The 72,089-nt window shown below is 30.8% G+C and overlaps 3 protein-coding genes and 1 long non-coding RNA gene across 9 annotated transcripts in view; 2 read left to right on the top strand and 2 right to left on the bottom strand.

Annotated features, from left to right (window-relative positions):
* LOC107918327 (mechanosensitive ion channel protein 10) overlaps positions 1 to 6,546 on the top strand; it is an 8,066-nt gene extending 1,520 nt beyond the window's left edge. Inside the window, exons 2-5 of the mRNA XM_016847859.2 lie at positions 4,830 to 4,953; positions 5,406 to 5,699; positions 5,770 to 5,972; positions 6,053 to 6,546. Of these exons, the coding sequence (XP_016703348.2) occupies positions 4,830 to 4,953; positions 5,406 to 5,699; positions 5,770 to 5,972; positions 6,053 to 6,335 (904 nt within the window). The 3' untranslated portion in view covers positions 6,336 to 6,546. The remainder of the gene's footprint in view (positions 1 to 4,829; positions 4,954 to 5,405; positions 5,700 to 5,769; positions 5,973 to 6,052) is intronic.
* Positions 6,547 to 34,821: 28,275 nt separating this feature from the next.
* On the bottom strand, positions 34,822 to 40,967 carry LOC107920659 (serine/threonine-protein kinase rio2-like). 5 transcript variants are annotated; one of them, XR_001690718.2, is made up of 5 exons: positions 39,958 to 40,746; positions 37,182 to 37,275; positions 35,893 to 36,405; positions 35,544 to 35,775; positions 34,822 to 35,429 (listed from the first exon to the last, which is right to left on the bottom strand). XR_001690718.2 is itself a non-coding variant. In XM_041108834.1 (5 exons), the coding sequence occupies exons 4-5, from the start codon at positions 35,671 to 35,673 to the stop codon at positions 34,927 to 34,929; spliced, it is 633 nt and encodes a 210-aa protein (XP_040964768.1). In that variant the 5' UTR covers positions 35,674 to 35,775; positions 35,893 to 36,405; positions 37,182 to 37,275; positions 40,753 to 40,958; the 3' UTR covers positions 34,865 to 34,926. The 5 variants fall into 5 exon arrangements, 4 of the variants coding, with proteins under 4 accessions (XP_040964768.1, XP_040964767.1, XP_040964766.1 ...); XM_041108834.1 differs by lacking the exon at positions 39,958 to 40,746 and adding an exon at positions 40,753 to 40,958 and having other exon boundaries at positions 34,865 to 35,429; XM_041108833.1 differs by lacking the exon at positions 37,182 to 37,275 and having other exon boundaries at positions 34,879 to 35,429; positions 39,958 to 40,112.
* On the top strand, positions 38,132 to 40,323 carry LOC107920658 (uncharacterized). Of its 2 annotated transcripts, none has more exons than XR_005922816.1 (2): positions 38,132 to 39,712; positions 39,883 to 40,323. It is a non-coding gene; the product is annotated as an uncharacterized lncRNA (long non-coding RNA). The 2 variants fall into 2 exon arrangements; XR_001690717.2 differs by having other exon boundaries at positions 39,880 to 40,323.
* A 5,806-nt stretch (positions 40,968 to 46,773) lies between the features above and the next one.
* Positions 46,774 to 50,390, bottom strand: LOC107920702 (uncharacterized). Its single transcript, XM_016850525.2, has 4 exons — positions 50,091 to 50,390; positions 49,421 to 49,547; positions 49,233 to 49,305; positions 46,774 to 47,210 (listed from the first exon to the last, which is right to left on the bottom strand). The coding sequence occupies exons 1-4, from the start codon at positions 50,116 to 50,118 to the stop codon at positions 46,941 to 46,943; spliced, it is 498 nt and encodes a 165-aa protein (XP_016706014.1). The 5' UTR covers positions 50,119 to 50,390; the 3' UTR covers positions 46,774 to 46,940.
* Positions 50,391 to 72,089: the final 21,699 nt, after the last annotated feature.

The raw sequence follows: 72,089 nt of genomic DNA, 5'->3' as shown, positions 1-72,089 counted from the left end.
ACCATGAAAATAAAACGCCAAGGATTTATAGATACATTGAATACCATCGCATATTATCCATAATTGTTTTAAAAAATATTAATGAGCTAGAAAGCACTATCTAATGCATCAGCTCTGTAAAATTAATTACAAAATTTCAACATTTGGAAAAAGATCATATTTTTATATAAAAAAAGAATAAGCATCCATTTTTTTCTGTTTCATTTTCTAAAAGCAAAAAGGCTGCTAATTGCAGGCCCATAATTTAGCATGTATGCAACATGATATGCTCCCAATTCCATCTCTACTTTGAAACATGCTAGAATTCCAGTCATCATCAAGTCATAGAATATATATAGTCCAACCCCACTGCGCACTCATTCCGTTTGATATATCAGAACAGGACTGTCACTCTGTCACCTTTTATTTATTTGAGACACTAATTCCTTCTGTCTTAATCAATCTTTTTCTTTTTAGAATATTCAAGAATTTATTAAAAAAATAGGAAGGCAACCCATTATATTAGCTGTGATATGCACTTTCACAGCAATTAAATCTTGTGCACAGAAAGTGGGGAATATTTATATTTATAGTGGAAAATGTACACTCATCATTGAACTCCACTTGGGATTTTCTTTTCTTTCCAAGGTTTGGTTGACAACAAAAATCCTAGGATATTTTTTTACTATAGGTAAAAATATAAAAATACACCGCTTTTATAATAATATAATTTAATCATTTTTAATTAAGTTAGTGTTTATTGACTTATAATATCATTCAACTTAAAATCATCCCTAAACAATTTAAATACGACTTTAATCAATTCCTACATCCATTCTCTCTTTCTTTTTTTTTAATATTTTACTGGCGGTGCACCAAATATGTTCCATATTAATTTCTATTTTTTTGTGGAAATACAATTAAAATACTAATGCAATATTAAAATTGGCTATTATAAATAATTCCCATGTAAATTTTAAAAAAATTGTCAAATTAGAAAACTTCAATATAAACTTATTATGTGTAATGTAATTTTATTGTTACAATTTCAAATAATCGAAAGAATAAGTAAATTTGAGGGCTAATTGGGTAAATTTAAATTTCAAAAGTAGTCATAAAAAAAGTATAAAATGTTGAGTGGTTTAATTTTCTTTCCTTACTTTCCATTTTTGCAGTACATTTGAAAAAAAAAACTTTTTTTTCCTTAGTAGCTTTTTGCTTTTTATATTTAACCGTCAATATTTTTTTCTAAAACCAGTAATTACACGACATCGATTAAACTTGAATCTCCAGGTTTAAGTTACTAGAAAATCATAAAGTCAACCGATTTATTTTAAAAATAAAGTCATTTCTTATTTTGTATCTTGTATTTGAAAAAAAACATGTATTTTTGTGTTGTTGAAAATTAAAAAATAAGGTCATATTTTTCATCTTCTTGGAAATTGAATACAATCTTTTAACTTTCATCTTTTAAAATACTTAAAACCTATAAAAAAGTTATCACCATGTCATCCTTTGATTTTCTTTAGTGAGAAAGTAACAGTCTTCTTTAACATCCATTGAAGCACTTAAATTATAAAAGAGTATAGCTTCTATTAATTTATATTAGTATTTTGAAAGTTTTTAAAAAATAAAAAAATACATATGTATTTATTTTCAAAATAAACTCAAACAATCTATTTATGAAAAAAAATAAAATTTCAAACATAAACAATTTTCAATTCAATATGCAATCGAAAAATAAATTCCTGATATTGTTTTTACGAAAGTATATAAAGATGAATTTTTAAAAATTAAAAAATCTTTTTTGGTGTGAGAGATTTAAATTTTAATGAAATATCAAACTCGTCAAAACTTATCCAGAAAAATTAATTTTATTTTTCTTTTTTATGAGATTTAAAAACATATTGAGGTGTATATAATTCTTTGAGAAAAATATAATCGAGTTTGATATACTTATATTATTATTTTTAATTATTTTTCATATATGATATACTTATATTATATTTTTTTATTATTGTGCATATTTGATAAAGAATTATGTGTAGAAACATTTATGGTATATAAACTATTCATTAATTAAGCATAAGAAAAAATTTTAAAAACTATTATTATCATTGTCATCTTTTAATTGAAAATATTTAATAAATATAAAAAAATATGCAGTAAAGTATTATATAATGAATTTTTTTATATTAGTTGTGTTATGTATAAAATAATGATAATAATTATATCCATTAAAAATATTTAAGAAGAAGAGATTGTAGAAAATTGTGATTCCATGTCATCCTTATCCATTTCTAATAAGAGAATGACTAATCATATTTTTTGTCTTGATTTTTATTTTTTTCTCCTGAAAAAAATTTAATTTAACTAAGAAAAATAAAAAAATCAGGCGAAAGAATCTAATTTGACATTCTTTAGGAAGAGATAAAATGACGTAAAATCACAGTTTTATACAATTTTTACTCGTATTTAAGTTTATTATATTTAAATAATTAACTGTTACTAATTTATGAGAATAGTTAAATTAAATATACATTAAAAAGATATTACTTTAAAAACAAATGTTATGGGCCAAAAATTCAGCACTAATATTTAAAGAATATTTGTAAACTAATTTGAAAAAATTGTTAGCAATTAAAATAGTATCACTAATTTAAGCATAAATAAAGGAAGAATTCAAACCTAGGAATTAAAAAATTGCTAGAGTTGTTATAAAAAAAATTTGTAAAATGGTTAAGGTTGAAAAATCTAAGTAGTAATATTTATTAAGAATAAAAATATGAGAAAACTCCTAAATAATTATTTATTAAAAATGTATCTTTTTGTCATTAATATTTTAATATATACCAGTAATTCACGTGATATGCTATTAATATTTTTAGAATTAATTTATTGAGTACTAATGATTCAAATCATCTTAATTATCGTTATATGATTTTAAAGATTTGTTTCCTAAATTTAGTTAGTTGACCGTGATAAATTTTATTATTAGTCAAGTTGAAATGTTTTTACTTATTAGAAATAAATATATGTTTTATCATCAATTTAAGAGTAAAATTAGAAGGGTATAATTTAAGGATAAAATTATGTTTTCTATAACATGGTAACCTGCCAAGTATTAATAGTTTATGGTGCGGGAATTCAACTATAATATATTGGATTATATTTCATAATTTGTAACTCTAAATTGCTATTGTATATACATATTAGATTAATAACTTCAAATTACTATAATATGTATATTAAATTAGTAAGATAAATGATTTTGTTTTTGGTATCTAATAAATTTTAATAAACTTTGTTTGGGAAAAGACGGGAAATTATATAGATAAGGTATTTTCCAAATGTAAGGTTACTAATTTCAAAAGGTAAATAGAAATGAATAAATATTTTTATAAGAAAAGCAAAGGTAAGGTTAGTTTTTACAAACAATGTGAAAGTGTATAGACAGTGTTGATTGAGACTGACGCATCGGAGAACCCAAAAAAAGGGTCCTAAAATCACATTTGTCCTTAGGAACTGTACGGCTATATACTATATGTGATACTCGACCATTCACTGCATGTTTTTATGTTTTTTTTTTGTCTTTGGCATTACAAATTATTTTAGCTTTTAATTTTTTTTAAAAATTATTTTAACTTTTTATTTAATTTTTCCGTCTCTTTTAATTTTTAAACTTGTGTTATTTATCAAATCAATTTAAAATAGATAAATTTTTCTATCTTTTTTAATATTTAGACTTGTACGATTTGTCAAATCACTTTAAATAGATGGAATATCTTTGCTGATGTGATATCCACATGAATTGTTAAAAGATGATTTTTAAACAATATTTTTTTAAATAAAAAAAAACTATAAACAATATTTTAAAATTTTTAAAAAATTAATTACTTGCTAACATGGATGTCACACTAGCAAAATTAATTCTTTTAATCTATTTAAAGATGATTTAATAAATAATACAATTAAAAATTAAATAAAATATTAAAATAATTTTTTTTATAAGGCAAATAAATAGTTATGTCTTTCTGTTTTAAAGAACCAGTGGCTACATACTTTGTCTCTTTCCATCAACAAAGCATAGGAAAGGAAATTTCCTCAATTTATTTAAATTATAAGTATTGAAGTTTTAATCTATTATCCATATATTAAATATTAGCATTAAGTTAAATACATATTTTTATTAATTATTTATCATAAATTATGAGGTGTAGTTTAATGACTATTTATCTTGTTTTTTTAATTATGTGGTTGAAAATTTGATTCTTGCTCATAAAAATGGAGTACATTTTATTATCAAATTTTTATCTTTATTTCTAAAAAAAAGTACACATTTAATATATAACTTTGTGTTAATTGAACAATTGGGTTGAACATATAATCTCATAGATTACACGAGTTTAGCTTTTCATTAATTCAAATAAATTTATATCAATATAGATCATGCAGGATTTAAATAAAACTTTTAGTTTAAGTTAAATTAAATTCAACAAGTTATTATATTATTTCAAATATAAAGATGTAATCAAAATAATAATTTTTTTGAAATATCAAAATAATAAATTAAACCTTAAAGAAAAAGGAGAAAAGATTATCGCAAAAACACACAAAAGAAGAGAAATAATATTTGATTTTAAGATTCATTTTCTATCAACTTTATTTTAATCCTTTAAAAATTATAAAAGTATAGACTATAAAAAATTAAAATTTCATTTGGCTCCCCTTAAAAAATTGTTATGGCTTCGCCCCTCTTTCAACTTAATCATTTTCCTGCATTCTCCTTAATAATTATCAACTCTAACTTAAATTTTTATTTTGATTCTCTTTAATATATACATATAAAGGTATATAGAAGAGGAAGAGCTATTGAAGTTCTTGAATAGTGAAGAAGTTCATACTATATTTCCTCTCTTCGAAGGAGCCCTTGAGACTGGAAAGATCTCCAAATCTTCCTTTAGAAATTGGGTGGTAAGATTCAATTATGAGGCTTTATTTTTAAATAGTTTAAAATTACATCTCATATTTTCTAGTGATTTATATTGCATTTTCATGTAGACTATGTATGTACATCAATTTCACTGTTTAATTAAAAGTTTTAAAGTTAAAATTACTTTTATAGTAGATAGTTTAAAAGTTTGAAATTTCAAATTTCAAATTTGAAATTAAAAATTATAGTCTAATTATTATTATTAGTAATTTTTACTAAAATTTGTCAATTTAATCTTAGTTATAAGTCATGTCACACAATGATAGTCTAATCAGCATGTAAAATTGATAAATTTTGACAGATAATATTTATGATTTTAATGATTATATTAGGATTTTTAAATAAAACAAAGTAAAATCACTTAATTTTGAATTTTTAGTGGGTATTTTTTTAAATGATTAATTGTAGTGATGACTAGTACGTTGGAATTCAGGTACATGCATATGTTGAGCGCAAAGCCTTGGCTCATTCCTTGAACGATACCAAAACAGCAGTCCAACAGCTGCACAGATTAGCAAGCGCAATAGTTGTTGTGATTATAATCGTAGTTTCCCTTCTAGTAATGGGGGTTGCCACCATTAAGGTCGTCTTCGTTGTTACATCTCAGTTGCTTATTGTGGGATTCATGTTCCAAAACACCTGCAAAACCATCTTTGAATCCATCATTTTCGTCTTCGTTATGCACCCTTTTGACGTGGGTGATCGTTGTGTCATCGATGGAGTTCAGGTAAAGGGATGGTTTATTTCTTTACAAACGAAAGGCAATATTTAAGATATTGATTGATTGCAAACCGCAGATGATTGTGGAAGAAATGAACATATTGACCACAGTGTTCTTAAGATATGACATGGAGAAGATATATTATCCAAACTCTGTTCTTCTTACAAAGCCTATTAGCAACTTCAGAAGAAGCCCCGACATGGGAGATACTGTTGATTTCACCATTGATGTCTCTACTCCTGTTGAAGATATCAATGCTCTCAAGAAAGCTATACAATTGTAAGTACTCTACTTCACCGAAACATGAATAATTAAAACAAGATGTAAATTAGAAAGATGAAGTGAGAGGGAAATTGCAGGTATATTGAGAGCAAGCCAAAACATTGGAGTCCAAAGCACACGTTGATATTCAAGGAGATTGAGAATATGGACAAGATGAAGCTCGTTCTTTGCGTTCAGCACACAATAAACCACCAAAACTATGGCGAAAAAAGCAGTCGAAGATCAGAGCTGGTGTTTGAATTGAAAAAGATCTTCGAGGCTCTTGGTATTAAGTACCATCTTCTGCCTCAGGAGGTTCATCTCATCACCAACCAGCTTAACAACGTCATGCCCAATGCCAATGCCAGAATCCCCACGTAATCAAATATATAAATATATATATCCATTTCTTCAACAGCAAAAAAAAAAAAAAAAACAAAACAAAGGAAAACCTATTTCCTACGCTTGTATTGGACCTAAAAGTTCGGTGTCTTTAGACCGGGTAACACTTTGAAATTAATTATTTTAGTTTGTACATTTTGATGGGGTAATATTGGTTTCAATAAGATAATAAAGATAATGAATTTAGTTATTGTAGTTGTAAGGGTTAGATATGGTAGTAGCAACATTAAAATTAATAATGGAATACTTATTTAAATTTAAAAATAATGACGGTGGTAAGGTGAAAATAAATTTTAAAAAAACATTAATGAGTGTCTCTATATATAATAAAAAAAATATTAAAATCATATTTATATTGTACAATAACTTTAAAATTATATTAATGTTGAACAATAATTAAAAAAATTTAAATTCATATTTATATTAAAAATAAATTAACTATTTCAATTATATTTATATTATTTAATAAAATATATTAAAACTGTTTCATATTAAATAATAATTTAATAATTAAAATTGTATTTATATTAAAATAATATAACAAAGATAATAAATAAAATTAGAAGGGATAAAAATGAAAATGATAAACTACACCCAAGGTCACTAACAGGGGCGAAGCCAGATATTTGTTTTAAGGGGGTCAAAATTAAATTGTAATTTTTACGTAGTAAAAATGCAATTTCATCGTTTTTAATAACCTATATCTTTATCATTTTTAAAAGATTAAATCATTTTTTCTCATTTTAGGAGAACAAAGTGCAATTTTACCTTTACTAATTTAAAATTTTAAAAATTTTAAAGGACCTAAATGGAAGATTTTCCATTCCCCCCTGCCAAAAGCCCCTAGCTACGCCCCTGGTCATTAAATTATTAGTAAGCTTACATTTTGATCACTCAATTTCAAAAGGTTATAAAATGGTCCTTGAACTATTTGAAAGTTTTCAATTAAGTTACTAAATTATTAAAATCGTTATTGTATGACATTCTCTATTTGCACTGCCAGCTACAATTGAAAACTTTTCTTCTCGTTCTCTTCTGCAGTTCGTTTCTTTTTCATAAAGTAGCTTTGAACATCATAAATATTCAAACCAGAATCCAAACAAGTTTTTTCTCCAATCTAATAATGACTGCTAGATTGGTTTAGATCTAATGTATGCTATTCTACTTGTCAATGGGTATTGATTCATTATACCGATTGTCAAATCGTCACTTAGAACTCACAAGCTAGACTTTAAAAAAAACTTAACAACCAATAACTTAAATAAAAAAATTCAAATAATTCAATGCCTTAAAATAATTTAATGATTATTTTATAACTTATTAAAATTAAATTACTAAAATATAAACTTATTAATAATTTAATAACCTTAAATTTAGTTTACCCAAATAAAAATTATAGTCTCCATGGGAAGTTCTGTCAATAAACCAAACCCTTTGAGCTATAGTTGAAAACGGGTAGCAGTGAAGTGCGTTTGCTCCACTGAGATTTTGCCAAACACCTTCCCAATGGTGTTGTGGTGAGATTGGGGAGAATTCAAAACCAAAATGTCATATGATTCCATTGCACAAGTAGTTTAAGATCCAAAGGGAGTCTTGTTCAATTCAACTCAAGTTAAAAAGTCTTGTCGCCATTATTAAAAAATTAAAATTTTGATTTATACTAAAAATTCTTTCATGTGCATATATGTAGAAATTACATATTTAGAATTTAGGGTATGTTTATATTCTCAGGGTACATTAAAAATAACATATAATAAATAATGAAATGTATATTTGAAACTAATTAATAAAAACATATATAATATGTACGATATTTAAATGAAAAAATTAGATTAAATTGTGAGTTAAAAAAATTTAAACACGTAAACATATCATATTAAAAATATTAACTATAGATGGTGAGTAAAATGAAATTTAAACACATTCATATATCACATTCAGAATATTAAATTCACTAAATTATTTATCATGGTGTAGTAATCAATCTTGAGTCGATATCGAGTTAACTTGTGACATAAACTCAATTAATAACATTGTATGGAGGTAATAAAGTATGCATAATAAAATTAAAATGTACAAAATATTTTAAGATAAAGCTTTGTTTGAGTGCTAATAAAGTGTGGAAACGACGTATTTAGAAAACATGGATGTGTTTAAAAATGATATATAATAAATAATGAAGCATATGATTTTGATGTGATTTCTAGAGCTTTGCGGGTTCGGAAATTAAACAACTTGATTGAAGAATCATCTTGAAATGATTCAAAAGGTGGAAACCTTAATTCGAAGCGCTTGAATTCTTTAAGGAACCGTAGCTATATTGAAACTACAACCCGCTTAAACTTGACCTTATACTCAAATCTTGGTGTATTGAAGCCGCCACACCCCGGGATGGTAAACGGAGTGATAAGACAAAATTTGAACGCCACAAACTTTGAAGAAAGTTTGATAAGTTCAAATAGTTCAATGAAGAACCAAGATAGAAATATTCTCACAAAATATGATTTAATTTCAAGCAAAAGTTTTTTTTTTTACATGAATGACTTAGAATGAAATTTATAGGCCTCAACTGACCTTATTTAACTAGCTTAAATTAGATCATTAATTCCGATTTAACTCTTTGATGGTTAGCCCAAAAGGCATGTCTCTTCACTTGTATTTGAGTAGATGAAAGGGCATGCCTTTTCATTAGTCCATGGATAGCTTAAAGGTCACCATCTTTATGAAGATTAATGCTTTTAAGTTGTTGTTTGTAGTCCTTTCTTCTACCATAATTGAATACCTTCATTCTTTGTATTTCTTCCCTTTAATTGGTGCCATGAATTGGCCTTTAAGTGCACCAAAACCGATCAGTATTTGAATAGTCTTCCCTTGATCTTTTGAAGAGTCATCTAATCAAGAATGAATGCTTGCTAAACACTTAAAAACTATTCACATTCTTATTCAACTTAAAACACTTAAATGAAAATGAAAATAAACACACTTTAACTTATGCATTAAAATAATAGCCAAATTAAATAACACATATATATAAACTAACTCAAACATATTTATTAACTAAGATGCTTAAATGTATGGTTATAAGATGCGAAGTAAATGAACAAATGAGTTACTTAATGCATGACTTAATTTAAAGATGCAAACTTTAACTAACATGGGAATTACATAATGCATGACATAATTTATGATATAATCTTAACTAACATGAGAGTTACATAATGCATAACTTTATTAAATGCAGAACACATAACGCATGTCATAATTAAAAGACGTGGATTAATAATGCAAAACATTAATTTAAAGATGATATCATAAACTAAAATAAACTATAAAGTCCTTGATTAATTAAAACCCATAAAAAGAAATCTTCCAATCTCTTGGATCAAAATTTGACTTGATCTTGGCCCAATTAGAACTTGATTATTTTGGACTTGTTCCTTACGTCCACACAAAGGCCCTTTAAACTCCTTTTGACCCACTTTGTTCGACCTTTCATTGTTGACCCAATTGAAAATCACAAAAGGATCAATCCTTGTTTTGATCATCATAAGAAGATGTGGCTCTTGGAAATTCAACCCATTATCAACTTGTTTCACTTTAACTAGATTTAATTCAACCTTGGCGCTCAGAATCACATCAGATTTGAAGCTAATTAGTAATAATAACATAAATAATATATACGATATTAAAATAAAAAAAAAATTAGATTAAATTGTGAGTAAAACGAAATTTAAACACATAAATACATCATATTAATGTTGGAACATCGATACGCCCTGTGGCACAGCGGAAAAATTATTCTAGCTACCATCAACCATGGATACATGTACGAGGAACGAATTGGGTTGAAAAAGAGTTGAAGATACACCTTTAGGATCTGATTTCTTTCGCGAAGTCGATTCCAAGCCGCAACCAAAAACATCTCAGCTTCTACGCAGTCCACCCAGTCAAAGTACAAACAGCAAAAACTCTTTGAACTTTTCAGAGAGAATTCAACAAGTGGCTGCTAGACCTTTTTTTAATTTTTTTTTCTTGGTAACCCTAACACTATTAGAGATTCACTCTCTTTGCAAAAACAATTGATGCATTTTTACAATCAATTAAATAGCTGAGAATCTATATTTATATTACAACTAGTTTATTTGAAATTATTTTAATTTTTTTTACAATTTTTATAACATTTCATTAATAAAATTAAAACATAATAAGATATAAATTTAATTTAAAAGCATGATATTTAATATTAGATTAAATTTAAATAAATAATAATTTGAAATTATTTTTAAATGATAAATGTTATAACAGTAGATTGTGTGAAATTTAATTTTATATATCATTTCTAACTTAAATTTAATTATTAATTAGTGAATTTAGATTGTTAGTTAAATTTACATATCGTGATCACTAAATAATTTATTGCAATATTGTTGATATTTTTTAATATTTATTTCAATTTTAATAGTGTATTTAATTTGTAAAAGATATATTTGAAAAGACTTTTTTAAACGGTTTTAAAATTTACAATGACTTATTATGTAAAATTGTAAGTTGAATTATTAAATATAAGCGAATTGGAAGGACATATTATAAAATTATAACTTTAAAACACCATTAAAATTTATATAAAAAGATGGAGGGACTCTAGTTGGAATTTTCCCCTTAAAAATTGTTTACTTTCTCTCCTTGATCACATGTCAAATTTTTACTGTGTAAACACATTAATAATTTAAAGGTCTTGTAATATAATTAATATATATATGAATGGTATGTAATTGCTCAAGTAATATTTTGTTTTATAGGAACCTAGTATTTCAAATTATTATTTACAATAATGTTGTCAAAATAAATTTTCAACTCAAATTTTTATATTACTTGTTAAAAAATATTTTTTTGTTTAATATTAAAAAAATCTCATAAAGCTTTATGATAACATTTATTGTGTTTGTTTAACTAAAAAAAACTTTCCAAAAATAATTTTAAAAAAGTTATAAAATAAAGAGAGATGGAGAGAATAAAGAATAAAGAAAGCAATAGAAAATGTACTTTATTGATAAAAAGGGATGATTACAATGTTTCATCAGAGTCTCTATTTATAGGCATAAGAAGTATAAAAGAAGTAAAGATCTAAGTCTAATAATTATTAGAATTTAAAGTATATCAAAACTTTATCTTGATCATGATGGACATCCACTTAAAAAGATATTCATAACATTCCTCCTTGGATGTCCATTGGTAAATAATGTGCATCGTTAAAACCTTATTAGGAAAAACTCTATGGGATAAAAACCTAATGAAGGAAAAAGAATACATAATCTTCTATAACAAGTTGTCTCATTAAAAAACCTTTACCAGGAAAACCTAATGGGACAAAACCTTGGTTAAAGGAAAAGAGTACAACTTGTTTTTAGACTCTCTCTGATGGCAACATTACATTACATCTTTGAGTCGACGCATTCCAATATTGTGTAGTAGTCTTTCAAATGTTGAAGTTGGTAATGCCTTAGTAAAAAGATCTGCTAAATTCTCACTAGAACGAATTTATTGAACATTTATATCACCTCTTTTCTCAAGATCATGGGTGAAGAATAATTTTGGTGAAATATGTTTCGTTCTGTCACCTTTGATATAACCACCCTTCAATTGAGCTATACATGTTGCATTATCTTCGTATAAGATAGTTGTTATTTTTTACCTGTAAAGGTAAATTACATATCTTCTGGATATGTTGAGTCAATAACCTTAGCCAAACACATTCTCGACTTGCCTCATGCATTGCAATTATTTATGCATGATTCTTAAAAGCAGCAACTAATGTTTGCTTTGTTGAACGCCATGATATGGCAGTACCCCCACATGTAAATAAATATCCTGTTTGAGATCAACCTTTATGCGGATCTAATATGTATCCAGCATTAACATAGCCAACTAATAGGGATTTTGAATCATTTGAATAAAATAACCCCATATCAATAGTCCCTTTGAGATATCTAAATACATGTTTAATTCCATTCCAATGTCTACGTGTTGGAGAAGAACTAAATCTTTCTAACAAGTTTACAGTGAAAGCTATATTAGGTCTTGTGTTGTTTGCAAGATACATTAATGCCCCTATGACAATCAAATATGGTACTTCAGGACCAAGAAACTCTTCATTATTCTCGCAAGGACAAAATTGATCTTTATTCACATCTAATGATTGTACAACCATCGGAATACTCAATGAGTGTGTTTTATCCATGCAAAATTTCTTTAATATCTTTTATGTATAAGTTGATTGATGAACATGAATTTCATCTTTTAAATTCTCGATTTGTAAGCCAAGATAAAACTTTATTTTTCCAATATCTTTCATCTCAAATTCTTTGTTTAAACAATTTATTGTATTTTGAAGCTCTTCAGGAGTTCCAATAATATTTAGGTTATCAACATAAACAACAATCATCACAAAATCTGATCCAAACCTTTTTATAAAGACACATGACCAAATTGGATCTTTTTTGTATCCATTTTTTAACAAGTATTCATTAAGACGATTGTACCACATACGTCCAGATTGTTTTAATCCATATAAACTTTTCTTTAATATGATCGAGTAATTTTCTCAATAAACTCTATATCTTTTTGGGATTTTAAATCCTTCAGAGATTTTCATATAAATTTCACTATCAAGTGTACCATATAAATAGGAAGTAACAACATCCATTAGATGGTTGTCAAGTTTTTCACGTACTGCCAGACTAATAAGATATCTAAACATGATTGCATCCACCACAGGAGAATATGTCTCTTCATAATTAATGTCGAGCCTTTACGAAAATCCTTGTGCTACAAGTTGTGCTTTATATCTTACGACTTTATCAATTTCATTTTATTTTCGCACAAATACCAATTATATCCTACCGGCTTTACACCTTTAGGTATTTAGACTACATGTCCAAAAACTTCATGTTTAGAAGGTGAAATTCAGTTCTGCTTGAATTACATCTTTTCATTTTGGCCAATCTTTTCTATTTTTACATTCCTCAATAGATTTAGGCTCAAGATCCTCATTTTCTTTTATTATTTTAATAGCAATATTATAAGCAAAATTGTTGTCGACAATTACATTTTTTTTTTCAGTTCCATCTTTTTCTCGTATTGACATAACTTATTGAAATCTCTTTATTTTCATCATTTTCATTTTCACTTTTAGGTATCTGAATCTCTTCTTGAGTTTTATAATTAGTTATGTCATGGGTCTCTTTAAGAACCCCCGCCTCCACTATATAGTCAGTTTGAATGTTTGCTCATTACTTTTACGAGGATTTTTAAATTTAGAACTGATCGGTCTTCCACGCTTCAGGCATGAATTACTTTTTTTTTGCACTAATAGTTTTCCCTACTAGGACATCAATTCGTATTGGAACATTTTCAGTAGGTATGTGAGATTTAATAAATCTAGCAGTTGATTTGTAAAATGAATCATCTGTTGAACTTCTAGTTCACATTGCATTGTACGAAAATTTTATACATTGATAATTCATTTCAAGTACTTTATTAATCCAGCTTTTTATCCTCTCCCTCTAATGTTGGGAAAACTGACAACTCATGTCATAATTAAATCTCGAATTAATAGCCCAAAAATATTATAAGGAGATTCATATAAATATACATTCCCAATCTCTTATTATAACCCATTTTTGTGTGTTGTGGTGGAGCAGTTGGAACATATACCGCACATCCAAAAATTGTAAGATGGGAAATATTTGGCTCTTGACCAAAAATCAATTGTAATTGGGAGTATTTATAATTTATTGGCTTGATGCGTATAACATGTAAATCAATACAATCTCATGCTAAAATAGAAAGTTTTGTTCTCATAAGTAATGATTTAGCTATTAGTTGGAGGCATTTGATAAACAATTCAACTAAATCATTTTGTGCGTGAACATGAGCTACAGGATGTTCAACTTTTATCCCAATTGACGTGCAATAATCATTGAAAACTTGGGATGTAAACTCACCAACATTAGCAAGATGAATTGTTGTAATTGCATGATCTAAAATTAATTATTTAAACAAGCAATCTCGCAAACGACAAGTTTCAAGTTGTTAACACATGTGATTATTTTGTAGATGCATCTACCAAAATCATATAATATCAAAACCATCCACATGGAGGATGAATGGGCCCATATTTATTTCAGAAATGCAAGACATTAAATCTCAACTTTAGCTAGTGAGTTTGTAAGAATAAATTTTCATTGAGAACAAGCAACAAATGAGAATTCTTTAAACTAAAGAATCTTTTGGTTCTTTAATGAATGTCCATATGAATTTTCAATTAATTTTCGCATCATATATGATCCAGGATGGTGTAACTGTCACGCCAAGTAGTAAATGCTTTTGTATTAGTAAACTTCTAGTTTACTTTAACATGTGTTCCAATTGTACTAAATTGTAACACACTGATAATTTTATTGTCATTTTTTTATTTTGTATCCTCATATAAATACTATTGTGACATTTACTACCGGAAATGCCTAAATCAATGTGAAGTCTATAATGTCACTAAGTCAATAAATAAATATAATTTTCAAACAATTATATGTAATATTCGCTTCAAGGAATATGTCAAAATCGTCAAATATAAGGCATTTGGTCTAGTGGTATGATTCTCACTTAGAGTATGAGAGGTCCCGAGTTCGATTTAAAATATAAATAACACAATCCTCTTTTGATTCATATGAAAAATAATATTTTTCTCATTCACAATCTCAATATGAGATCCATTATGAATATCTTTTAAAACTAATGCATTAACCATCACAAACTTTGTGCTTTTTAGACACTCATATATTAGCTCTTCTGGAGCTTTCAACTAATTTTGTACTATCAAATATTGAAATATATTTGTTTATTTTAGTACCAAATAAGATAAATATTTTTTATCTGTAATGATAAATTTCATTACTACATTCTTATATCCTTCCTTAAAGAATATTAATAGAGATAAAATATTTGGGCATAAACTACATATGTGACCAATAATCTTTCATATCACATTGATAACTTAAGTTATCTATACCCATTGAAAAGTTATCTTGAGAACTCTCATTGTTCTCTTATTTATTACTATGTTCCCACTTTTAGTGGTCCATAAGTATATCTTTTATTTTCTTTATACTTCGGGGAATGCAACAAATCTAGTAGGACGGACTTATAAACATCCCAATAGATTTTTTATTTTATAATCACCATCGCAAACATGCGTGAGATTTCAAATCAAAATCTATCTATTCATGTTGTCATGATTTGTAACACCCCTAGCCCGTATCCGTCGCCGAATTAGAGCTACGGAGCATTACTGAAACATAACGTCATACAACAAACAATTTAATTCATAAATAAATCACAAGGTAAAACATAACAACATCAAACCAAAAACATACATACGGTCCCTTATACGAGCCCTCGAGGCCCAAAATAGGCATTGGAAACAATTCGGGACTAAATCGAAAACATATGAAATTTTTTCGAAAAAAGTCAAAATTTTTCAAACTGTAAGGGTCACACGACCAAGTGTCTTAGGCCGTGTGGGCACTCAAAATAGGGACACACGGCCATGTTCCAACTCATGTCCTCACCCATGTAACTCTTTGACTTGGGCCACATGGCCAAGCCACATGCTCGTGTGCGAGGCCGTGTGCTAGGCCGTGTAACAGCCTGACTTGCAACCCTTTGATAGCTATAGGGGACACACGGCCATGTGAACGAAAAATAGGCTATTTCCAAGCTATTTTTCTCACCTAAACTCATGACACATGTAAAAGCCAATTGCACCTAAAATCAAGCATTCAAAACTCACTTTTCATATGCATATCCAAGCTTAATCAACCTAGAATCTAACCATTCAACCGATATGCCAAAATGACATCTCAATTTCAACAATCAAACTTACCTATCACTTAACCATTTCATTTACTAATTAAACTACCAATTAGACAAATTCACTAACACATTTGTCGTAGTGATCTTATACCAAAAGTTCATAAAGAATCAATGCTAAAATGACCATTTCTCACCTAACATGAACCGTACCAATTTGGCCAAAGATGCTTACTTCCAAAACACCAAAAACTAACCATTTTCAACATTATGCTACATTCATTCCACATCAACCATTAATTGCTACTATATCATTCCCATCAACATTTCTTTACCATTAACTTAACCAGCACAACATCAATTTAACAACCACACAAAATACCTTATAATTTTATCAACATACCAACTAATTTATCAACCAAAATAACATATATATATAAGCCACAAATAATGGTTAAATTCATTAAACATGATACCTATACATGCTATTATAACCATGATTCAAAATCTTCAAAATATATAGATATAACCGATGGATATAGTTTGATGGATCTCCGACAAGCTTCCAAACCGCATGAACTTCCGACTAACTAGAATCATAAGAGAAAATCACACAAGTAAGCATAAAATGCTTAGTAAGTTCATAAATCATTAACATTACTTACCATTTCATTATAAAAGCTAAAAAGCGAATAGTGAACATATCCAATATTGCTTGGCACAAGCCTAAGCACCAACAACAATTCTCAAGTATAATTAGCATATAAATTAACCAAACTCATTATACAACAAAGAGCTTCATGAAACTTTCCATGTAAACATTCACTCTATTATAAACATACTAAAGTCTTTAATCAACATCTTATCATACATTTCCCTTAGCAAGCCCTACATTTCATTTATTTCACATTTTCACCATGAACATTTTTTCTATTTTTCAATAAAATCCTTAAATGATAATTTCATCAAAATTTCTTTTACAAAAGTTGTTCAACTATTACCGAACTTTCATTTTCATCCATCAAGTATAAAAAACAACTAACATACATTCATGGTAAAACCCTAGACTTTTAACAATTATGCAAATTAGTCCCTAGACTAGTTAAATTAAGCTACAACTCCAAAAACATAAAAATCATTAAAAATGGGATGAAAAATACTTACATGCACAAGAACAAAGGTTGGCTAAATGTTGAATGTTCAACAATGGTGGTTTCTTCCTCAAAGTTTCGGCTAGGAGAAGATGGACAAGGTAATTTGGTTTTTATTTTATTTGTTTTATTATTTAATTATTTAATTATTTATTTACTTATATAACCTTATTAAATCCATTAATGATGTCCAAACTTGTCCACTACTAATTTTAATGGTCTATTTACCACTTAAGGCCTCTCATGTTTCAATTTCATGTCAAATTGATACTTTTTCCTAATGGAACACCAGTTTTGCACTTTACGCGATTTAGTCATTTTTATCAAATTAAGCATGCAAACGATAAAATTTCTTCACTAATTTTTTATACAACACTACTAACCTACTGCATACCATAAAATAATAATAAAATAATTTTTTGATATTAGATTTATGGTCCCGAAACCACTGTTCCGATTAAACTAAAAATGAGTTGTTACATGATTAGTCTCCAATTATAATAAACATGATATAATAAATAAAACATATCAAAAAAATACCTGAAGATCTTTAACATCATCGTCATCACCTTAACTATTATCACGAGCACTATTACAAGTAGTAAAACAATTTTGTTTTTGTAATAACATTTACAATCTAATAATAAAAATCATTTAATAAATAATCAAATTTTTCGTGTATGATGCTTGAAAATTATCTAATACACATTGTACCAAATTTCAATACCACATATATGTTATAAAATCTTATCTTGCTCTAATAAAATATTTATAAGTTCAATTTAAAAGATATCATACAATCATTCAATATTAGCAAGTTAATAAGACTAAATAGATCCTATCAAATTTCCTTTTAATCAACAATGGTAAGTTAATAACACTTTCCACCATAATTTTAATAAAATTTCAAGAATAAATAACAAGAAAAAAAATTTTAAACATAAAAATATTATGCATAATATAACTTAATTAAGAAAATAGAAGAAAAAAAATACCAGATTAGTAGCAAACATATCTAATAAATAATTATGTCTTTTACATAAAAAAATTTAACCTAAAAAGGCAAAAATTAAATATCATCAGAATGTGAAATTTATGTCAAATAAAAATTAATAGTAGTCATACATTAATTGAAAAAGAAAATATGGTCGAAATATAAAAGTTTCTAACCAAATCTATACTTTACCCATGGTTGTACAATAAATCAAAGATCGAGAATAAGACCCATAATCCATTCTAAGATTGAATCTTTCAACATCCCAAAGATGAAGTTGTAAATGTGAAAATTTAATGTGAAAAAGAATTTGATTTGTGAGACGACTTCGAAAGTTTTTAAAAAAATAGAGAATCATCGTGCTTATAACATGTTATAAAAAAAGAGAGATGGAGAGAATAAAGAACAAAGAAAATATGAAAGCAATAGAAAATGTACTTTATTGATCAAAAGGGATGATTACAATGCTTCATCAGAGTCTCTATTTATAGGCATAAGAAGTATAAAAGAAGTAGAAATCTAATTCTAATAACTATTAGAATTTAAAGTACATCAAAACTTTATCTTGATCATTATGGACATCCTTTAATAAGATATTCATAACAAAAAAATAATTGTTAACAAAAAATATTTTACATAAAATTATTCAGAAAATATTAATTTTTCAAAAAAAGTGATCTATTTCCCAAAAATCATTTTCGAAAACAATTTTCATTGAACAAATGGAGTATGAATATATTATCAAATAGTAATTCGTGTTAAGCTAATCGCAATTTCTTTTTTAAAAATCACTAAATTGAAGGTAGTTAAAGTATGGTACAAGTATTGTACTATACTACGATGTGCATCTTAGTTGTAATACTCTAAAAATGACATTACAAATACGTCTGTTGCTATCACAGTTTTCTCTCATTTCGTTCGTCTGCTGTAACTGTAGTTCTTGGAGGAGTGCATCTTCAATCTTTCTAAACAAGTTAGGTTATCAACAGGTAATCAATATTTCTTATAAATTTTGATTGTGTAATCAAGATCACCTAAATAATAGAAAGATTTCTCTTTCGAAATGCCTACTAGGTTCACAAATATTGTGGACTGTATCACTAATTCCCTTCTTAAAAGTCAGGGTTATGATATAAAAATAACAATAAGAAGGAAAAAAAAAAGAAAAACCAGGAATTTTGTTTACCATCACGATTAAAATTATCCAAAATCCAATCTGAATAAAAATCAATAAATATGGAAGATGAACTAGCAAACCTAAATCTGGAATATGAAGAAGAAGAGGAGGTTTATGGTCAAGAAGAAGAGAAACTTGAAGAATTTAGGTATTGTTTGGTAGGAAGGGTGCTTACAGAAAGTGCAATTCACTTTCCATCAATGAAGAATGTGTTAGAAAAGTTATGGCATCCCATTGAGAGAGTTGCAATAACAGAAATCGAAGATAAGAGAATCTTATTCAGGTTCTATAATGAGATAGATATACAGAGGGTGGTCGACAATATACCTTGGTTTTTTAACAGGTATATGGTAATCATAGGCTAATGAAGGGCGAAGATTCGTTACAGGTATCGATTTATCATACAAATTTATGGGTTTAAATTCATAATCTACCTCCAGGTTTTATGTCAAAGGGAATGGCTCAACAATTGGGGAATTTTATCGGAGTTTTCTTAAGTTATGACACGTTGCTTGCAACCATAGGGGTGAAACAATACATGAGAATAAGAGTTAGTCTAGACGTTCGATCCCCTTTGAGAAGAAAGAAGCAAATAATATATGGCCATGAGAAGATAACGTTCGTAACTTTTTAATACAAGAAACTTTCTTTATTTTGTTTTCTTTGTGGGAGATTAGGGTATGGAGAGAGTTTTTGTCCAATTCGATTAACTCTAGGGGCTAAAGAAAGAGAATTTGGATGGGATATTACTTTACGAGCTCCTTCTAAAAGGGCAACACCAGTGACGAGCGAATGGCTGAGAGAAGAACCAAATGTGGTGGGAAAAAACAGAGTTTACAGGGAGGACCTCAGAGGAAATAATAAGGTTGAAGAGTTAATAGTTGAGTAAGATCGCAAGGCAAAAGGAAGATTCGCACGAATAAATCCAACTAAAAGTGTAAGGAAAGAGGGGACTGAGAGTGCTAATGGTGGACACAGAACATTTGTTGATGTAGAACTCGAGAATACAAAAAATGTAATCTTAAGCCTAGAAGATAATCTAATAGACTTTAAGGATGGGAAGAAAGACAGAGAACACAAGTGGGAAATGCAAATAATAATACTTTGATGATTACAAACTCTGAATATGAAATATTGTGGCTGCTAGCAAGCAGGCCGACCAGTCACAATGAAAATCTTAAGTTGGAATATCTATGGCCTGAGGCAACCATGGATAGTAAGACGTCTCAAGAATAGAGTGGGACAGTCTCAGCCTCAACTTTTGTTTCTTATAGAGACAAAGGTCAGTACAAGAAGTATGGAAAAAATAAGAAGTGTGGATTCGAGAATGGAATTGATGTTAATGCTGAAGGTACAAGAGGATTATCGCTTGGGTGGAAGGGTGATCTAATTGTCAATGTGGAAAAGCTTCTCAAAGTCTCATATTGATGCTGAAATTGCTAAAGAGAACGAAGATGATTTTTGGAGCTTTACAGGATTCTATGGCTGCCCAATTGAAAACTTGAGAAAGGAGTTGTGGAAATTAATCAAAATGTTGAAAAAAACAAGTAATCTTCGATGGCTGGTAATGGGAGATTTTAATGAAATCATGTTCTCGTTTGAAAAACGGGAGGGCGAGTAAGAGAGAAACATCAAATGTCAACCTTTAGGGAGGCTCTAGAGGAATGTGAGTTGAGTGATTTGGGCTTATCAGGAAAATGGTTCACATAGGAAAGGGGAAGATTGCCAGAGAATAACATTAGGGAAATATTAGACAGATGTGTCGCTGATCCAACATGGTGGAGTCGCTTCCCAAAATATTCGGTTTAGCATTTGACTCATAGCTTTTCAGACCGTTGTCCAATTATGGTCGACACAATAGAAATCTGTAACACCTTGACCCGCGTCTGTCGCCGGATTAGAGTTATGAGGCATTACTAAACAAAGCACACATTCAAAAACACATAAAACCCAATTTAAACAAAATGATCATGAACAAGCCATTTTTAAACCAAACCGATCACAAGCATGGAAATTAAACCATTTTCGCATGGCTATTTATATATTATGATCCAAAACTAACCAAAAACATAATCAAGCCTATACATGCCATAAGATCAACTTCAACTTTAACAAAATACCAAAAGAAGTCGATAGTGTGATAGACTATGCTGATGATCCCCGAACTCGTAACGCGACTCCAAAATCTATAAAACAGAGGTAAACAAAAACACACACAGTAAGCTATTAAAGCTTAGTAAATCTAAAGCTTAACAAATTATATAAAGAAAAAAACAATTAAACAAGTTCTTGGTATATCTATTGAATTTTTAAAAAAATCAAATATATATTGTCTTTTGAATATTTGCTATTCATAATCCCCTTATTTATAATCAAACATATGAATTCACAAAATACAAATCACTAAACTCATATATAAATATAAACAATATGTACACCACCAATTTATATATATATGCATTTGTCAAAAGTCCTACTTACGAATGCATTACATATTATTTGTATATAATCATATGCATATGAAATTTTCATAATTTAAAACTTAATCTATATACATTTCAATTATGAATAACCGAATGCTTATGTATTTGCACCTAACAAATTATCATAACCAAATGAATATACATATACATCAAATAAATATATTCAGATATAATCACATTTACCAAAATATATATATATAACACCGAGTACAAACATATTCCTTAAAAACATATACCAAATGCATATATAAATTTACTATATGCATATAACCAAATATATATATAATTTCATATATAACAAGTGCAATAAACCGTGTATATATATAAATATATATATACTCTCCAAATATAATAACAAGTATTTATCTGCTCATCAAACTTATTTATCAAATATATATACTTGATCTTCAAATATATATTATTTACATATCACGTACATATTCAATATATTGAATCCAGTAATATAATCACCGGCATTTAGCCTGCTAGGTTGTAAAACCTGATTTAATACACCGGCTTTTAGCTTGCTAGACTTATAATCCAAATAATTTCACTGGCATTAAGCCTGCTAGACAATGAGTCTGAATTATATCACCGGCATCAAGCCTGCTAGACAATAAGTCTGAATTACATTCGATCACTTTATATTAGTCGTTCAAACTAACAATCTCATATATTCATTTCCATTCAAGAACTTTCGCATGAATAAATTCACATAATCAAAACTTTCTTAAACATATATAAGTTCCATACCTAAATTCATTTCAAGAACATATATGCATATACTTGCTTTATCGCATTTCATAATATCTTACACATATATCCTACCTAAATTCGGATTAAGTACCTATTCATGTATGTAAACATATCCAATCAAATATAGCATATACATATATTTTCAACTCACACGTAAACATACCTATTCAATACTACATATATACTCATGAATTACATGTCTTAAATTAATCCCAAAGGTTTATACACGTATATACATATATATGTATATTCGAACCTTATATAATAACAAGTTATAAATACCTTTGAATCTAAACCAAGAATTTATACATATTCGAATCTACCATATAAATATATAAATTCATACTCAATTTCAAAACAAGAACTTATACATATATAATGACATATCTAAATTCAATACACAACACATACACGTATATTTGCATGCTTATTCGAATCTATATATATACAATTATAACATACATATCACAAATCAAATCCAAGAGTTTATATATATATACTTTTATAATCATTCGAACCTTATATATATACATATATCTTATACATATCTTTGATTAATCTAATATTTTATACATGTATATACTTATATACCGTTTATACTTTATCTAAATTTAAAGGTTTATATAAGTATAAACCTATATATATATTCGGACTTTAATAATACATGTAAATCATTCATACTTTATTTTGTTTCAATCAATATGCTTTTAAAATAAAGTTCAACAAAATACAATACATTTACATACCCAAATACCGATTTAATAATATTAAATGGCTAATAGACTTACCTCGGACAGTGAAAAATTGAAATCGGATAATTAGTCGACAATTTTGGTTTTTCCCCGATCTAGCTCCGATTTCTTTGGTTCTTGATCTAAACATATTCAAAATGAGCTAGTTTAAATATTATTAACTTCAATTTAATCCAAAAACACATAAATGGGAAATTACAAATTTGCCCCTAACATTTTACATTTTTCACAATTTAGTCCAAATTTACACAAAACACAAAACATTCAAATTTTTACTATACTAAGGTTAGGCCGAATCTTCATTATACTCATACAAGTCCATGCATTTCATTTATTTCGTATTTTAGTCCCTCAAAAATTTATTTTCACAATTTAACTCTAACTACTCAATTTCACCAAAACTTCCAATACAAAACATATTAATCTAAAATATATCTTTCATTATTCATCATCAAACATCACATAACACAAATGTTCATCAATGGCACAACTCAAAATATTCATCAAAATTAAAAATTCAAACATGGGTCGGATAGTATTCGAAACAGCAATCTCAAAAATGTAAAAATATTCAAAAAATCGAACAAAGAACTAACCTTAATCAACAACAGAAATGCCGAACCCTAGAAAGCCATGAATAAATTCCCAAAGTTTCCTTATTCGGCCAAAGAGATGAAAATGTCTTATGATTTCTTTACTTATTTTAATTATAAGATATAATTTAATATTTTACTAAATTAACCTTATTATAATAAATACTTATAACATATATATTATGGACAATGTTGTCATATACCACCCACTAGCTAAATCTTGGTCTAATTACATCTTTAGACCTCCCACTTAAAAAGACAACAACAAATAGGTGCTTTTAAAATTTAATCTCTAACTTTTATTTTACGCGATTAAACCCTTTTCATCGAATTAAACCTTCAAAAGATTAAATTTCCACACGAATTTTTCACACCTATAACTTAACATATAATAAACACTAAAAATAATATTAAAATATTTTTTTACTCGAATTTGTGGTCCCGAAATTATTATTCCGATTAGGGTCAAAACCGGATTGTTACAAAAGCAGAAGGGCATTGTCAGTATGAAGAAATATCCCATTTAGATTTAGCTTTGATTGGGCTTTAGAAAAAGAATTTGAAGATCAAGTTAAACAGGAATGGATTTCGACTGAGAAATGACTTACGGAAAAGCTAAAGGATCTAGGAAGAAAATTGAAGAGTTGGGCGAAGACCACCAATTGGAGATACACTAAACGAAGAGAAGAATTTAACATGAGATTAAAAAAGTTGAATGAGGAAGATCTGATGAGGCAAGATTGGCAAAAATTATGGAAGTAAAACTAGCGCTAAATATGGAAGCAAATAAAGAATAATTATATTGGGAGCAGCGAGCAAGAGCAAATTGGCTCCATATGGGTGATCGTAACACTTTCTTCTTTTACAAGTTTGCATCATTCTGAAGGAAGAGAAATACTATTAAAGGTTTGGAAGATGGGAATGGTAAGTGGCTCGCAGGAGAAAAAGAATTGAGTGAGTTGGCAACAAACTACTTTCGTGATCTTTTTACTTCAAAACAAGTGCAAAATTGCGAAAGATTGAGAGAGGAGATACGTCCATGCCTTACAGAAAGGAAAAATGAGAAGCTAAAGTCGAGGTTCAAGGAAGAGGAAGTGATGGAAGCTTTAAAATTAATGGCTCTCTTAAAAGCTTTAGGAAAGGACGGATAACCAATATTTTTTTATAAAAAAATGTTGGCATATTGTTGGGGAAGATGTCAAAAGTTTCTATCTAGAAGTATTAAATAGAGGCAAAGACATCAAGGAGATTAACAAAACCAACATTGTTCTCATTCCAAAAGTAGAGTTACCAAAAAATATGGGCCAATTTAGGCCTACTAGTCTATGCAATGTTATTTATAAAATAATTTCTAAAACAATGGTAAATAGATTCAGGAAAGTCCTTGATATTTGCATTGATGAATCACAAGAGGCTTTTATACCAGTAAGGTAAATCACTGACAATATTTTGGTTGCATACGAAATTCTACATTTGTTCAAGAAAAAACGAAAAAAATGAGGAAAGATTTTTCGCCCTAAAACTTGATCTGAGCAAGGCCTACAATATAGTGGAATGGATGTTTGTCGAAAATATGATGCGCTATTTAGGCTTTTGTGAAGAATGGATCACATTAGTGATGAGATGTGTTCACAGTATATCATACTTAGTAATATGGAATGGAGTTCAAGGGCAAGATTTCAAGCCTACAAGGGGCTAAGACAAGGAGATCCCCTTAGCCCTTAGTTGTTCTTAATATGCACAGAAGGTTTTTCGAAGTTATTGAACATCGCAGAAAGGGAAAAAAAGGATCGAAGGAGCAAAGATAGGAAGAGGAGGACCATCAATAAATCATTTATATTTTGTAGATGACAGCATTCTCTTTGGAAAAGCATCATTAGAAGGGGCAGAGGTAATGAAATTTGTAATAAAAGAGTATGAAGATTCATCAGGTCAGCTTGTGAATTTTTATAAATCTTTAATCTATTTTAGCAATAATACGAATGAGGGAGTTAAAAAGTAAAGTAGAGGAGATCTTGGGAGTCCGAATTGCAAATAACCCTGAGAAGTACCTTAGTCTTCCAACAATGGTTAGAAGACGAAAAACCAATGCTTTTGTTGAATTAAAAGAAAATTTTATGAGAAAATTTGAAAGTTGGAGCGTTCGAAATCTGTCTATAGGTGGAAAATAAGTATTTATTAAATCATTTTTACGAGCAATACCGATTTATACCATGCAGTGTTTCTTATTACCGGTATCTTTATGTCGTGAGTTAGAAAGTTTAATGAGCAAATTTTGGTGGCACAATTTGAAGACAAATAAAGGCATCCATTGGAATAATTGGTTGGATATGTGCATCCCGAAAATGTAAGGGGGGATGGGGTTTAGGGATTTAGCAAAGTTCAATTTAGCCCTGTTAGCAAAATAGGGCTGGAAACTAACAGTCAACCCAAACAGTTTATTGGCACAGGTTATGAGGGCTAAGTACTATCCTTATGGAGATTTTATGAACGCAAATTTAGGTGCTTACCCCTCTTATACCTGGCGCAGCATATGGGGAGCACGTACCCTTTTATAACAAGGGATGGTATGGAGACTCGGAAATGGAGAATCGGTTAACATTTGGAATGATGTATGGCTGCCAAAACTTGGAAACGGAAGAATTGAGGTTCATAACATCAATATAAATTTCCCAACAGTCTCTGATTTAAATAATAAGGAAGAAAACACCTGGAATTCTGAAGCTATCACAAGGCTGTTCAGTGAAGAACAAGCGGAACAAATAACATCAATTCCTCTAGTTGACAGCATGCAATCAGACAAACTAGTATAGAGAGGAGACAATTCGGGTAATTACACAGTAAAAAGTGGGTACAAATGGCAAATTACAAGTGGTCTACACCAGCTAGTAAATAATAATACAATACACGATGAAGCTACAAAAAATTATTTTACAACCTTATGGGGTCTCAAAATTCCTAGCAAGGTAAGAATAAATTTATGGAGAATCACTAATAATTTTCTACCCACTCTTAGCAACCTAAAAATGAGGAGATTAAGGACAAAGGCGAATTGCCCGATCTGCAAAGAGGAGGACGAAACAGTGGCCCACCGTTTCAGATATTGCAAGCTGACAAAACAAGTTCTCCAGGAGCTTGAGGTTACACTTTCAAACAGAAATACGGAAAATGATTGGAACAAATGGTTAGTAACGGAATTAGGCAACAAAAGTTCACAACTCTATGTTACTACAGCTGTAGCCTTTTGGGCAATTTGGTTTAGCAGAAACAAATTTATACATGAAGGCATTTTAAATAAAGCACAGGAAATAGCAAGTTTCGTTAGAAATTATACGATAGAGATATCACAAACAGAAGGAATCACAGAGTTTTTACAAAGGAATAAAAATGACACATGGAGACCCAGACCCCCGGAGGGAGATCAAGTCAAAGCCAACTTTGATGCATCTTTTCAGAAACTTTTAAAACGGGCAACAGGAGGGGTTATAATAAGAAACAACGAGGGTTTGTAATGGGAGCTTGTGAGCACCAATTGCAAAATGTACGGGATTCTACCACGGCCGAAGCATGGGCTTGTCTACAAGTGGTCACGTTCGCAGAGGAACTTGGTTTTCAAGCTATATGTGTTGAAGGAGATACTCTGACAGTGGTCAAAAAACTGAACGACGAACACAATGACAGGTCAGAGATAGCAAACATTATAAAAGAAATAAAAAATAGATATTCAAGATTTCGAAACATATTTTTTCAAAAAACTTTCCGATCAGCGAATGGGCCGGCACACGGAAGAGCATTTTATGGACAACAGTATGATTCTCCGATCTACTGGGTAGAGTAAGTTCCAATAAAGATCGAACACTTAATCGTCAAAGAACATGCAGGGTTTTCGTGAAGGATAAATAGTTTGGATTTCATTGTACCTGAGTCCGGAGGAATATAATAGGCTTCGATGAACTCAGGATCTTAGAGGGATTGTTGATTGAGAGAAGAGCCAACAAATTGTTTTTCTTAAAGATCAAGGCCATTCTGAAGGTTTTCTTTGATGCAAGAAAGGGAGTTATGTTTTCAAGGGTAATCCAAAGGGCTTTAATTTTTTTAATTTTCAAATTGATTTATTTTGTTTTCAAGATTTAGGGTGTGTTTGGTTCGCTGTATTGGATTAGAGGTGTAATAGCAAATCAACTGTTTGGTTGAATGTAATGGAATAGAGTCGTAATAGTAATCTTGTGTTTGGTTGAATGAAATAGAGGTGTAATAGCATAATGGAAAAAACTAAAATGACTAGAATACCCTTAGCATAAATTTGTTTTGGTAAATGATTATTGTTATTGTTATTTAAATTTTAATAAGATTAGTATTATCAATAATAAATATTTTAATCATATTTAAACATAATTATTATTAAATATATTTTAATTAAAATATATAATTGAATAAAATTCTTAATAATTAGCAGAAATTTGTTTTGGTAAATTATTATTGTTATTTAAATTTTAATAAGATTATTAATATCAATAATAAATAATTTAATCATATTTAAACATAATTATTATTAAATATATTATAATTAAAATATATAATTTAATAAAATTCTTAATAATTAATATTCTTATATGAATTTACTCAAATCATAATATATGATACTGTAAAATATAAATTAACACAATTATTACTAAATATATTATAATTAAAATATATAATTTAATAAAATTCTTAATAATTAATATTCTTATATGAATTTACTCAAATCATAATATATGATACTATAAATGAAAATTTGAAATAATTAATATTAAATATATTTAATTAAAATATATGATTTAATAAAATTTAAAATAATTATAACTAATAAATTATATTTTATGAATTTGTATAATTTAAAATAATAATTATTACATATAATTTAATAATTAATATTAAATTTCATAAAATTCTTGAAAATAAATTTTCTTATATGAATTTATACAATTTAAAATAATTAATATTAAATATAATTTAATAGTGATATATAATTTCATAAAATTCTTAATAATAAAATGTTCTTATATGAATTTACTAAAATCAATATATAACTTGAGAATTATATTCTGCATAAACATAATTAACTTATATTAAGAAAATGTTAGATGAAAATGAAATTGTACATCATAATCCATATGTTATATAGTTTTACAACATCAAAAAGTTTGAACATTGATATTTAATGGTGAGAAAGAAATCTTCTGACCCATTCCAATCGGGCAACAGAAGGTAAACTAAAGAAAACGATCATTTGAGTTGGATGATCGGGAATTTTACTCAAAGCATCATACCGCTGATCGTTGGTTAAACCTTCAATTGACCATAAGGCTGAATATAAATTTGAAGCTTTCTCTTCCATCTTTTGATGTTCTTCTGACTTCTGCTGAACTACCACCTCGGAGGCAATACTCCTACTGATTTGATCGCCAACGGCCTGGATTTTTTTCCCCAACAAAGTGGCAGCCTCATCAAATGAAGAATACACATTATCACGAGCATCAGATTTCTTCTTTCTCTTGTTTGAAGATGAGGAACCCCCTTGGTCTCTATCTCCTCGCGGATCTGTACCAGAAACATCCATGTCGTCTAAAGAGACGTCAGCTTCGCAGTCATAGAATGTGTTTCTCTCTTCATTCATATCTGTAGTACGTTCATCCTCAGCATGTATTTCTTCAAGAACATCAACAGTTGTTTGAGCGTCTTTCCCAGTCGCCCGATCTCTTGCGTATATGGCAGTAAGCTGGTTGTAGTAAGGGAAAGAACGATGTCTGAACTGAGAGGCTTCTTTGTGACTCTAAAAAAATGAGGAAATCATATTAGTTATAAGTTTTGTAAAAAAACAAATAAATACTTGAAATACATTTTACCTTTACATAGGATTCCCAAACTGCATCTTCAGCAACAACGAGCTGCCTATGCTCGTCCCAACCAAAACCGCTGTTATTTTGGCCATTAAGCATGTCGTAGACGACTGACCATTCCCTTTTTAGGCACCTAATCCGAGATTCAATATTTGGCTTCGCCTTCAACATTGCTCTTAGTAAAGCATTTTCTAGCATTTTTTCTAGCTCGTTCAAATAACCGGCCTTGAACCCGGTATCAGCATTAAATGTTCCTACATTGTGCAAATCCACCATGCAAGAAACCAATGCTACATCTTCTTCTGGAATCCATTTTCTTTTGCTTCCTTGAGAAGCTTGAGAAGAAGCATGTGATTGTGGAACACCTGACATAATTATCTTAAGAAAAAAAAACAAATTATCATGGCCTATGTTCAAAACACATGCTCTTGAAATCATACTCTTATCCCAATCTATATGCCTGTCCATGCATCACTCATTGCCAAATTTAGCACATCAAGATAAAGTTCACATAATAAACAGGGGATCACCAACCAGCATTCTTCCTCTAACAAAAAATAGTTATATTTCCATATAGACACAGATTTGCCAACTTCACATGATACTGAAATTTAATAAGAGAAATGGCCATTCTTTAAACCAATCATCCATCATTTTGATTATATTATAACAAAAGACCACTTATCACACACACAAAAAATTCCAAACACATGCTTTCAGTTGTTTCACGCTCTTAGGAGAATACCCTATTCAGTCTTGTTCGAATCTTGTCATCCGTAGAAAAATCAAAATCAACAATTAACACAAATAATCAGAAGATTGCAAGGCAGCAAAGAATTTTGAGCATTAGTGCCATTTATAAGCAATCCAGGCAGCAATTAACATAATCAATCATGGGACCGGAAAGCAAGAAAAAACAGAATAAGACGAACTCAACAACCATTCAGAAAATTTGCTCAGAGCTAAGATCTTTTAAGCTCTAATGCTTAGTTACCAATAACAAATTAAATCATTCCTATAGCCCCTGCCATAAAACTAAATTCTTAAATTCCCTTGCACTTAAAATAGGAGAATAAAGATTTAACAAGCAGATAGAACCATCATGATCTAGCAGCTTAAAGATAAAATAGAAATTTGAGAACAATCTAAAAAATGACATTCGCATCAAGCAATTAGATCAAAACAAGAATTAAGCAAAAAAAAATAAACAAAACCCATTAAAACTAACAAAATCAAGCATACCCAGATCAATAGTGGTATAAAAAACGAATGCATCAATGTGCATGATAGAATTAGGAAAAGTTAAGAGATGGAAGAATAAACTTCTACTGGTTTGAAAAAGGAGTGGAGAAATAGTGGGGATTTTACATATAAAATATAAATAAAACTTTAAACTGAAGGCAGCAAATTTTGACATCTAAGCTAAGGGATCAAAGATTAGATCCATTTTGTCCACTGCTTCACAGAAACATTCATGCAATGCATGTATATCTACCCCTTCCTACACCAAAAACCATATATGCTAAAATGCCAGTAAAGTCTAATCGCCTCTTTCTTTATCTCTATTTATCATATTTAAAAGATTTAATCAGGAATAAGCAAAAATCAATGAAATTAATTAATAATCCTAGCACTGTATCTTCCTGTGCTAAATGATCAAGAAAATAATAAAAAAGGGATTCAATGATAACAGAGACAGAGATAACAAATCTAAATTTCAATAATATACATGCACAACAGTTGAAGATAAACATGCAATCGGGGAAACTAACCTGTAATGAGCAACTCGGGGCAAAGTGCAATGAAGAAGAACCTGTATATTGATAAGAGAGCACAAAAACATGGTTAGGCTTATTTGATAAGAGAGCATCAGTCACTTAACAGCATGTATATTGAAGAAATACACCAGAAAAAAGCATGAAGAAAATACCAATAAACAGGAAGGACTTAAACTTAAACGTATTTTCCAACTGACAAATAAACCTCATTCATTTAAAGGATCATAACCTTTTTGGAACCCAAAATTTTAGAAAAGTAGCTGTTAAAGAGGGTGATAATCCAAGCAAAAAGGAAAGTATTTATCATACACCAGTATATATGTACTCAGAAATAACATTCACAAGCTACATAACCATGTATGTTCAAATAGAGAAAGTATTTGCCCATTGATTTCATGGATTCGGAAGAGACCAACCAATTCGGCTAATGAAATTCATATTATGTACATTCAAGCAAGAAATGTATATCAGATAAAAGAAGCTCTTAGGGGCCCCTTTAATATTTTTTTTGATCCATTTGTAGTATAAAGTTCAATTCCTAATTTTCTTTTGTTCGTACATATGAAAGCTCATTCAGCTTGGCTATACACATGCAGCTATCTAATTTTTAATTACTTGGACCTCAATAATCTCATAAATTATATTTTCAATAAACTGTGTCCTGCACAGAATCAACTTACCAAAAAATTTGGGCAATTACTCTTCAAAACGTCTCAACCAATGTCTCTTCAAGGAGATCAGTTTCATCAATTGTGTCAAAGTTGAACTTCACCTAAAAACAGATGTAGGTTCCCAAGAATAAACACAATAGCAACCTGCAACATCTAATTAACCAAATAGAATGCACAAAATGCATACCAGTACTGTATGTTGGACATTGTATTTGTTCTTGCAACATTCACGGTTCTCAGAAGGTGTTGGCATGAACTCTGATATCCCTTGTGTGACCTAAAGGACACAAGATTACAAAGTGAAAGTAAAAAATTAATGTCCACCTTTCCAGGGGAATCTCAGTAGCATCAAAAAAGCATCAGAGGAAAATTGGTCTAATCAAACTAGCAAATCACCCTCACTTTTGTGTTACATTTGCTCAATAAGATTCGAGTTACAAACTCCAAATTGGAGTCTCATCCACTAGAACAGTCTAAACACAAAAGTTGAAGAAGTGAATGCACTAACAAGGCAGTAACCTTTACATTTCAGTAGCAGTAACCTGGAAACCCACTACTTGAGAGCAATCAAAAGAGTGACAGAGAGAAAAATAAAAGAAAAAGGTCGACTGGTTGAGAAGGCCAATCGAAAGAGTGACAGAGAAGTTGTAAAGAAAAAGAAAAGAAGGTAGAAGGTAGAAGGAAATCAGTTGAAACTTGAGCAAATGGGCAGAAGGTAGAAGGAAGGAAGACAATGGGGAAGCCAATCGGGAGGGTAAAACAGGGAGGGTAAAGGATGCAGCACCTGATCTGAGCAAATGGAATGTATTACAAATCGTAATAGCATAACCATGAACCAAACAACGACATAGAGGAGTCTTAAGTGGGGCCCACCGATTAGTTTTAACCATGAACCAAACATGGCGTTAATTTTTAGTTTTAAGGTACAGCGCTAGTGTTTTAGTTTCCTAGTGCACCGCCCGTTTCATTCATTTCTTTGAATGACATGTGTCATTGATGTGAAAGGGTGGGAGGAGTAGTGTTTTCTTAGGGTCTCTTGTTTAGACCTGTCCATGGGTCGGGCCGGGCCCACAAAAATTTTCAGCCTGTTTACTAGGCCCGAGCCCGGCCCGGCCCGAAATATGGGCCTGAGATTTTTCCCAGGCCCGGCTCAAAATATGGGCCCGAGCCCGGCCCGGCTCGGCCCGTTTTTAATTAAAATTAAAATTATTTTTTAAATAAAATTAAAACTAATTTTTATTAAAATTAATTGTTAGTAAAATTATCAAATTATTAATTGTTAATTGTATTAATTGTTGTAATAAAATCTAACATTTGATTAGTAAATTTATCAAATTATTAATTGTATTAATTGTATTAATTGTTGTAACAAAATCTAACATTTGATTAGTAAAACAAACTTGATGTTTTATTATTATTATTATTTTGTAACACTAGTCAAGGAAATGAAAGTAAATAAACTTAAAATAAAAAAACTATTATATTTTAAAAATAAAAAATATATATTTAATATTTTTCGGGCCGGGCCGGGCAGGGCCCAAGCCAAAAAAATCTTTCTCGAGGCCTGGGCCATTTTTTAAACGGGCCTAAAATTTTGCCCAAGCCCATATTTCGGGCCTATATTTTTACCCAAACCCTCCCATATTTTAGGTGGGCCATCGGCCCGGCCCATGGACAGGTCTACTCTTGTTTTGTTTTCCTTTTGGTTTTCCCCATTTTTATGCATTGGTTAATCTTGCTTCAAAAGAAAAATGACATTACAAAAATTGGCAAAATAATCATTTTCCAAATGTAATTATTTTTATCGTTAGATTAGTGATTTGTACTTTTAAAATTTAAAGATTAAGGGTCAGTTTTTCGTTGCTTTTGAAAATTACTTTTGAAAAGTGTTGAGAGAAAGTGCTTTTAAGAAGTATTTTTGAGAAATTTGAGTGTTTGGTATTGCTGTCAAAAAGTGCTTTTGAAGAATAAAATGTTTATTTTAGACATGGTATTATAAAGTAATAAATATGTATTTAAATAATGTTTAAATTAATTAATAGTATGATATTTTAGCAAAAATATAAACAAATAATTTATTATAACTTATTGTTAATATTTTAATATATAATATTAATTTTAAATATTTTTAAGTAATTAATATTAATTATTTATTAAATTTAATTAGAATATATAAACTATATTTAAATATTTAAATATAATAATTAAATATTTGTAATTAGATATTGACACAATTATATCATTTTAAAAATTATTTTTTATTTTTAATTAATGCCTTTAACACATTTGTATTATTTTATTTTAAAATGTATTTGAATATATAACTCATCTTAGATATTAACATAACATAAAAAATATAAACCTAACAAATTAAAATATTACATATATTTGGATTAAAGTTTTAAAAAGGGATAATATTTATATATCAAATATAAATATTAAAAATTTTACAGTAGCATTTACAATTTAAAGTGAATTCATTAAACTAGAAGCTATAATATCTCTTGTTAATTCCATTTCAAAACCACTTGAATTGTTTGATTCACTGTCATCATCACTATCATCGTCGTCGTCGTCATCATCATCATTTTCTTGACCATGCGTATTTTCTGAATCAATATTATTCTCATATGCCCAATTAATATCTTCGTATTCCATAAAATCTGCATCATTTCGGCTGACATGTTTTCGGATAAAATTGTGTATCGTCATTGTAGCAACAACGATCATCGTTTGCTTTTCAAAACTATAACTTGGCATATCCTTTAAAATGGCCCATTTTTTTTTCAAAACACCAAAAGTTCGTTCAATCACACTACGTAATGATGAATGTGAATGATTGAATATCTCTTCTTTACCAGATATCGGTCTACCTCTACGGAAGTCAGGTAAATGATATCGCTGACCTCTATATGGTCCAAGATAACCTTTCATTTGAGGATATCCAGAATCAACAAGATAATATTTTCCTACAAGTCATAATATAACAAACAATTAATTCAAGAATTCTTTTAATAAAAATTATCAATTAAAGAACTTATATTTTATTATTTAAAAAATCACATATAAATAAAATATCTAACCATTTGGAGGGTGCGGAAATTTGTATTTTGGATCTCGAATTGCATCAAGAAATATTCTAGTGTCATGTGCCGGTCCTTCCCATCCAGCCATGACAAATGTGAAACACATATTAAAATCACATACTGCCATAACATTTTGAGTCGGGATACCTTTTCTTCCAATATAGGGAATTTGTTCATTTGGTGGAAGAATAGCCGCAATGTAAGTACCATCAATTGCACCTATGCAATCCTGAACAAATAATCATATTAATCTCGTACATATTTTTAGTCGACCAAATATATTAAAATATAATAATATAAAATTAAATTTTAACATTAAAATGCGGCATATATCTAGAACCATTACGTATTTGTTCGGGTATTGAGCTAAAAAAAGGATCTTCGGGTGCAATTAGATCAGTGGCCATCCTTGAAACTTTCTCAAGCACAACTGCAAAGTGTCGACTTATTGTTGATCCAGACCTTTGAAATCTTTCTCGACATTGGGAAACTTTTGCACCGGTGCCCAAGATGTATAAAAAATTCCCAACATTTCAGTAGAAGATATGTTTCTTGAAGTTTGCAAGTTGTATCTTGTCTCCAAAACTCTCAGCAAACTTGTGAATACCATTTTAGACATCCTAAAATTAATCATACAACGTGATTCGTGACCGTCAAGGATCTCTCGGATCCATGTCTCGCCTGACTGTTTTGAATCCATGCATGGTTGCCTCAATATATACTTCTCGTAATATAATTGCACGGAAGAAGATGCAACAACAAATAATCGGTTAAAACATTCCATGTGTTGTAAAATCTCTTTCTTTTCCCTTTCATCGTCACTTTCATCACCGCTATAATCCTCAACTATACTCATCACCTGTGAATAAATTTTATATCCAAAATCACATATAAAAAAACTATTGATAAAACTAATTTAGTAAAAAATAAGTAGAATATAAATTCAATATCTAAAGACCAAACATAAACAACTTTTAATAAAATAGATTACACATAAATAAGTAGAACATAAATTCAATATCCAAAAACCAAACATAAATAACTATTGATAAAACTAGTTTAGCATTGTTGTTTAGTCACATAATAGATATCTTTGAACCCTAAAAGATCAGAAAATTTTCAACTATCCTCCATTTCCGTCTTAAGCCACAAAGCTCTAATCTTGGGATTAATTGATAAAAACATAATTCGCTTGTCCTTATTGAGCGATAATCTATGTGCGAAAAAGTATAGCGGACTAGCTTCTGGAACTTCTTCCGACATGCTATCAAGCATTTTGACTGTCTGTGGAATACCAAATGGATCCATAACATGAGTCAAACTAGATGTGGCTTGACTCATACTGTCAGCTGCATTGCATAATTTTTCTATTTGACTAAACAATCTTGCAGCCCCTCCAATTTACTTTGAGGATTTCTTTCTTTCAGTTTTAAAATGTGAACTTGACATCTCAGAGTTTTTTTCTTTTTTGACTATTTCCATCAATTTGAACATCATTTGAAATGTGAACATCATTTAAAAAGTGAACATCATTTCTCATATTTTTTTCTTCATTCTCTTCAGGTATTTCGTTGTTAACATTCTCAAAAAAATCACTAAGGAGTGTACTAGAAGAAGGTACCCATGCTTTATCACCTGTTGCAACTATCCCCATGAACATTTGGTCCAACTTCCCTTCGAATTCAGGATCAATGCCCGATGTTCTAAATTTTTTTGCTTCAGGCGCAACCTACATATAAAATGATAGTTTAATAACAATAATTATCAATAACATCATAAATAAGAAAAAAAATATTTAGAATTATTAATGTACTCGGAGCCGACTCTCCCACCATTCATCTGATACATCAACGGTTCTTTTTATAGGATTCCACCCTAAACCAGTATCTTCGCCTTTAAGTTTCTTCCAAGCTTTCCATTCTTTTTTTAGGGCATCCCACCTATTTTTAAGTCGTCTTTGTGAAAAACCTTTGCCCGTTTCTTTCTCAAAGTTGGTCATTATTTTCAACCATCCATCTCTTGTGAAATGAGTACCAAGCCTATTGCCTTTCAATATCTCTTTAATACAAATATCACAAAATATTTATGTCAATCTCTTATCCCACATTGCTTTTACTTTTTTATCACTAACTTCAACCACTGAAGTATCTATTGTGTATACGAACAGATTCGTTTCAGCCAGTAAAGCAATCAAGAAAATCAAATGTCACATAAGTATATATGTTTACATGTGTATCAAAATTTTAACTATATACATGAACAAATAATAGTAATAATGATAATAATGAAGTAATCCAAGAAATTGATTAACATGGTAAAATGATATAACTTTATCATTACCATCATTAAAAAATGAAAAAAATCACGAGAATTAAAGGCTAAAATTACTCTTGATGAACATGTATAGGCACAAGTTTTTAATTAATATTTATGTAATTAAAAATAGTCCTTTTAAGATGATTATTAATTATTATTATTGCTACTGACAAAATTTTCTATATATTTGTGAGATTTTAGTCCCTTTGTTTCATTCAAGAAAATCAACTTAGTCAAAAGATCGACAAGTCAACGGAAAAACGGTAACTTTTTCTGTAAAGACGTTTTACATTCTTTCCTTCTCCCACGCCTCCTCTTCCATTCTCTCATTCTCTTCGATAACTTTTTCTCCCCCATCTTTGATATCTTCTTCTTTTTCTTTTTTCCCCCTTCTTTTACCTAATTGCTTCCCAGATGTCTCTTCAGATTGCTTGGGACTTAGCTCAAATTTGGCGAATAAATTTGTGTCACGGCCTAAACCCTAGTTTGCTCTTTCCTCTTTTAACTTTCCAAGATTTTTCATGTGTATGTTTGTGGAATTTATTAATATATAGAAATAGAGAAGTGAAAACTGAAAAGAAAAGTTGGATTTAATCTATTTATGGCTTGCTGCTCTAGATTCAAGATTAATGAAATTATTGCAGATTTGAAATTTGTAACTCTATGCTCTGTTTGTTTGGTTGGAAATTGTAGGATTAGGTATTTTAAATTCGAAGCTGTGATGAGATTGATCTTTGCTTTGAGTATAATTGGAGCTATACTTATGAGTTTGTAACCTAGGAATGGAACCAAACACTGTAAAATGCATGTGCTTAGAGAAATGTTGGATGTGGAGTGAATGATGAAGATGATGAAATGTAGAATGTAGTTAAATTATCTTCTAGTAAGGTTTAATACTGAATTTTAAGTAAAAATGCATGCATAGAGATAATGTTTTGGATTGTTTATTACTTAGCTTCAGGATGGAGACGTTTTAGATTCAGGAATAATGAAATTGTTGTAGACTGCAATTTGTAACTTTATGCTCTGTTGGCTTGGAAATCTCAGAATAAGATAATTTAAATTTATAGCTATGATGAGATTGATCTCTGTTTTGAGTTTAATTGGAGCTATATTTATGAATTTGTAACCTAAGGGGAAGGAAACTGAGGAATGAAAGGGAATGGAATGGAATCAACATTGTGAAATGCATGTGCTTAGAGAATTGTTGGATGTGGTTCGAATAATGAAGATGATGAAATGTAGAGTTTAGTTGAATTATCTTCTAGTAGAGGTTTAATACTGAGTTTCAAGTAAAAGTGCATGCGTAGAAATAATGTTTTGTATCATTTATTACTTAGCTTCCGGATTAATGAAATTATTGTAGATTTGCAATTCGTAACTTTATGATCCGTTTGTTTTCTTGCAAATCGTATAATAAGGTATTTTAAATTCGAAGCTATGATGAGATTGACTTGACTTTAATTGGAGATATACTTAATGAATTTGTAACCTAGATGGAAGGGAACTAAGGAAATAGAATGGAATCAACATTGTAAAATGCATCTTCCAGAGAAATGTTGCATGTGGATTGAATAGTGAAGATGATGAAATGTAGAATGTAGTTGAATTGTGTTTTGTTATAACAGAGGTTTAATACTGAATTTTAAGTAAAAGTGCACGCGTAGATATGAGGTTTTGTTTCCTTTGTGAAGGTTTGTGCTTTACCACCTTGATTGGTCTGTTGTTATACAAGAACTCAAATATTGCATTAAGGGATTGCTGTATTTGGTAGGAGTGGTAGAACATCGAATTCGGATTTTCAGAACTGATGGATACGGATCGAGAGAGACACAGAGCCAGAGAAACAGGTTTTCTATTTTAACTCTATGTTTTTAGTTTTTGTTAGGATGAATGCATGGATTACAACCCCCCAAATAAATAAAGCATGCCAAAACAAAGAAAGGGTTAAATTTCAGTTTGAGTTTTGATTCCAGAAACCCTATGCTAACATCATTTGTTTTGACCATTATCTTAGCAGTCAATACCATCTGTTTCATCATGCATAAAAGTTTAGGTAACAAAACTCATCCTATGAAAAAAAAGATAAACTCACCGGTGGTGGAGAAGAGGAACAAAGCACCAGCAGAGGAACAAAGAACCAGCACTAGCAGAGGATCAAAGAAGCAGCAGAGGAACAAAGAACCAGCGATGAGAGAAGAGATGAGAGCAAAGAACCAGTTTGTGTGTGTGGCTAAAAAAGTAAAAGAGCAGCTTAGAAGAACTTTTTGGCTGAAAAAGCTAAAAATTTCTACTTTTTCATTTGCCCAAAAGCACTTCAAAGAAGTTAAAAATTTGACCCTAAATGAAGTGTGTTCTTCATTATTTTTCACCTAAAAGCACTTTTATATGTAAAAGTGCTTTTCAACCGCCCAGAAGAACGGGGCCTAATTCAATAAGAAAATTTAAATTTAAATTTAAATTTAAATTTTTTTGGTCGAATCAAGTATTTAAATTTTATTCTGCAAGTTAATCCTATAGTTATATCTGTTAAGAAAATAATCATCTCAGTCAATCAAAAAATATTTATATTAATATTAAATAAAATAAAATAAAATAAAATATCCCACCCCACCGTCCCTCTCTCTTTCCCTCTTTCACAGGTACCAAGCAACTTGAAATAAAGAAACATTTTATACTCAGTTCGTTCCCATTAAGTTTTGTAACGATAATAATGCAAGCCAATGTAGGATTATGAAAAGAAACATGACAAAGTAGGAAACTTTGTTCACAGTTAAGCTTAAGCCATAATAATTTACAAGAAAGTCGTTTAGATACAAAAACCTGTACGCTTTTTACAGGTGAGACTAAATTGAAAAAGATAAAAATAAAAATAGTTGTAATTCCTAACCTGTTTTAATTTCTGTACTTAACTGTGCTCAGCTTCTCTTTCGTACAAAACGGGAGCTGAATCAATATTTTCAATGGTATTGGTGCAGGAGCCATGAGGAAGAAGAGGAGAATTTGGAAGCCGACGGTAGGGGGAGGGGGAGGGGGAGGGGGAAGGGGAACGGTGGGGGAGAGGAGAGGGACGGCGGTGTGGAGGGGGTATTTTCTATTTTATTTAATATTAACTGTATATGGATATATATTTTTATTGTATAATTATTTAATTATAATTTGAAAGACTTTAATTTACAATTTGACTCGATTTTCTATTTTGGTATTTAAACTTATTTTTTTCCAAATTAGTACTTAAAGTATTTTCATTTCTCAATTTGATCTCTAAAGTATGTCAAGAGGTGCTCATGGGTTGGGCTGAGCCCAATTAAAAATTTAGGCTCGGCTCGAAAAATAAGCTTAAAATTTTGTCCAAACTTAACGCAGATAAAAATGCTAAAACTCAAGCCCGGCTTGGCCCACCCATATTAATTTTTTATATTTTTACATGATTTTTAAATATCTATAATCTATCAAAAATACTAAAAACAACAACATAAATATTTCCCAACAAATTGAAAATAAATTTTAAAAAAATATGTATACTTAAATAATACTAAACTAGATGCAACTTAACAAACCAATACCTCTAAAATAATAACAAAATTAACAATAAAACATGTGTTATACAATATTTAAACAATAACAACAAAATAGTAGTAACATAATAGTGAAATGGTAGCAAAATATAGAGAAAAAAAAACAAGAAAATAGCATCAAAACAAAAAAAAAGTAGCTTTTTTTATCCTTTTGTGAATTCGAGCCAGGCCGGGCCCGAGCAAAAATGTCTTATTTGAAGCTCAACTCATTTTTTAAATGGGCATTATTTTTTTATCCAAATCCATTTTCGGGCATATATTGTTGTCTAAACCCTCCCACTTTTCGGGCGAACCTTTGAGCCGAACCGGGTGGCCTGATTCATGAACAGGTCTAAATATGCCTCTCTTATATTTTTTTAGTCCATTTTTTTATAGACGTTAAAGAAATCTTGTAGCCAATCACAAAAAGCCACGTGACATCTTGATGTAAAAAAACAAATATTTTCTTTTATAAATGTATATCAATATTAAAATATATATATAAAATAAAAATAAATATATAAAATTCAGAAACTATATATATAAAATCTAGAAGAAAAAAAACCATATAAATTTTTAAAAAATATAAAAATAAAATTTACAAAAAATACAATAATCGAAAAGAAATTATTAGAAATTAATAATATTATTAAAAAAATTTTAAAAATAATTTTTTATGAAATTATAAAATTCTAAAAGATATTTAAATTTAAATTTCCTTTTATGCAATTACTTGAAATTTAAATGCTTATTTAATTTTTATAACATTTTTTAATTTATATATGTTATTTTGACTATTTAAAATTTATAATTATATTTAGAATTTTATAAAAAATTATTTTAAATTTATTTTTATATTATATATGATTTTATATATTTAAAATCAATATAATATATGTAATATTAAAATTTTTTTATAAAAAAAGACATGTGACATGCTCTAATAGAGTCACGTGGTCGATCAATGATTAGTTAAAGTTAATAGTGTTTTTTAATATTGAAATATTTAATATTATAATTTTCTATTTTTAATTTAAATTTAATATTTTTATTTTAAATAAATCTAATTGTCACGTGACATTTTTTCATTAGCCAAAACATGTCACGTCGTGCTTTTTCATTGGCCAAAGTTGCCTAACAGATTTTGTTTAACATCAACTAAGGGTGAAGAAAACTTGATTCGACTCGAAAAAATCGAAATTTTTTTTCGAATTTCGAGTTAAACGAATCAAGTTATTCAAGTCAACTCGAATCTTTTTTTCGAATTTCAAGTTTGAATCAAGTTTAATTTTTGAATTTGAATAACTCCAATAATTCGAATAAAATTGAATCCCAAACTATAATATTTTATATTTTTACCTCAAACTCCAAACTTTTTTATTTTCCCTCAAAACTTTTACTCACCTCCTATCTCACCCCCCATCTACCCTAAACCCATTTCCCCCCCCAAATTTTTTGAATATTTTCCCCTCATTTACTTTCCTCCCAAAATTTTACTCTCTCAACTCTCAAAACTTTTTATTTTCCCCTAAATTTTTACTTTTCACCCTTTACCCTCAAATAAAAAATCATCCAAAAAAATCCTAAATAGTAATAATTTCATTTATATCTACTATTTATATTATTAAATTAAAAATTTCACATTTTGTACGGTTTATATTATTGAATTGTTTAATCATATTAAATGTTTATAAAATTCTATTAAAATTGAATTATTGATGATGTTATAAAATATTCGTGTTAAAATTTTATGTTGGTATCAATTTTACATTTTATCTTTAATATAAATTTTATTAAAAAATCACATTTTTTATATTTAATATATTTTTAATTTCAAAACACACACTGACAAAAATCAGAAAATAATTGAAGCAACTAAACAAGTAAAGAAGTTAACTTGTATGTAAAAGATTAATAAATAAATTATGAGGAGATGAAAGTTAAAAACAAATTTGATTACGGTGGGCAATTTTAATTACGATCAGTGATAGTGGTTACAAGGACCCAAATTTATTTTTTTAAAATTTAACTCGAACAAATATATTTGATTCGATTTGATTCAAATTCCATCTCACTCGACTCGATTTGAGAAAATTTTAAATCGAGTTAAGATGATAAAATATGATTTGTCAACTCAATTAACTCTAAATTTTTTCATTCGATTCGATTCGATCGAACTCTACCCCTAAGTCTTCAACTACAAAATGAACAAAAAATAGATGGAATTGATACTTTAGGTACCAAAATGGGTCAAAAAAATTTAAGTATCAAAATAGGAAAATGGGTTACTTCAAGGTCTAAATTTTGAATTAAGCCTTTTTAATATTTTATATATTAGGAAATAAAAATATTGTATTAAATAAAAATATAAATGTGTATATTCTAATTGAACTTCTTGCGTTTCAATCCTCCTTCCTTTTATTGACGACGACGATGATAATCCTATGCCAGATTAAGCTGGATTTGAGCCTAAAATGTCTGTTAAGGGCCCGGCCCATCGATAGTTCGGACTTCTGAAGTATCCTAGAAGCAGTCCGGATTCTAGAAGAACTAAGACCTCGAAGAAGAATCAGTTTAACGGTTCCTACTGAATCAAAGAAACCCATGGAGTCAACTTCTTCTGCCACCGCTTCTTCGGACCCTGAACTCGACTTAATCAAGCAGGTTATTTTTTTGCCTCTCAATTTTCTCTGTCTCATGATTCTATGTTCATGGGATTATTTATTTATTTCAGATAAGAACCCATGAAGTTGCCATAGCAGAGCTGGGCAGTCTTTCTTCTTCGCGGGTACTTTTTTTCAAAATTTTCTATTTTGTTCTACTTGCTTATATTTCTTCTTGTCTAATTAATAAGGATTACAAGTTTATCCCCTGCAAAGGTTTTTTTTTTTTAATTTTTAGTTTTGCCTTTAGTTCTTGTACATGCCCTTTATTTGAAGGATGCTTAAAACTGGGAAATCTTCAATCTGAAATTTGAAACGGTTAGAATTTTGATTGGCATTGGGAATTCTCATGTTATAGTATTTTGTATTCTGGAGTTCAGCTAGACTTATTGAAGCTTGGCTAAGTTGGCTTTGCCCATTTTTCCCTTATTGATGGAAATCATAGTTTGAATTTTTCTATTTATCTTTCCTATTACTTGTAGGATTCTGCTGATTATTATATTTGTTAGTTGTGGACTCCTTGATTGTGCCTGAGTTTAATTATGATGCTGTATAGATAACCATGAATAGCTGTTTCCAAATGTGACAGCTTGATAAATTGTGTTTGTGAATATGTTCATATAGAATGTCTTGGAAAATTCAAGACGATTAAGCATCTCTAACTTTGAATTTGAAGTAATTGGTACATTGTCTGCTACCTAGAATTACCCTTTATTGAACATACACTGTAGGATGGGGGCTGGCACTTTTTTATTTTTTTTGTTATGGTAGTATCCATATGGGAATTTTTAGGTAGTGCTGATCACTGCAATCTGGCATTAGTAAATACCTTGGATTATAACATTCCCAATGTCAGATGATGGAGATAGCTAAAGTGAGAAGAACTGCTTTATATGCTGTGCGTTTGAGAGGGCCAGGGAAAATGCTGGAGTTGTGCAAATTATTCGAGGATTGTTTTGCTGCATATCATAAATGATGTTGGTCCCAAATTCATGGATCAGCAAGCTCACTATTGATGATGCTTTGGATTAACCATATTTTTCAGCACTAGAACATAGGAGTCAAGTTCCAAAATCAGGAAAAGATATCTTGTAATTATGGAGAAGCTGGCCAAAGTTTCTTATTTTCTACACACTGGTGGCTCTGCTGGTTTATAAAAGTGTAGGCTATGGTAGCTTTTTGAGAAATTCACGAGGGGATGCAGTACTTGCTTGAACAGAAGCATTCCTCCCTCTTACTGTCTATGTACGGGTTAGAAAATATTAAGAGAATCTCCTGGAGTCAAAAAATTCCTGACGAATTGAGTAGCTTTCCAATGAGAGATTGATGTGTCTGATTGCATAACCAAAAATACTCTTGCATATGGGAGATGGCAAATATTATGATAGCGTAGTCTGATTATATATAACCATTAGCACTCTATGTAGCAGACAATTGTATGCCTTTCCACTCCTTTACCTGTTAGTGCATTCAAGACCTTTATGATGTACTTTCTTAGAATACCAAATGATGATGAGTTACCGGTTGCCACACCTTTATCTACTGATATCTGACTTCCTTTTTCCGTCAATTCGTGAACTCTTTGGTTGTAGTGGAGTTAAACCAATTTTTCATAGATGAAGCTGGAAAATAAGCTGCAATTGTAATGTACAATCAGTTTCTTTGTAGCTGCATCAAATGGGCTTAAGATACTCCTTATATACATTTTTTTAATTGTGAAACAACTCTATTCTTTGAATGTGGATCACAGATATTTTCTAGGAGAGTCTAGTAAGTATGCTGTACGGTTTATTACAATTGTAATATGTGGGATCCAATATCTAAACTAATCTAATGAAGGGATTGTTTTGTCTAGTTTTTATTCTGCTCAATATGTACGAGATATGATGTTTTTGTGTTTGTTTTTCTTCCTTAACTGCAGACTGTCTTTCAGAAAAATGGTCACTTATTTTTCCGCACATCGATTCAAAAAGCAACATCATCTGAGGAAAGTAAGAAATGGATCTTCCTCCTCTTTTTTTTTTGTTCTTCAATGCATGAGCCTTACTTGGGGATTAGACAGCTGAGTGATATAGTTTGCCATCTTTGTTGGTTAATGTATGACAGAACAACTTGATCAGGCAAAAGCTAAGCTAGAAAAGCTGAATTCCCAGTGATTGTACTTGGCTGTGATGTGCAGGACTGAAGCCTATTATTTGTCACCAACAAAAAATTTTGGGTTGAAACGATTTTGTGTTATCATTTGTTTAATGCAAGATGCAAACTGCTGGACTGAGACTTGAATAAATTTTCTCAAAAACAAATCACAAAGGGAATTTCCCTTTCAACCTTTCTCTGTGAGATTATGATATGAGCTAGAAAAGTTAATAAAACGATGAGTTTTGGCCTAAGGGATTAATTGGTAAAACGGGGCGTAACATTTTAGTGAAACGATGAGTTTTGTATAACCGAATTAGCCACGTCAGTTTCTTGTTATTTTCTTTCTTTTTAAGCATGAATATGTGAGGAGTCGGTTCTGAAATATTTGCTGAATGAAAAACAGACTTCTTCTCCTATTTCGTTTTCCCCTCTTTCTCTGCTCTTTCTTTCTTCTTCTCAAAAACTTACTTGATTTTTGAGCTTCCAACAAATTATTTGTTTGGGTTTCCAGAAATGTAAACAAGAATGAACTAGGGTTAAGTTTGTAAGAAATTGGGAAACAAATATCATATGCATTATCACAAGTTATAAAATCCTTCTAATGGAGTTTCAGAGATTTCCTCCTACTGATTATTAAGCCAACTTGCAGGATATTGTTCTATACAAACCGAGCAATAATCTTTATCTCATTTACTGTAGACAAAAGAAGGAAGAATTCTCTACTCAATCCCTTCGCGCGATGTTTGAAACCAAACCATTGCGAGGGTGACAAGAGATGCATAAATTGCATTGGGCAACTTTTGAACCACTTTTCCAACACCGGGAACGCCCTCAGTCGCCTTCTTTGTCGCCATAGCTACAGTAGGAGCGACAACCAAAGTGACAAGCAGTCCCTGACTAACGACAACCAATGTGTCGGTTGTAAGCTTCTGAATGAATTTCACAAATTCATCATGGTTGATTTGTCCGTCAAGGTTCAAGTCACACTCCTGCGTAGTAAACAAACAAACTGCTTTATGCCTTTAACCATTGCTGATATTATGTTCTTCCATGAAACTTTTCAGAGAAAAGAAAATATAGAGAAAATTAAGTCAAATATGTCCCATAGCTTTGGATCTATATCCCTGGGTCATTAGAAGAGAATCCACAAAGATAACCGACACAATGAATGGAACATGTCAGCAGCTCCAATATGTTACCTGAGCCTACTACATTAATATATTTGAAACATATAAAATTTGCATTATCCCAAATTGAACATTGCATATGAACCCTTCCTTTTTCTTCTTTCCTTATAGTATACTTCCAGTTATCCTGAATCAAACAAAAACCTCATATTTTTTCATAGAGGGTCAGACTCTAAAAAAGTCCGATATTATCTCCTATCAGGATTTTGCCTCCCTTGAGAGCCCTGGCAAATTTACAAAGCGTGAGCACCACGGAAGGGCTAAACAGACAGAAGTCGTGATCGCCAAAGAGCGAGCACATGACACTATGATTGTTTAAAAGCTAGCTCAAATGGTACCATGGCTCCCTCAAGTCCCTCTATATTAAAGGTGAATAAAACTCGATTCAATTCAATAAAATCTAAAAGAATTTGAATTTCAAGTTAATTGAATCAAGTTATTCGATTTTTTTGAGTCAACTCAAATAAAAAATTCGAGTTTCAAGTTCCAGTTGAATCTTACAATTTGAACAATTCGAATAACAAATTGGTGTAAATAACCCCTTTGTCCCTGTCAATTTTGAAAATGAGTAAATTGATTTCTCAACAATAATTACAAAAAAAAAATCAATATAATTTTAAAATTCAAAATATTTATAAAAATTCCAAAATTCTAAAGAATATATAAAGTTAAAATTTTTCTAAAAAAATAACTTCGAGACCTAAATAAGTTAAATTAATGATTTAACTCTATCACACTAAAGTACTTTTTTTTCTTATTTTGCTTTGAAATTTTTTTCAAATATATATGGTTTCAAATTTATGTTCTCTAACATAGAATTAATTATATTGTAACAAGATTTTAATTTGATATATTTAATTTTTTAATTTCACTCGATTCAACTCGACTTAAATTTCATTTTAATCGAGTTACGATCATAAAATAGAACACATCAACTCGATTAACTTGAAATTTTCACTCGATTCAATTGAATGATCACCCCTACTCTATATGCTGGAGGTCTTGGGCTCGAGCCTTGCCATGAGCTTGCTTTTCAGCAACCATGGCGCCATGCACTTGCTCTTTGGCAACCATGGCTTCTTCTCGCTCATGCAATGACCTCTTCCTGTTCTTGCAATACAAGGCGCTCCCGCTTTGTAAACCTACCAGGCTTTCGGTCGAGCTGAGAGACGAGATCCGATTCAAAGAAAATACTAAACTTGTTGAGGGTCCAGCCCTCAGACTATTTTCGATAACGAAATATTGATTCGAGATTGATTAACAAAATGACATCCTTCCTATCAGACTATCAACCTTCACAAATGCACCCTTTAAAACTTGAGGAGCTTCCTTTCTACCAAAAGCACTCAAATAATTAACTTTTATTCTTAAAACATGTAAACATGCAGTGACATCCATTGATCATTAGCTATGTTCTCTGATACACCGTGTCAATCAATTACACATTATACAGAATATCAAATGCAAGCTGCTCAAGCATATTCATAACATTCACTGTATCAAACTGGGTCTAATTATGAAATTCACCTATGTTATAGAAACTGAGAAATTAGTGTAATTGTTGATAAATACATGAACTTGAGCTTGAACTATTAATTTTTACTAATTTATTATATATAAATTGTTGAACCGGTGAGTTTTGCTTCCTTGCATATAAATCTATGAACTGCTAGTTTGTAAGTCAATGATTTTATAACAAGATTCAATAGTGTTTACCGAGTTGGACTAACTTTTCAGTTTTAGAAAAGTAACGAAGATCAAATTTGACAAATTAAACCCAGTAAAGTATATAATGTATATTCTCAAGAAAGAGTTGTAGATTACCTGCATCATTGATCTGATTTGGTCCTTAGAGGGTGGATCAAAGTGCGGCCCAGGCAAACGCTTATTAATATCACTACAGAAGGAATAAATTAAAGATGCATTTAACATAGAAAGCGGTTAACAGTACATGTACCATTGCATGATTATGAAATGAATGAAACATAGAACGTATAAGCAAAATTCCTCACTTATACACCAGCAAGACAGCGATATATAGATCTTCAAATGTCAAAGTAGCTCTTCCTGATTGATTTTTGACACGCTCAAAAACCTTATCACTGATTTTCCTAATCTGTCTCTTTCTCCATTCCTTCCCTGCAAAAAGCAAGTGTTAAACTATCAAATACTCGCTTATAGCACTACAAACAGTGAAATGTTACTTCCTCTCATTAAACCCAATACTAATAAAATACAGTTTCCAGAGAATATCAAATCCAACCCAGCACGGTAAATATCAATGAAAGCAGAAGCCATGAAAAAACACTTGTTCAAACTAATCACTCAACATGAACATCTACCCATCATAATTCCAGATGCCCATTTCTCTGAAGCGATAATTAAAGCTTAATTTGACCTGTACTTTTAAAACAATAAAAATTAGAAATTTAAATTTTCTATAGAAAACAAAAAGTTAGACCTTTTCTTTTTAATTTAAATATAATATAGTCTTTACAAAAATAAGATACGGCTAAAAGAGAATACCTTTCTATGGAATATATACTAATATATATATATTAAAAAGCGCCCTTAATTCCCATGATTTAAAAGAATCGACTTCTGGGTTTCAAATATCATAAACTTTTGAATAACAAAGTTTCGAGATAAAGGGAAATTTAAAAGGGAGAGAAAAAAGCTTACCATGGATTTTTTCTAGGATTTGTCCCATGACTTCAGAAACGACGTAGCTTTGGAGATTCTAAAGGTTTCAGTGTGCCGATGAAACAAAGATGAAGGTGTATCCCATGGTGGATTTACGGCGGAAAGAAAAATAAAGCAAAAGACGAGAGGGAAAGGACACTTGATACGGTGGCGTTTCAAAAATTAGAAGTGACGTAGCACATTAAAGGTGGATGATAGTAACGTGTGGAAGTGGACATGTGGTGATGTACTTCGCAGATCCAATCTTCACATTTCATCTATGACTTTTGGGTAAACTACGCCCATATGTCATCCAACTATGGGTTATTATCTTTTGTCACTCAATTATGAATTTGTTTCTTTTTTGTCACCTAATTAATCGAGATTGTATTTTTTTAATCCATTTTTGTTAATTGCACTGGCGGGAGAGTGACATGGCAGTTGAGAAATCAATATAATAACAAATTTAACTTTTAACTTTTATATATTATATCGATTTAATCATAATTTTAAAAAATTAACTCTCAAAATTTACAAATGGTCTCAATTTGATCTTAATTTTTATTTAATATAAATATAAATATAAATATAAATATAAATATAAATATAAATATAAATATAACTTTATTATTATTTATTTGAAATATTTATGTATTTTTATATATTTCTTTGAATCTTTTTAGAAATTAGGATCAAATTGAGATCAATTGTAAATTTTTAGGGTTAATTTTTTAAAATTATGAATAAATCAATATATTATGTAAAAGTTAAGGGCTAAATTTATTGTTATGCCGATTTTTCAACTATCATGTCACCTTTCCATTAGTGCAATTAATGGAAATGGACTAAAAAATATAATCTCGATTAATTATGTGACCAATTTTAAAAAATTATAGTTGGGTGACAAAAAAAAAAGAAACAAATCCATAGTTGGTTGATCAATCTAAAAAAAATTCATAGTTGGATGATCAAAAAGAAAATGACCCATAGTTGAGTAACCTGTGGTGTAATTTACCCATGACTTTTTATTTTTATTTTAGGGTAAATTCCACCATTAATCACAAAATTATGGGTAAATTTTTATTTTGGTCACTTAACTACAAAAATGTTACAATTTGATCACTTTCGTTTTCAAATATTTTGTCACCTATGGTTAAACGATAATTTTTAGTTGGTATAATAACAATTTTAGTCCTTGATTTTTATACTTTCTGTCAATTTGACCCTAATTATATATAATATAATAAAAATTTGAAATTCCTTTTTTAAATTTTAAAAATTATAAAAATTTAAATTTAAATAAAAGTAGATGAAATTTTCAAAAATTGGTAAAGTGAGAGAAAATGAGGGAAATGTAACGACTGAACTTTTGTTAGTGTCGAAAAATACAATTTCGGAACCCCATTTCCTTAAACTGAGTTCGTAAAGATAAAATAAGAAGATTTACAGAGCTGGTATAAAAATATATTAAAGACCGATTAAGTAATTTAACCGAAAAAATCATTAATTAAAGTTTAGGGACTAAATTGTAAAAGTCCAATCACTATTAAATTATAATTTAGAAAATGCTTGAGGACTTAGTTGGCAATTATCCAAAGCACCTAACTGGTTTTTAAAATTTTTTTTTCTGACATAGTGGGAAATGATGATGTAGCCATTTAATTGATATAATTGTAATTAATAAATATAAATATGATAAATTAGTGAAATAAACATGATTAATTAAGATTAATTTATCTTTAATCTAAGCATATATATTAACTTAAGTGGGAGATGACAACATTATCATCTTCTTCCTTAAGCTTTCAACTGTCTAGGCTTGAGAAATAAAAGAAGAAAACATTGCTCATCCATTTAACTTTCGGCCATTCAATTGAGCATGTAAGGAAGCAATTTGTTGTGATTTAAAAAAAAAAATCTTAATCATCTAAGCTTAGTTCATCACACCCATGCTTTAAATTTTGTAATTTCTAAGTGTACAACAAGTTACCATTATTGGAGGTTGATGAAATTGAGCTTGATAATGGTAGATATCTAGTTGTTGAACTTAGATTTTACTATGATTGTATTGAAAGATAGGGAAAATAGCTTAGAATTAAATATTTAGTTAATTTTCATATTAGGGACCATATTGAATAAAATTAAAGATCATGAAATTATGCTAGAGATGAAAAATATAGGGTCCCTAATGAAAGAATATGAAATTGAGTTTTGATCCGATGTAAGATATGGACAATTATGAGTATTTTTAATATAGGGACTAAAATGAATAAAATGCAAAATATGTTGATTATGTGTTTGAATGTGAACTAAAATCATTTTTATAATTGAATTATCGAATGAAGTTAAAAATGACGTTGGGCCATCACGAGAGAAAGGAAAGATAAGAGTCGTAGACAAGTAACGAATACGGTTTGTATTTTCATGATTTGAATTCAACATGCATAGATATGTATGTTTAGATACAAACTAGCTTATTTAAGGTAAAATATTCTGTTTGTCTCATGATTCAAATTTTATTTGATGGTATGGAGTATTAACAATCTAATTGATTTGAGCGTGATATAGTTTGTATTATATAAAATTCCGATATAAGATCATAAATATGTATGTGTGTTAGAATCATTGGTTACCCTATTACTTGTCCCGGGCAAAGTCGGGTATAGTTGGCATGCCATAGGATTAGTGTACGAGATTATACTTCGATTTATACAATGTGGCACAGAGCGCATATTGTACTTTGAATGTCTGATAAGGTGCGGATCACACTTTACTTCGGTTATACCAATAAGGCGCAAAGCGCAATTTATACTTTTGACGTTTCGATGAGGCATTGGGTGCCAAATATATTGGTGTGATGGTTGGATGATCCGTGTATCTATCTTAAGTTCGTGTTTCAGTAATAAGGATTATAAAACATGAGCTTGCTAAATGATATTTGATATGAAATGTTGATGAAAAATGGTATATCATGTATATATATGTCAAATGTGACAAACAATAACATGTGAAAGATTTTGTGAACCAATTTAATTGAGCCCTAAGGGAAAATATGGATTTGAGTCGAATAAATAGACTAAAAAAAGAAATGAGAAATTGAGGTGAATGAATCATATGTTATGGAATATAAATGAATGTAATGCAATGATAGAGAGCAAAAATAGTATATTTATATGAGTTTACCAAATGAAATAGGGTATGAATTTGGTACATGAGACATGAATGAATAGAAATTGTTGATAATTAGATCATATTTTGATTGTATTTTTGACATGCTATTATTATTTTATTATTTATTTGAATAATGAAAATACCATTGAGCTTTATCGCTTAGCGATGGTTGTTTATTTTCGTTTATTGGTAGCAGTTGATCTCGAGGTTTCAAGAAGGGAAATAGCATCCAGATCATAAATTTCAACTCAGTAAGTTTGTATAGTCTCATTATGTTATCAATAAGTGGCATGTACCTAAGGTTGAGTTGGTCTTATATTGAGAAATGTCATTTTGGTACTTTGGATGAAAAATGTTATCTTGAATAGGAGCATATAAATAGAAAATATATATATGTATGAAGCATATGACTTAAATGGATTTGGATATGCTTAAGATTATATGTATTAAGATGTTATGAATGTTAATGAAGTTAATTGGGTCATTGAAATAATGTTTAAGATTAATTGAATTGCATTTTTGGATCACTTAGACCATTTGAATTGTGAGATTGATAGGTTTGAATTAAATGATGCAAAGTTTGGGGGATTCTGCGACATTGATCTTTTGTCCCCATGGTCGCGATTCTCCCCTATTGAGGTCATGACATTGGATTTCCCTACCCTCAACATTGTGACATCCCCTGCTGAAGTCACAATGTTAACCTCTTATTCTCAATGTTGTGACTGTTGGAAAAATTTTGGTTTGAAAATGGTTTTCTTACACAGCAGAAAATTAAAATTTTGAAAATTGACCCAGTTAGTGATATTTATAGGAATAAAACCTAACTGAATTCATACTTGTGTTTTTGGTTTAGCGGACGTTTGTTGTTCTCGACTTTCAAAAAAATGATTTTCTTAGCAATTCTCGTACCACAAATTGCTTCAAGTGTGGGGTCGAACCAATTGAATCGAAACACAAAACTAGAAAAGGTTCTCTTTTTTTTATTTGAGGTCAAAACGAAAATTCTCTCCTCTTTAATAGAAACCAATAGAATTGTTATTCTGAAAAAATATATTTGATAGTTGAGAATAAATTCTCTCTATTTTTCGGCAGAACCCTTGTGTAATACATTCTCTTCCTATAAATATATTTGATAGTTGAGAACAAATTCTCTCTATTTTTCGGCAGAACCCTTGTGTAAATAGCTCTACTGGTGCCATCTATTTATAGGAAGAGAATGTAGAACCCTTGTTGAGTTGTAGTGATTTATTTCAAATAGAAAAACAACTTCCTACTTAAAGTAGCAGTGGGGTGGAGGGCACACCCTTATACTGTCCCTATACGAGCTCTCGAGGCCCAAAATACGCATTAGAAACAAGTCGGGACTAAATCGAAAACTCAAAGAATTTTTAGAAATACATTACAAATTTTCAAAGGTGCAGGGGTCACACGACCAATAGGCACACTCTTGTCTTAGGCCATGTGGGCATTCAAAATAGGAATACACTGTTGTGTCCCATCCCGTGTCTGTGCCCGTGTAACTCTCTAACTTGGTCACACGGCCAAGCCATACGCCCGTGTACCCTTCGAAGTAACCTCACATGCCTGTGTGCCAGGCCTTGTGCTAGGCCGTGTAACAGCCTGACTTGCAATCCTTTTAAAGTTACAAGGGACGCACAGCCGTGTCACTTGGCTGTGTGTGACACATGGTTGAGACACATGCTCGTGTCTCTGCCCCAGTAGAAGAAATTAGGCAATTTTACAAGCCATTTTTCTCACCCAATTTGGCACCAACCTACACTCAACATTGCACACATACACAAGCTATAATCAAGAATCCAAAACAAGCAAGAACAAACTTTAAACATGTGGTATATTCAAATACAACCAATATGCCCTTAGGCACCTCAAATGACAAGTATAAATATGTGCAACCATGAGATCCATGTAACTAAGTGATAAACTAATTTATATGTATAATTGCCTCAGTACACAACATGTAAATCATTTACCAAAAATTGACCATTAGGTACCAATTGTGCCATACATCAATAGTATCAAAATACCTTTATGCTTACCAAAACAATGCACCAAATTACCTTAAGCTATAAGACATATCACATATACACATCCAACTACTATTTTACCTTTCATCATTCAACCATAAATCAAACCACACATCAATCATATAAGGCAAATATTTACATACCAAATACTAAGCTTATACCATCATCAAAGTGCCAAAACACAAGCCAAACAAATGTCCAAATTATCAATAAAGCATATAAGCCAACTTTAGCCAAATCAACCTATACATGCCATTATAACTGAAATTAACCAACCAAAAGTACCAAATGAGCTGATGAATAGTGTGATATAACTCCGACAAGCTTCCAACCCGAAGAGCTTCTGAATCATTATAAAACACGAAAAATAACACAGAGTAAGCATTTAAGCTTAGTAAGTTCGTATAACATAGAATTTAACTTACAATTTAATCACAATTTAGGTAAGTAAACATAGCATATCCCAACTCAATTTGGCCAAATGCCTAAGCACATATTCACCAACATGTTAGTCATGTGAAACACATATAATAGCCAATACACATGGATGAACTCAACAATTATTCAAGTTGCCTATACATGTATCATCCATTTAATATATCTATGTATCATGTAACATCATTTCCATACATTTCATGTAAATACCTGTAGTAGTTCGTATCGAACTCATATAATCTCGTAACAGAATTGTGCTTGTTGAACCATTTAGAATATCATTAGATACTCGGGTAGCACACACAAGGTGTACTGAACTGTAATCCGTCAATTCCTGTACATGTATGCTCATACGAGCTCTGAATCGGTATGCTCTTACGAGCTGTAAACGGTAAGCTCATATGAGCTGAATATCGGTAAGTTCATGCGAGTAAAATATCTATAAACTCTCTCGAACTAAGAATCGATAACCCTAATGACATGTCATTTGTATCCTACGAATTTTTAAGGTTCAAACAAGACTCAGTAATCGTCGTACGTCGTCAGATATGCGATCGGTATTCATATATGACAATAATGCAAATCACATACATATAATTCAATTACAGCATATAATTACACAATTTAATTACACGAACTTACCTCGACGAGTATACGTAGATATGGAGGCGATTAATCCGAGATTTTCTCTTTGCCTCAATCTAACTTCATACGAGGTCTGACTGGATCTATACAAATAAATTTAATCCAATTCAATATATTTCACATTCAATTTAGTCCAACATACATTTTTGGAAAAATTATTTTACCCCTATACTTTTAATTTCTTTACAATTTAGTCCCTAGTTCATAAAAATGGAAATTTACATAATTTCACCATAAACCACCATGGCCGAATATCAAATAGGTCCTTAGCATGCACTATAATTCAATTATTTCACAATTTCACCATGTAATATTTCCTATTTTTCAATTTAGCCCATATTTGACAGTTTTATTAAAAATTCCTTCACGAAAGTTATTTATCTAACAACAACCATTCATTTTCTATCATCAAACTTCAAAACTCAAGCATGTTCATCAATGTCAAAACCCTAATAGTTTAACAATTTCACAAATTAGTCCTTGAGCTAGCTAGATTAAGCTACTAAGATCCCGAAAACATAGAAATCATTAAAAACCAGACAAAAACACACACCTAATTGAAAGACTAAAGATGGCTGAATGAAGCTTCCATGGTTTCTCCCTTTTTACTTTATTATTCTGTTGAAGAAACAAAAATAAAGATGAATGTTTTATTTTGTTTCTTTAATTATTAACCTTTAATTATTATTTACTTATTTAACCTTAAAAACTAACCAAAATTTTAATAATGCCAAACCATTATCATCCACTATCAACTCTAATGGTCTAATTACCATGTAAGGACCCCCACTTTAAAGTTCTACAGCTATTTAATACCTTTAGCTATTAGAACTCAACTTTTGCAATTTAAGTGATTTAGTCCTTTTTATCAAATTGAGCATGTAAACGGTAAAATTTCTTAACAAAATTTTTATACGGTGACACTATCATGCTGTAGACCATAAAATAATAATTAAATAAAATTTTGACCTCAGATTTGTGGTCCCGAAACTACTGTTTTGATTTCACTAAAAACGGGCTGTTACAGCTGCCTTCATGTTACATGAGGGGTTTGGAACCTCTCTCATATTGGGACCAATTACAAGTACTTCTTGAGCCTTTCGATCCAGTACTCTATTGTAACAACTCATTTTTAGTGAAATCAGAACAGTGGTTTCAGGACCATAAATCTGACATGAAAATATTTATTTTATTATTATTTTAATGTCTACAAAATCTTAGTAATATCGTATAAAAATTTTGTTAAGAAATTTTATTGTTTCCATGCTTAATTTGATAAAAAGAATTAAACCGTAAAAGGTGTAAAAGTAGAGTTCTAGTAGCTAAAGGTGTCAAATGGCTATAGAACTTTAATGTAAGAGTCCTTATGTGGTAATTAGACCATTAATGAAGTGAGTAGACATTTATGGGCATTTTATCAAGCGATATTAATGTTAATAGTTAAGGTTAATAAGGTAAATTGTAAAATTAACATAAAATAAAATAAAGAAAAGAAAGATATCATCATTCTTCCATCTTCACCACCAAAATTAACTTTAAGAAAATCTATTGGAGAAGCTTCAACATTCGACCATCACTCTTTGTCTTGCATGTGAGTATTTTTCGTATCGTTTTTAATGATTTGTACGTTTTCAGAGTCGTTGTAGCTTAATCTAGCTAGCCTAGGGACTAATTTGCAAAATTGTTAAAAGATTAGGGTTTTTCCATGAATGTATATATGTTTTTTTGTGATGTTTGATGGAAGAAAATGAACCTTTGTTGTTAGATAAACAACTTTTGTAAAGTGATTTTGGTTGAAAATGTTAATTAGGGATTAAATTGAAAAATGTGAGATATTCATGGTAAAATTGTGAAAATAATGAAATAAATGTGTTGCTAGAAACCTATATGAAATTCGGGTAGCATGGGTTAGGGATGAAATTGCATGAATTTTAATTTATGAGCTCAAAGACTAAATTAAAAATGAAATCAAAACAATAGGGGTAAAAGCATAATTTTGCAAAAATATGAATTTAGATTGAATTGAATAGAATGATTATTAAATGAGTTGAATTTATTAATTTAGATCAAGACAAACCTTGTAAAACTTTAGATCGAGGAAAAGATAAAGTTTTGGATTAATTGACTCCGTATTTGCGTTTTTATCGTCGAGGTAAGTTCGTATATTTAAATAACGTTTTAATATGTTTGATTTAATTGCTATAATGTTACATTATTGTATCACATCTTAACGGAAAATCCAAGGATGTTTCGACGATTATCAAGCCTGTTTGAACCGTAGGAATATATAGGATACAAATGACATGTCATTAGGGTTACCATGTTTTGGGTGCTGGTCCTGAACGTCCTACTGGTGGCTAAGTTCTAGCATGTGTTGTGGATACTTGACAGCTTGTGTGAGTAGCACTGTGTAGCTATGTTCCGATCGGTAGCTTGTGTGAGGAGACCCATTTATGGCTCGAGAGGGACATCTACGTAAAGGAAAAAGGAAAGAAATGGTTTCGACCATATATTAGCACATAGTGTGTAAGATTCCTACGTATCTGATAATATTCTAAGTGGTTCAATGGGCATACAAAAGGAAGGAATGGTAAGTGTTCCTATTGGCAATTTCATGAAAGTATTAAAATGTAAAAGATGTTGATAATTAAAGCATGTATAGCCATATTCATGAAAAGTGTGAATGCTTATATGCTATGTTTATGAAAACTATTATATCATGTGGTGAATTTACTAAGCTATGTGTTTATTCACTAACTTGAGTTGTTGTGGATGCTTAGGCTTGTGCCAAGCTATGTTGGATTAATTTATAAATTATTTTAAGTTTATGTATTGAAATGGTAAGCATTGTTTATGATTTATGAACTTATTGTTTATGATTTATGAACTTACTAAGCATTATATGCTTACTTTGTATTATTTTTCCATGTTTTTAGATAATCGAAAGCTCGTTCAGGTTGGAAGCTTGTCGAAGTTCCATTACACTATCCATCGGCTATATCGGTAGATTTTAATGATTTTGAGTCATGGTTATAATGGCATGTATAGGTGTTTTGTGTTTGATGAAATAACCATTTATATTTGGCTTGTAAATATGAGAGTTTAGTTGATGAATTGGTTGTTATGTTGGCATGTATATGTGGTTTTATAATTGTTGACATTTTGGTATTTTGGTGCTTAATTGGAGATGTTGAAATGGTAAACTAATGCATGCTATGAATAGTTCTTTTAATATGCTTGAATGTGGTCATTGTGATATGGTTTGGTATGGAAATAGATAGTAAATGTTGAGTTGATAAATGGCTAATTTGGTATGTTTGGATGTGGTTGACTTATGGTCAATTTTGCTATGGTTTAGTGATGATAGGTGTTGAATGGCCAAATTGGTATATTTGGGTGTGATTTTGGTATGTGAACATTGTGGTAGGTTTTGGCATTGATTTAGTTACAAGGGTTGGTTGATTATGGCTAAACTATGCAAATGTATAAACATGTTAGGTTGTTATGATTGAGGTGCATTTTTGGGAATATTGGTTGTATGAAAAAATACCATGATGATCTAACTTGAATATGCAAGTGTTAGGTACATGTTGGATGCTTGAAAATAGGTGCAATGGCTTGTAAAAGTGATCATGTTTTGGGTGAGGAAAATGGCTTGAAAGTGACCTATTTTTCATCCACATGGCCTAAGACACTGGCGTGTGACACGGCCGTGTGTCCTCTGTAGGTTCCAAAGGGTTACAAGTCAGGTAGTTACAGGGCCCAGCACACGGTCTGACACATGGGCGTGTGCGGCCATTTCGAGAGTTACACAGCTTGGCATGCAAGCGTGTGGCTTGGCCGTGTGACCCAATTCAGAGAGTTACACTGGCACGGACATGGGCTGGGATACGGCCATGTGTCCCCACTTTGAATGTCTACACGGCCAGAGACATAGGTGTGTGTTTCAGTTGTGTGAGTCACACTGCCTGGCCACATGGCCGTGTGACCTCTGTAGTGTGAAAAGTTTCAAGTTTTTCCCAAGAATTCTATATGTTTACGAATTAGTCCCAATTCATTTCTAAAGTGTTTTTAGGACCTCAAGGGCTCGAATAAGGGACAATATGTGTAAGTTTGATTGATATTTCCATGATTTATGATATATTCTGAAATCTAGTGTTTTGAGTTTTAAACTTTCGGTAAGGCTTCGTAACCCTATTCTGGCGATGCATTCAGATTAGGGGTGTTACATTTGTAATGTGATCTAACCCGATTCGATTTTTCTATTTCTCAAAATAAACTTTAATATTCTATATTAAACAATTTTCTCATCTCTATTTTACCCCTAGTAAAATTTTGATGATTTTACCCCTAATAAGATTTTAACGATTTTACCCTAGTAAAATTTTGAGAAAATATGTTTAATATTTCACAACTCAAATGTTCACTGTGACCGAATGATTTATTTTCATTTTTGGGCTTCAAAACAACTCAAAAACAGAAACTCATTCTTCCGGTCATTTTAAGTAATCCATACAGAATTGCAAATGAGTCATTTCCATTTCCATTTTGGAAACCTACATTCATTTCCAAATGATTCAATTTTCCCATTTTGAAAAAAACCATAATCATTCTTGAATGTTTCTCATTTCTCTTTTCTTAATCATTCTGTTCATTTCTATTCAAACACACAATTCATTTTTGGTTTCAGCAAACTAGCAGAGGGATCGGTTGGACATGTAAACCCCACAAATGGATGATTCATTTCTGTTATATTGATAAGGCGCAAAGCACAATTCATTTCTGTTCATCACAAATGAACATAGACTTAAATTTGGCTAATTTAACTGCTAATAAAAATCCAAAATTGAAACTATTAATTATTGAACTTTAAAATAATAATCCTTACAACTAAGGACTCAAACCACCAAATGCTTAGTCCCTTAAACTCCTTTCCCTAATCTGACTGTTTGTTTATAGTGACCTCTTACATATCTTATCAGGCTTACTAAACCATTTCCCAAAGTCTAAGAGCGCCAACAGAATACAACATATCAACTCCTAGGCGAAGCCTCCAAAGGTACCCTATTTCTATGTGCATGACTCTAATTTCCTGTGATCCTAATCTCATCATTCCATCTGGTTTGGTCCCTCCTCGAAATCCTCTATCATCCTCGCAAGTATTGCGAGCACCAACACACTGCTGTAAGTTCAAATGAACTTAGTGAGTTCCTTCGCTGTATCATAATTTAACCATATCATACGAGGGTAACATATGTAAAATAAAATAACCCTAAATACTCATTGTTTGCTCAAGGCGAGCATTCTACATCAGGGTGGCAGACTCCATTTGAACTTTCAAGCTACTTGGCTCATTACTCAACCTTCCTCTAGTTAGACTCTCCACTTGATCGTGTCCTAGAAACCTTGCCATATCAGCAAGTCCTATCCTTCTTATTTAACCTTAACATTGTCCACACCGCGTATAGAGTGTTTGTTGATCTATAACTCACTTGTCCTTCTGCCAAAGGATTCTGAGAACATACCTTCCTTGGCAGACTTTCTCTTTATCCATACTAGAGGTGATCATGGGCTGGGTCGGGTAAAGTTCGGGCTGGGCCTCAATAGAATTTCAGGCCTATTTTTTAGGCTTAGGCTCGACTCGACCCAAAAAATGGGCTTGAAAATTTGCCCAAGCCCGACTCGAATTATAATAGTTAAGCCCGAGCTAGCCAAACCCATATTAAAATTTTTAGATTATTTTATTATATAAATAATTTTTTAAATAGTATATCAAACACTTAGAAACATTAAAACAAATATTAAAACAACAAACAAATTAAAACAATATTAAAACAATTCTCAAAACAACAAACAAATAGAAAATACAATAAAAACTCTTTATATTAAGATATTTACAACTAAAATAGTAGCAAAATTAATAATAAAGTAAAAGTTCTACAATATCCAAATAATATTAAAAATGAAAGCCAAATAATATGAAAAACTACAGCGAAACAACATAATAAAAAATTACAAAATAACACAATAAACAGTTGCGAAACAACAATAAAACAACACAAAAATACCAAAAATAGCACCAAAACAACATAAAAAAACAACCTAAAAATGTAATCAACCAACCAAAATCTTTATATATCAACCAATCAACACATTTAATTTTATAATGAGTTATAAATTGTAAGCTAAATTAAATTGTTAACAACTAGGAAGGTAACCTAGAAAGCAACCAAAGAAACATCGTCCTCATCGTCATCATCATTCTCATCATTATTGCAATCAATTTCTAATATGAAATAAGAATAAATAGTTAGATAATCAAATTGATAAAATGTTATAAACTATAGTAATAAAATGAGAATAATAATTACCCATTGAAAATCTCTTAGCTCACATCCAATCATCAAATCAAACAACGACTTGAACTGTTTTTGTCTTAAATGAACTCCTCAAAGGTGTAATAACTTTCTTCCTGATGCTAAAAGTCGATTTGGAAGTTATAGTTGATATTGAAATTGCCAAAAGATTACGAGCCAATAATTAAAGCTCATTATATCGAATTGAATTTTTGCGCCAATAATCCAAAAAATCTATTTGGCTATTCAACTCAAGCTCTGGTTCTTCATAATAAATGTCCAACTGCGACTTTTCACTTTTAGTTCTAGATTCATTTAAGTACCATTTATAATCATCACTCTCATCATAATCTCCCCTAAAATCAGCCATATTAACATTATGTTGATGTAAACTAAAATCAACAGGATCATTATCCGAAACATTAGAACTCCTGGCCAAAGAGGAAGATGTGGATTTGAATTTTTTAACATACTCATCAAACAAGAGTCTAAGATTGCTAAGAATGGTTTGCACAAAATTTGAAGCATGAATACCATAGAATGTAGTAAAGTAATACTGCACATAATTTAACTAATAATGAGGATCTAAAGTTGCAACACATCACAATATCAACGAATACTTAACCCAATATTTATTAAATTTCTCTTGCATTTGATTACCCATTGGAGTTAAAAATAATGATGACCTTTAATTGTATCAAGCAAGACCTTGTGACCCTTCCAAACCCCTCTAAAATAAAGATTAGCTATTGGATAATTAGAATTAAAAAAAGCACAAGTCACATTAAAAAAGACTTTCAAAAATTTGCAAAGAATAGCAACAATTCTCCACTCCTCATTAGAAAGTGCAAATATTTGATAATCTTTATCCCGTTGGCCCTAATAATCTAGCAAATATTTATAGTAAATAGAAGATTCAAGCATCAAATAAGTAGAATTCCATGTCACACACAAATCTTGACACAACTTTTTGGTCATATTTAAATGAAAGCTTTTGTCGGCCACATCATAAAATCTTTTCCTACGAATTCTTGACTTTTTTATGTTATTAATTTTATTTTGAATCTTACCAACAACATAACTAGCAAGTCCCAAACCAAATTTAACTATAAGATTCAATATGATACGAGTCTCAAAGGCCCAACCCAAGAACGTGATGGGCTCAAACTACCACAAGGCCCAATAACGAGATCAAAGGCCCGACAAATGCGTTCCAAACTAAATGGGACCAGTCAAGAATTTGTTAGCAAGGCCTTAGATGCATACACAAAAGAACAAGAAAATCAAGATTCACTTTCTTGTTTTGAAGAAAATCAAGAAACCAAATCTTGGCCCAATTTTGCCGTTTGGAGCGATTTCAAGAATCGAGAAAATCAAGATTTAAAATCTTGGAAATCTTGGTCCAAGAAACTGAATCTTGCAACCAAGGTGCATTGGATCTCCGTTACGAGCATCAACGACCTAAATTTGGTAGGAGATGGATCACAAGCCCAAAGTCTTGAAGGTGAGGCCCAATAAGCGAATTCCAGCCCAATCAAGAAATCCATACATATTTAGTTGAAAATCAGGCCAAAATGTCAAAGGGCCCAATTTGTAAACATTTTAATTGTTAATTTAATTTTTAAGGCTCTAGGAAAATTACATGTTAAAAATCGGCCCAAAACAGCCCATTTAAGTGGCCAGCCGAATTTCCCTATTATTTTTCTTAATTAGGTTTAATTTTTAAGTTCTCCTAATGAGATTAGAATTAGTAGAAGGCCTATATAAGAGATGGCCAGCCACCCTTTGTAATTCATTACTCAATACAATAAAATTTCAGTTTTGTTAAAGTGCAGAATTTTCTTTGGGGATTTCTCCAAGAATTCTCTCTTGAGCTTTCTTTAGAAGTTGTTTTAACAATCTTGTGATTGTAGGAGCCATCTTCAACCTTCTTCTTGCCATTGATATTCTTTGGAGGGGAGATTAGAGCCGTTTGAAGGGATTTGTGAAATCTTTCAGGATTTCAAGGATCTTTAGGACTTATCTTTTATTTCTTACTGTTTCGATTTCTTTATTTATTTTCTCTTGTGTCGATTCTTTATCTCATTTGTTTGCTGTTATTCTTGTGTTTTTCCAGCCATATTCCAACTCCAAGAATCGATTAATTCTTCCTTTGTTGGCAGCAAGGAGTCTTCTTCAAAATCCCCAAATTCTAGGGTTTGGCCGATTGGGTTATAATCTGTTTGGGGGTCAATCGGTTGCTGGAATTTGGGAAAATCATCTTGGGTGTTCAATTAGACCGAATTGCGTCCTTTATTCACTTCTTGAATCGTTCAATTCCATTGTTCTCTTTCTTTGTTTGTTGCTGCTCCTTTAATTGAATCTGAGGATTTAAATTCAAATCTGATTTGGTTTAATCTTAATCTTTGTTTTTGTTTTCAGATCTGTTCGTCTAGGACCTTTCGTAGGAGTTTCTCGTGATTTGGCAACTCGATCTTGGTCCGCGCACAACCCCATATCATTTGGTATCAGATTTTGGGCGTTTTGGGTGTTCTTGGTTGATTTCTAAACTGATCTCTATTTTTTAAACTACAAACAACAGTTTTACCCAGAAAAAAATTTTGAAAAAAATTCATTTGAGTGGGTAAACGTTGTCCGATTGATCTAAAATTTTACATGCATATTTAAAGGCACAGTTATTGAATATAAAAAAATTAATCCCGCAAAAAAAATCAGTCGAAAAAGTAAAAAAATAAAAAAAGACAAAATCCAATAAAAAATTTAAAAAATATTCAGTGGGTTGAATTTGGTGCCCAAACTTTCCAGATAAAAATTCAATATTTAAGGACATTCCAGATTTAATTTCGTGATTTTTGGAGATCGGGAACACCTCGAACGATGTTGTCAAGTTACTCTGTAGTTTTTCGGGTTTTCTGTTTTCAGCAATTTTTATTGATTCTTAGCTGTAGGTTTTCATTTGTTTGCTTTTTATTCTCCCTTTAAAATATCTGACACCTTTTTTCTTGTGTTAGTAGGATTTAAACGTGTACACAATCCTTCCTTGTTGCAACACGATTCAATTGGTGTCTCGTCAGTTTTTGGCATCCTAGTGCAAATTAGGATTCTTTGGTAGTTTGGTTCACACTCTCTAATTGGTTGATATAAGCTCTGATAAAGAACTCACAAGATTGAATTCTACCTCATTGAGAATTTGAATTTTCTTTTTGAGAGATTAACGGTGAGGTTTACTAACTTTTATTTTTGAGTGTTGTGTGTTTATTTTTTGCAGGTTTTTGGAAAATGTCTAAAGATGACCATAATGATACACTTATGAAAGTACAACAATAGTTAGACGGACATGCTGCTGCAATCACACAAATAAATGCTACACTTCAAGCATTGAATACTACTTTGAATGAGGTACAATTGAATCAAGAACCTCAATATCGAGATCCAATCAAGGAAGATAGGGAAAACCAACCCCGTAGGCGCGACCCTCGACGTGTCCCTAGAATGAATGACGATTTTCATTATCGTGGGCAACCTTCTTTGGCAAAACCGAAGTTCACAATTCTCTAATTTCGTGGTAAGAATGATCCAGAAGCTTATTGTGAATGGGAATCTAAGATTGAGCTTATGTTTCGGTACTATAAATGTCCGGATGATGAAAAGGTAGCATTAGCAACGCTGGAATTTTTAGATTATGCATTAAGTTGGTGGACTCAACTTGGGGTAAATCATCATCGAAATTATGAAGGTGAGATTTCAACATGGGATGAGTTGAAAAAAATTATGAGGAAAAGGTTTATTCCACCTCACTACTACAGAGAGATTAAAACAAAGCTTAGGAGACTTGCTCAAGGTAGTAGGACAGTGGATGAATATTTTAAGGAGATGGAGATGCTCATTCAGAGAGCTAATGTGGAGGAGGATGAGGAAATAACTATGGTTCAATTTATTGATGGTTTGAATAGGCCGATAGCTAATACATTGAGGCTACAAACTTACATTGATTTGGAAGAAGCAGTTCATAAAGCCATTGAGATCGAGCAACAACTAAAGGAACAAAGGTTTGGTTCCTTCTCGACTTCACAATATTTCCGAGGTAACAATTCCAATTCTGATTTTAAGAGTTCAAAATCACCTTTTGTTACTAATAAGTCTTCTTTGAGTAATGGAAGTAAACAGTCAGATTGGAAAAAAGGGGCTCCTGCTAAAACGCAAACACCTTCTAAGCAGCCCAATTTAGGTGATTCGAATGTAAAGAGGACTCGTGAGATTGAATGCTTTAAGTGCAAAGGGCGAGGTCATTATAGTAGGGAATGCCTTAACACGAGATTACTTCTTCTGAAAGATAATGGTGAGTACACTTCTGACTCTGATAAAACAGATCCAGATATGCCAGAACTTGTGGATGACAGTGATAATGGCAAAGAGTTGGTCGAACCACCAAAAGAAGGGGACTTCGCTAATTTTCAATGCCTTGTAGTTCGCTGAACCCTTAACATTCAGATGAAAGATGATGATAGCCAAAGGACCAATATTTTCCATTCTCGGTGTTTTATTAAAGGTAACTTATGTTCACTCATTATTGATAGTGGGAGTTGCTCGAATGTAGTGAGTAGCTATTTGGTGGATTCTTTAAAGTTGCCTTGTACCAAACACTCTAAGCCATATCACCTTCAGTGGCTTAACGAATGCTCCAAAGTTAAAGTTACGAAATAGTCCTTGGTCACTTTTAAGCTCGGCAATTATGAGGATGAAGTATGGTGTGATATGGTCCCAATGCATGCGACACACTTGCTCCTTGGACGACCTTGGCAATTTGATCGCGATGTTACACACCAAGTTAAACTTAATCGATACTCCCTTATGTTTAAAGGTAGAAAATTCACTTTTGCTCCTTTAAATCCTAATGATGTATATAAAGATCAATTGAAGATGATGAAATTTTGTGAGGGGGTAAGGGAGAAAGAGCAAGTACAAAAGACAGAGAGAAAAGAGGCTAGTAGTGGAAAAAGTCAAAATTTAAAAAGCCCAAAGGTGAGCGAATCCTCAAGTGGTAAAATGAGCGGGAAAAATTTTGTTGGCAACAAAAAAAGATGTGAGGAGAACCCTACTCAATAAATAGCCTTGTATCCTTGTGAGGTTTAGGAAAAATTATTTATCTTTATCTAACATTAACGAAAATTTTCCTAGTGTGTTTCAGTCTCTTTTGCAGGATTATGAGGATGTTTTTAGTGAGGCCCCTAAAGGTTTACCACCTTTACGAGGGATTGAGCATCAAATTGACTTAGTACCCAGAGCTTCAATACCAAATCGACCAGCCTATAGATGCAATCCCGAGGAGACAAAGGAAATGCAAAGGCAAGTTGAGGAATTACTAGACAAAGGGTACATTCGTGAGAGCCTAAGCCCTTGTGCCGTTCCTGTCTTATTGGTACCAAAGAAAGATGGTACGTATCGAATGTGTGTTGATTGCCGTCCAATCAAAAAAATAATGGTAAAGTATCGACATCCAATTCCTAGACTTGATGATATGCTTGATGAATTACATGGGTCAGTCATATTTACAAAAATTGATTTAAAAAGCGGTTATCATCAAATTCGAATGAGGGAAGGGGATGAATGAAAAACAGCCTTTAAAACAAAATTTAGATTGTATGAATGGTTAGTTATGCCTTTCGTTCTTACTAATGCACCTAGTACATTTATGAGATTAATGAATCATGTTTTAAGGCTTCACTTGGGTAAATTTGTCGTAGTTTACTTTGATGATATTTTAATTTACTCTAAGACACTAGATGACCATGTTTTCCATGTTAAAACCGTGTTGAATATTCTGAGAGCTGAAAAATTATTTGCCAACCTTGATAAATCCACATTCTGTTGTGATAAACTAATATTCTTAGGTTTCATAGTTAGTGCTCAAGGTATTCATGTCGACGAGGACAAAGTCAAGGCAATTAAGGAGTGGCTGACTCCTAAATCGGTAACTGAGGTGAGATCTTTCCATGGTTTAGCTAGTTTTTATAGACGATTTGTGAAAAATTTCTCTACTATTGCTGCCCCATTAATAGAGGTTATAAAGAAATCAGTGGGTTTCAAATAGGGTGAAACCCAAGCAAAAGCTTTTCAAACTCTAAAAGATAAGTTATGTTTTGCTCCTCTTCTCAAATTACCTTATTTTTCTAATACTTTTGAACTTGAGTGTGATGCTTCAGGAATTGGAATTGGCGCCGTTTTAATGCAAGATAAACAACCTATTGCTTATTTTAGTGAGAAATTGAACGGTGCACAGTTAAATTACTCGACTTATGACAAAGAACTATTGGTATTAGTTCGTGCACTTCAAGTATGGCAACACTATTTGCTGCCTAATGAGTTTGTCATACATACAAATCATGAGTCTCTTAAATGGTTAAAGGGACAAAGTAAGTTGAGTAAAAGACATGCCCGATAGGTAGAATTCATTGAAACATTCCCTTATGTGATACAATATAAAACATGTAAAGATAATATAGTTGGAGATGCTTTGTCTAGACGATATACTTTAATAACTACATTGAATGCTAAAGTCTTAGGGTTTGAACATATTAAGGAATTATATGAAGATGATGCTGATTTCGGCCATATCTATAAGAATTGTGGACATACTGCTTTTGAAAAGTTTTATCTTGTAGATGGCTTTCTTTTTCGTATAAACAGGTTATGCATACCAAAGTGTTCCATGAGAGACTTATTGATTCATGAAGCCCATAGTGGGGGTTTAATGGGACATTTTGGAGTGGCCAAAACACTAGACATATTGCGAGAACACTTCCATTGGCCACATATGAAGAAGGATGTCAAAAAGGTATGTTCCAAGTGCATTACATGCAAACAAGCAAAATCTAGGGTAATGCCTCATGGCCTTTACACTCCTCTACCGATTCCTACTTCACCTTGGGTAGATTTATCCATGGATTTTATTTTAGGTTTGCCTCGAACTAAGAAATGAAGAGATAGTATATTTGTTGTTGTTGATAGGTTTTCAAAGATGTCACATTTTATTCCTTGTCACAAAACAGATGATGCTACACATGTGGCAGACTTATTCTTTAAAGAAGTGGTAAGACTTCAAGGCATCCCTAAAACAATTGTTTCTGATAAAGATGTCAAATTCCTTAGCCACTTTTGGAAGGTATTGTGGGGTAAGCTTGGTACTAAATTACTTTATTCTACTACATGTCACCCCCAAACTGATGGCCAAACTGCAGTAGTTAATCGAATCTTAGGGACTTTATTGCGATCTGTTGTGGGAAAGAATATTAGAAATTGGGAAGAATGCCTACCAGTTGTTGAATTTGTATATAATAGATCTATTCATTCTACAACTGGTTATTCTCCATTTGAACTCGTTTATGGTTTTAACCCACTGACAGTACTTGATCTTGCGCCATTACCTCTTGAACACATTATTAATTTAGATGGAGAACAGAAAGCTGAGTTGGTGAAATCCCTACATGAGATGGCTAGGCAACGAATAGCCAAAACAAATGATGCCAACACCAACAAAGCAAACAAGGGGGCGCAAACGGGTTGTACTAGAACCCGGAGATTGGGTTTGGGTCCATTTGAGGAAAGAACGATTTCCTACAAAAAGGAAGACTAAATTGGACCCAAGGGGCGATGGGCCTTTCCAAGTACTCGAGCGGATCAACGATAATGCCTATAAAATTGATCTACCTAGTGAGTACAATGTGAGTTCTACTTTTAATGTGGCTGACTTGTCCCCATTTGATTTTTCAGATTCGAGGACGAATCTTTTTGAGGAAGGGGGGAATGATACGAGTCTCAAAGGCCTAACCCAAGAATGTGATGGGCTCAAACTACCACAAGGCCAAATAACGAGATCAAAGGCCCGGCAAATGCGTTCCAAACTAAATGGGACCATTCAAGAATTTGTTAGCAAGGCCTTAGATGCGTACACAAAAGAACAAGAAAATCAAGATTCACTTTCTTGTTTTGAAGAAAATCAAGAAACCAAATCTTAGCCCAATTTTGCTGTTTAGAGCGATTTCAAGAATCGAGAAAATCAAGATTTCAAATCTTGGAAATCTCGGTCCAAAAAACCGAATCTTGCAACCAAGGTGCATTGGATCTCCGTTACGAGCATCAACGACCTAAATTTGGTAGGAGATGGATCACAAGCCCAAAGTCTTGAAGGCGAGGCCCAATAAGCGAATTCTAGCCCAATCAAGAAATCCATACATATTTAGTTGAAAATCAGGCCAAAATGTCAAAGAGCAAAATTTGTAAACATTTTAATTGTTAATTTAATTTTTAAGGCTCTAGGAAAATTACATGTTAAAAATCGGCCCAAAACAGCCCATTTAAGTGGCCAGCCGAATTTCCCTATTAGTTTTCTTAATTAGGTTTAATTTTTAAGTTCTCCTAATGAGATTAGAATTAGTAGAAGGCCTATATAAGAGATGGCCGGCCACCCTTTGTAATTCATTACTCAATACAATAAAATTTCAGTTTTGTTAAAGTACAAAATTTTCTTTGGGGATTTCTCCAAGAATTCTCTCTTGAGCTTTCTTTAGAAGTTGTTTTAACAATCTTGTGATTGTGGGAGCCATCTTCAACCTTCTTCTTGCCATTGATATTCTCTGGAGGGGAGATTAGAGCCGTTTGAAGGGATTTGTGAAATCTTTCAGGATTTCAAGGATCTTTAGGACTTATCTTTTATTTCTTACTGTTTTGATTTCTTTATTTATTTTCTCTTGTGTCGATTCTTTATCTCATTTGTTTGCTGTTATTCTTGTGTTTTTCCAGCCATATTCCAACTCCAAGAATCAATTAATTCTTCCTTCGTTGGAAGCAAGGGAGTCGTCTTCAAAAGCCCCAAATTCTAGGGTTTGGCCGTTTGGGTTATAATCTGTTTGGGGGTCAATCGGTTGCTGGAACTTGGGAAAATCATCTTGGGTGTTCAATTAGACCGAATCGCATCCTTTATTCACTTCTTGAATCGTTCAATTCCATTGTTCTCTTTCTTTGTTTGTTGCTGCTCCTTTAATTGAATTTGGGGATTTAAATTCAAACCTGATTCGGTTTAATCTTAATCTTTGTTTTTGTTTTCAGATCTATTCGTCTAGGACCTTTCGTAGGAGTTTCTCGTGACTTGGGAACTCGATCTTGGTCTACGCGCAACCCCATATCACAATATATGTGCATAAATCTAACTTGAAAAAAACCACCATTACACAAAAGAGTTTGGTTCTAACAAAAACAATTTTTAAGACAAGAAACCATAACATCATTATAAGAAACATTATCCAAAGTGATGCTAAAAGTTTTCTTGTATATAACCCACTGAGATA

The sequence above is a fragment of the Gossypium hirsutum genome, chromosome D13 (genome assembly GCF_007990345.1).
Source record: "Gossypium hirsutum isolate 1008001.06 chromosome D13, Gossypium_hirsutum_v2.1, whole genome shotgun sequence".
NCBI classification, from domain to species: Eukaryota; Viridiplantae; Streptophyta; class Magnoliopsida; order Malvales; family Malvaceae; genus Gossypium; species Gossypium hirsutum.
Note: the sequence above shows the minus strand (reverse complement) of the source record. Positions and strands in the feature narration are given on the sequence as shown.

Coding starts and splice junctions, on each gene's coding strand:
- LOC107920659 (XM_041108832.1), bottom strand. CDS start 35,673: ATGGCAGTATGTGATTTTAATATGTGTTTCACATTTGTCATGGCTGGA. Junction 35,430..35,543: donor ATTTCCGCACCCTCCAAATG/GTTAGATATTTT, acceptor TATGACTTGTAG/GAAAATATTATCTTGTTGAT.
- LOC107920702 (XM_016850525.2), bottom strand. CDS start 50,118: ATGGGACAAATCCTAGAAAAAATCCATG. Junction 49,548..50,090: donor AATCCTAGAAAAAATCCATG/GTAAGCTTTTTT, acceptor TGCTTTTTGCAG/GGAAGGAATGGAGAAAGAGA. Junction 47,211..49,232: donor AAATCAGATCAATGATGCAG/GTAATCTACAAC, acceptor TTTACTACGCAG/GAGTGTGACTTGAACCTTGA.